Below are 72,089 nucleotides of genomic sequence, written 5' to 3'. Positions count from 1 at the left end.
TTGTCTTTGCAAATAAGTCAACAGAAGTTGGGGGCAAGAGAAAAACAGTGTTAGTGGGGGAGAGGCATGTGACTTTTGTAGCCCTTTGTGGAATTCTTCATAAGACCAACGCCAAATAGTTCTGACCTCTCAGGGGCCATTGAGTATGGGGATAGAGCAGTGGAATATTTGAGGGGGAAGATGGCCAGTGGTTCTCCAAGTGTGGACCTCAGACCTGCAGCATCAGCATCAGGAAGCATGTTAGAAATGCAAATTCTCAGGCCCTATGGCCAACCTACTAAATTAGAATCTTTGCAGGTGGGCCCAGGACTCTGTTTTAACGAGGTCTTCAGATGATGATTATCCATAGCTTTACTATGAGATAGTACTGCTTGATTCACCATCTGGTCATATCTGTCTAGTCCATTTTTATGGTTGAGGAAATTGAGAGCAAGAACCTTGTCCACCACCGAACAGCTAGCTGGAGGCAGGGACCTCATGGTCGGATTCCTGGTTCAGAGCTCTGTTCGGTGATGGTGCCCGTCTAGGTGGACTGCAGGGACACCAAGGGCCTTGGAAAGAGTGATGACTTGGGACCCATGTCTGTACATCGCCATTCATGCCATAGTGGAGAGACGCTGGGGTCGGAGGAGAAATGGAAGGGTTTGTGAGTGTGAGCTCTTCTACCCTGGGCAGCCTCTCTCCATTTAAGAGCCTGGTGACCCGGCTGTGGAACTTCCTCTTTTAAATAAACAGCTCCCTAGAGCATCCTTGGCTGAGCTTAGCAACAAGAGGGGAGGGATTGAGGAGGGGTAGGAGGAGAATGGGCTCCCCCGTTATCATCATGTCAGTGCAATCACTGGGAATTACGGTTGAGGATTAAGAGTCACTTGGGGATAATTCAGCCAGGCTGGAGAGGGAAACACACACACGCACACACGCACACAACCATAAACAGATTGCTAAAACTCATGGCAGAAAACAAACAGCATAGGAAAAAAGTATGAGCGGAACTGAAAGGGCCTGAATTTTGAATAGGTGGTATAGGCTTCAGAATGATCTGTTTCCTAAACACTTTTGGTGAAGTTGTATACACAGTGACTAGAGCAGAGCAGCTGCTTCCCCAACTCTGTGCATTGCTCTGTTTCAGAACTCCTAGCATCCTTCTCCTCCAGGCATCTGTTACTGAGAACACTTGAAGGTTCTGCCAAGAGAGCTCAAACTGGCAAGAGAATGCTTGAAATTTAGAAAATGAGACACACACACAGGCTTCTAAAAAGATGCAGCAAGTCCCAAAGGAAAGTGTCAGATATTGCCCAATATCTAGGGACCTCTGGAAAAGGTCAGATACATTATCCAACTCTTGTGATTATCCTTCGACTTGAACAAGAGACCTCAGCAAGGTAATGTTTTGCTTTTTCCGGAAAGGGTGTGGAATTTCTCCCACTCTTTGACTTTGGCGTATGGTCGGCACCTAGAAGGTCTGTTCTTGCCCTGTGGGGTGAACATTCAGCCTGACAGCTTCTCACAAGCATGGTAAATGGAGTCTAGAAGAATCTTGGGCTTTTCCAGTGAACACTGCAAGAGCTAAATAGACCGGAGCACTCTAAAATAGAGAGAGGAAATAATTTATTTGCCTTCACTGAGAGGTGTGGCAGAAAACTCAAGTCCCTCCTGGCGCCAATCTGAGGTGAGAGAGCTCCCTTCAACCCTCCTCATTCTCTCGCTTCAGGTTGGAATCATCTCCATGGTGGAGACTCTCTTGCCTGCTTCTGCCCAGCTCATTCCTGGGCCTTAAACAGTGCTTAAACCAGGAAGAGGTGGAAACCGCCCCTGGCTTTCCCTGCAGGAGTGGCTGGGGTATTTGCATGTGCTCTTAATGTCAATCGGAGCCAAACAGAAATGACTCTTGAGTTATCCTTCATTTTTGTGTTCTCCCTTCACTCTTCTGCTTGCTTTAGGACTTGACAATCAAAAGAGGTCTATGTACTTCATCTTCTGTTTGTCCTGCCTGATGAGGCTGAGTCTATTTTGTTTCCTGGGGGGGAACAATCCCCATAAGGGAGAAGATGTGTAGGGGAGGTGCCGGCCCAGGGGTCTTTCTTTCCCATTCCTAATTTTCCCTTTTAGTATTAGAGCACTACAGAATCCTTCTCCAGATAGACAAACACTGCAACAGATGTGCCGGCAACCGTGTATTCTGAGGTTATTTGGGTCTGTTTAAATTGGGCTTTTCCTGCACCAAAGGGTTTTGTGAAATACCTTGGGTTTTTGGACAGAGAGAGATCTCCAGCCTCAGATTTGGAGAGGCGAAGGAATTAATTACTCTATTCCAGAACATCCGTGGGTGTGCATAGCTTTGTATTGGGGAACTACTGCTTTAAGCCCAAATAAGCTAAAGGAACAGGTTTCTACTGGAACTAGACATTTCATAATCTCAGTCTTCCCCTTTGGATTCTGCCTGGAGTTTTAATAACATGGTCACTATTAGTGAAGCTGATGTGACCTATTCAGATGCTGAGAGAGGGTGGCGGAGAGGGAATCCGTGTTGGGTCTCAGGGAAGGGACGTCAGTTTTGTCTGCCTGTTGTGGAGATACAGAGAGAGGATGCTGCGGTGAACAGTTGGGCGCCACCCTCAACTGCCAGACACAGCTTTCACAGCAATTCCACACCTTGTTGAGAGGGACGCTTTTGTGGTCCCAGACACTGGCTTCATGTGGAAGCTGAAAAGGAAGGTTTTGTTTAGCATGAGGAATCAGAGCATCGAAGAAGTCGGAAGCCCTTCCATCTAAACCTGGTTCTGTGATTCTCGGTGTCGTCTTGGGAAATTCATCCAGCCTCTCTCTGCCTCCCTTTCCTCATCGGTCCAATGAGTGGGTTGGGTTAGAATTAGATGCTCTCTAAGCTTCTTCTAATGACACACTTTTTGATTCTTTGACTCAATGTTAAACTGACCAAGTAAATTACTCGTATTCTACCTCTTCTCTTAAGGTTCTAGAGTGTCCTAGCCAAAAGAAAACTAAAGAAATAATTGATGGAGATGTATTTATAAACATGATTTAACATTAAAAAAAAATACGTTGGTGTAACTCTTTCCCTAAAAGAGAAATCCCATTGGCATTTGTCTTTCAATCCTGATGAGGAACTGGAAAGATCTGTTACTACTAAGAAGGACAGTGCTTCGGAAAATTGTTTTACATATGATCATGACAGCAAGACTGTGAAATGACTGTATGTTATCACCACATTTTGGAAATGATTAGTAAGTAGTAAAGCGGAAATCTAAATGTGGGTCTTCTGTCTCCCAATTTTCTAGAATTCTAGTTATTACTCCCAGGGATAATTCTAACTAATTAACTGATTGTAAATCCTGGTTACTCTATTAATCAAGTAGGTTTTTATCCCCTGCTAAGCGCTCCACTCAGTTTTCTTTGAAAAGTAAACTGTAACCAAGGAAAGGGGTAAACACTGAGAAATGATTAATCAGATCAGTTCACATTCAGTATCTGAATATATGTGTTTTTGGTCCCAAACTTGTAAATAATTTTAAAATTGACTCACCTTTCCGCCTTTTTATAAGCGATATATAGTTCATTTCCCTTTTCCAAATATAAATCCCTAAAGGTTAAGAGTACTCTGATTTTTAAGGCAATAAGGAACAAAGTTAGCCTTTTCAGGTATTTCCATGTAGTCAGGGAAGCTCGCCAATGGAGCGAGGATAAGATGGCCCAGTGCCCGTGGGCCTTTAGAAAACATCTTGTGGGGGTAAATGCTTTGATGCCCAGCAGTGCAGAAGGTAACAGATGTGAGGTTCTCCATGGTGCTTACCAGAAATATGTATATGCTCTGGGACAGAACAAGGTACTTTGAAGATTGGAGAATTCATTGGCCCTGTGACTGTTCACTTTATTGCTTTCTTCCTGTGCAAAATGTCTCCAGACCCAGAGGGAGAGGCACTGGCCAGACAGTAAGTCAAATGACAAGTTGACAAAATGGTTGTAATTCTAGAAGCTGCAATCCCATCCTGGTCTCTTTATGCGGGGGTGGGGATGAAGCCAAAATCTGAAACAGCTCCCAGGAGAGCAAGAAGATATTGTTACTAATAGTTGGACTGACCTGAATTCTTTCTACATTTATTTATGCCAGACATTGGAATAAACACCTGAATTGCATCCACATTATCTAGCAATGGCGAACTTACTTACGAGAGAGTCAATCAAGCCTCGCAATGTACTCTATACCCAGCGTCTGCAGGACAAGCAGCTGATGTCATGGTAGAAAGGCCTCAAAGTGATACTACAACCATTTCTACTTCTTATCCAGAGATTTAATGACACCGGCATAAGACGGGACAGCAGAATTTGATGCCACACTTGAGCTATGTACTTTTTATTAAGGACAGATTTATGCAGGTTTAGACCTGGTATCTATTTGCGTTCATTCATCCATCTTCTAAACAAATGGTTAGTGAACACCTGCTACTGTCCATCACTGTACTGGGAGCTGGGGAGAGAGCACTGGTACGTGGTCCTGGCTTCCAGTTTCTTACACTCTGGTAGGGGGTGTAGGCAAGAAAATAAGGACTCTCAAAGGTGAGTGACAGTTGCTGACATACGGGTAAACTTGGGTGCTTTGAGAGCATATGGGATGAGTCATCACTCTTGTGGTGGAGTGGGAGTTTCAGGAAGAAATGGGAATGGAGGTTTAGGTTAGGCAGAAGGATGAATAGAAGTTAACTGAGGGAAGTTTGTACAGGGTTCAGAGGCAGGGAAGTACAAGTTGCAACCACGTGAAGGAGTGCAAAGCCCTGGAGGAGTAAGAAAGGAAAGCTCTGAGTAGCTGATGGCTTCCTGAGCTGCCTGTGAAGTGGCAGGGTGAACCAGCTTTCTTTCACTCAACTGCATGCTATCCTTGACTTTAATAAGCCTGGCTATGTGCTGGTCACATGCTGGCCTATTTATGTACATGATTCCCGTCCCACCTTATTATAAATATTATTGTCTCCATTTACAGATGTGGAAACTGAGTCCTCAAGAGGTTAAATAATTTGCTCACCGTTACACAGTAAATAAAGTAGCAGAGCCAGGTTTCAAAGCAGGTCTGATTCAGATTATGACTCTGCACCACCACCATCCAGAAGTGCCCAGGCCGGAAGGAGTGAAGCTCATGGAACCTGATAATTTTGTATTGTCTGAGTGTCTGCCATCCCCAACTCTCTGCCAGCTCTTTGAGGATGAGGAACAGGGTTATTCTTTGGGTACCACTACTGTGCCTACAAAGCAGCAGGCACGTTATACCTTCTCAATAAACACTTGCCAACTGAAAGGCTACTCCACCTCCCCTTCCCTTTTTCCATGTTTATTACAAGAGTTTAGAAGGAATTCAACAATGAAATTTGGACTTATGCATTTTTTTACGTAATTCTGGGTAGGTGACTCAGTAAAAGATGAACTAGTTGAGGTGTAAGAAATTTAGCTACTATTAAGAGACCCTTGAAATCCTGGTATGCTACTTGGTTATGCAAGTGGGATTATAATTGCTGGAGATGGAGAGAGCGTATCCTGCCTCCAGAGGAATAGTCAGGCTTATGTCATGGAAGAGGTTTTACAAACTGGATGGACAATGTTGATCTGCATCTAAGATGTGGTAATGAAGTAAGGCATACCTCATTTTATTATGCTTTGCTTTCCTGGGCTTTGCATATACTGCGTTTTTTACAGGACCCTCTACCAGCAAAAAGACTATGACTCACCAAAGGCTCAGATAATGGTTAGCACTTTTTAGCAATAGTATTTTTTAGCAAAAATATTTTTTAATTAACATATGTATATTTTTTTTTAGACATAATGCTGTTGCACACTTAACAGACTACAGTATAGTGTAAACATAACTTTTATATGCACTGGGAAACCAAAAAATTTGTGACTCACTTTATTGCGATATTTGCTTTATTGCAGTGGTCTGGAACTGAACCTACAATATCCCTAAGGTATGCCTGGAAGTCGTTTGTACCTCTTTAATCCATCTTTTAATACATTTCAATTTTATTGCTTTTTTTAAAGTGAGTACCTTTTATATGAGAATTTGAAGGCAATGTCTAAATGAATTGGTGGCATCTTTTCTGATGCTCAGTGTATATAAGATCTTCGAGGGTATGGTCTTAGAATAGTCTTGGATTGCAGTTAGTATTTTTTCCACTAGTTAGGAGGAGTAGAGTCATAAATCTGTAATTGGTTAACCAGGGGCTCTTGGACAAGTGGAGCCAAGAAGGCAGAGTGAGAAGCACCTGCGCTTTCTAATTTAATCTCCTGTACCTACCACCTGTGGAAGCAGAGGCACGTTTTTCGGTCATGTGAACTCGGAGTTTTCTTGTTTGTTAAAAGAGGATAAAACAGCTCACCTTTTGGTGGTGTTTTAAGGTTTAGAAATAGTATCTGAAGAATAACCAGCTCATTGCCCAACATGTGGTAGTCACTGGGGCCCTGATTCTATGGAAGAGATAGATGAAAACCCATACCCTCCTTCAAATTGTCCCTGTGTAGGATGCACCCTAGTTGTGGGACAGTTTCTAGCCGTAAACAGAGTATAAGAGCTTGGACACTGAACTCAGAGAAATGTGGATTCAAATCATGACTTTACCACCATCACTATGATTTCTGCAGTTTACTTACTCTTTTTGCACATCGGTCTTCATCTTTGTAAAATGAGGATCGTGATAGTACCTACCCTGTAGGGTTATTGTTGAGACTAAGAGAATCTGCTTAAAGCCCTTAGTATGGACTTGGCACATAGTAAGTACTCAATAGATGCTAATTATCATCAGTTATTTATCTTATTATCCAGTGGTTGCTTTACTAGGAAGTGAGTCTCAGGCCCTTTCCCATATGAGAGGTCTTGATCTCTTTGCTGAGGCTGATTGTACAAACAAGGTTGCAGTTCGGTGTTATTGAGGATGTGATAGGCACTATGTGGAGGACAGATGTGGGACCCCTCACTCCAATCTTTCCCCAGGGCAGGGGATGTAGGACAGTCAGGTGAGAGGGCCAGACGATGGTACAGAAATGAAACAACTACCTAGCAGGGTAGTGCAAAAGACATTAGAGGAAAGAAGAGATTGCTCTGGGTGGAGTGGGATGGGAGGCTTCAGAGAAGAACTGGGCATTTATTTTTATTTCAGGGATTTAACAGCACAGAGAAGTAAGAAGGCACATTTTTGAAAAGGAGTTTCCTTGGAAGGTCTGCATCCTCCTTAGATAAACATGGAGAGAAATATTTACAGAAGGCACGTAGTTGCTGTAGGCTTCTTGGTTGTGGGCATCCCTTTTCTAGTCCCTGCAGCAAATGCTGCCTATGCAGAGGTGGCCATGACTTTGCATGGAATGGCGGTGAACTGGGCAGTGTGGGCAAACAGTTTCTGCCTCTTCAAGTCCATAACCCTTTCTAGGTACATGCAATCTAGACTGAAGGAAATGATTCAGACTTCTCAAGATGTAATAGTGTGCCTGGGACATGGACGTGGGTAGATGGTAAATAGCAAATGACCGAATGCAGAATTCTTTGGTCTCCCTAGACAGTGTCATCTTTATTAGGAATCTGAATCTGCTAGGTCATCCATAATGTGATATTCTTCTAAAATGATTTCTATTTGTTCTTCTTCCTTCTCTTTCTCCCTCTCACACTTTAAAAATATACCCCCCTTTGATCATACCTGGTATCATCTACAATTAAAGATAACTTCAACTGCTGACAATATCCTGAGCTATTCTTTAAGACGATCCCATTCTACTTAGCAGTACCCTGTGCCTGCTGATCCCACTGCAGTGTTTTCTCCGTTGAAGACATTGCCTCAACAAAATCTCTTTTAGAGTTTTCCTTGCTTCTCCATGCTGAATTACAGTCAGTCAACGGCCCACTTGTGTGTAGTTCAAGAAGCAATTAAGAGCTTTTTTCTTTGAACAAGCAAGGGAGTGGGTGGAGTGAAAAATGATCATTATTCTGATGATTCCTCTGTGTAGCTGAACAGTTCGCAGATCTTTGATACCATGAGTTCCCCACATTGAAACTCATTTCCGTAACTGCCTTCTGCAGCCACGCCCGCCTGTCAGAGCAACTCCATGGGGTCAAGGACTCACATGTCGGGAGGTCAGAGCAGCCCAATCTGACTTTAGGACTGTGATTAAATACAGTTGTACCAGCTGCTCTGTGATCCACGGCATGATGATGGTGTCTCTGAAAATTAGAAAATGCAAACTTCAGAGACCTCCCAAGGAACCTTGCAGTCTCCATTGTAAGCCTTTTGTTTTATTCCGGGGGATTTATTATCATCAGAATATGGTAGTCTTATCTTTCTATGCATGTCTATGTGAATTTTGTCCATCTTTAGTTTATATGTTCCTAGAAGGCAGAGATTTTTATCAGATTTATACCACACTGGGTCTAAAATAGAGCCGAAGACTGAAGCTGCTTAAATGTTTTCATTAAGATGATCAACAGATGCTCTCCTCGATATTTCTCAATAAGTGTCTATGTGTGGGGCAATAAGCCAGGCCCTGGGAAGAGACAGCTCACTCCATATCAGTGGTTCTCAAAGTGAGGTCCCTGAACCTGCAGCATTAATATCATTTGGAAATGTGTTAGAAATACACGTTCTTTGGCCCCACTCTCAGAAACTGTGGGAGTCAGACCCAACAATCTATGCTTTAACAAGCCTTCCAGGTGATTCTGATGCATGCTCATGTTTGAGAAGCACTCGTCTACACCCCTCATGGCCCTCTAGCACCTCCACAGACTTTCTTCTGTGAAGAGGAGACCTTGGGTACTAGCAAGACTCTAGGGGTGGGGACTGAGCTTCCTTGAGGTGAGGATAAACTTTGACACAGCCCCCCAGCTGCCTCCACAGGGTGATAACATGATGACTTCCCTCCTTGGGATGTTTTAAGGAGCTCAAGGAGCCAAATAGTTCCACAAGATCGTGTGGGTGTGGTATCGGACCATTCTTGCCCCGAGGAGAATGTCTTCTCCACTGAATATGAGTGTTGAGGTGGAGAAGAGCACTGATTCTGGCTCAAAAATCGAAGCAGCTGTGGTGTGATGAGAGGAAATTGAGACGTAGAAGACTCGGATCAGGGCACAGCTCTGCTCCAGTAGCTTTGGGACTCTGGGAAAATCCATTAACCTCACTAAACTCAGATGGACCTGAGTTTCCCCGTCTCAAACACAGAGCTCATTATACCTGCCTTGTCTGTTTCATAGGATGTTCTGCCCAATTGAGATAGGGGGTTGGGGTGGGATTTTGCCCAAACTCGATCACTTCTCCACTCAGATTCCTTGCTGAAGGTGCCCTACCAAAAAGAATCATAGCTCAATGGAGACAAAATACTTTGTTAATTTGTTAAACTGTGCATTTACATACACATACATGTGCACACACCATGTGGTAAGACATAGTAGAACACGAGGCTGAGTCATGTCAGCCTGAATGAGGCCTCCCATCTCCACCTTGTGGTCAGACTCTATGTCCAGTTACCCAACTAGCCCAGGCATGAGGAGCTGGAACCCCAAGCATGACTAAGGTCAGGGGGTCATGACCACACAAAGGTAGGAACCTGAGTTGGGCCTGCCCAGTGCAAATGCCAGAGGGAGGTGAGCCTAGACGCCTGCATGAAAGGACAGCAGTCCTACCCGTGTGATCCTGGCCCAGTGCTGGCCAGGTCCAGCCCAGCACAGGGGGCGTGCCCCGTCCTGTGGGAGGAGCAAGCAAGGGGCGGAGGGTAGAGATGCAGGTCTGAAGCAGTCCCTGCAAGACTCCGAGCAAAGGTGAGAACGCTCCTACTCTCTAGGGGAAAAGGTCTCCACTGTAGTACAAACACTGGAGAGGATGGGAGAAGTTCCCTCCTTCCTCATTAGCTAAGCAATCACTCTGAAAATGCTAACAATTTATACGTGTGCAATTTTGTATTACTTTAGTATTTCCTTTCTTCAGTCCCTGAGTACCCTGACTATCAGCAGGCCCTGAGGATCCTCATTGGTAGGTTGGCTCTGCCCTATCTCCTGGGCAGCGATGGGGCTCAGTGGCAGGGGTGGGTAGCAAGCCAGCCCAGCTTGGTTGGGCCAGTGGTGCTGAGGCAATTCCAAGGGAGTGAGCAGAACAGAAGATGGTGTGGGAAGGCAAAGATCAAGAGGAAGTATGAATGAGAGTCATCAAATAGGATGAGGCACACATTGAAATGAGGTGAGAGGGGGCTTATGGATGAATGCCTCAAACGGTGGCTGGTGTTTGCGACTTACTTTTGTCAGCCAGCTGGGGCCTGTTGAAAGGGCCGGTTTGCCAGGTTTAAAATGCTAGGGTTATAGTGTTTTGGCCTAACCTGGCAGCAGGTCAGAAATCCTAATCCTACCACTAGGTGGGCCCTGAAGTGTGTCTTGGCCCTGCCCCCTCACTCCTCCAGCTTACGAACTGTAGCCACTCAAGACTCTGTGTGTGTGCCTGGTCCCACAACTGCTCTTCTGCTTAAACTGTGATGCTCTGCCACCTACCAGGGCTGGAGCCTGTCCTCCATCCCAGCATACCTGAGCGAGTTCCTAAGAGCTCTCTCTCACTGTGGCCAAACTCTGGCCCTGTTCTCTCATTGCTGTCTGGGTTCCTATTTTTACTTGCCTGGAGGCACTGTGCTAACACTCACCCAGTAATGAACCTGACCATTGGCTGGAGATACCCATCACTATGTTTCATCTGTCACATGGCGGTGGATGGCTGCATAAGGTTGTACAGGTGGTGTACTAGACAATTTGAGAGGGTGCCTTCTACATGGTGGTCTGTGTATCTAGTGTGTAAACACCTGTGGCAGCCCTGAGTGCTATGGATAAAACCTGAGTTTGTCATACTTTTTTTGCATATTGTTACTTAGACTGACATACTCAACTTTGTTCAGCTCCACAGCTCCTTACAAAGTTTGCTCTTGGGCTAAAAATGAGAAAAGAATAGGTTCAGACAGATTGCATTTTTTAAGTCAACAGCTAAGTCTAGATGGAGATAATGATGATGAACATCACCCCCCCACCCCCACTCCCTGCTACTACTAACTTTTATTGAGCACATATTATGAGCCAGGCACATAGATGGTTGAGGGGCATCTGGAGACTTCCTGTAGCTGCAGTTTGGCAGGACCGTCTCTTCTTCCTGAAGTGACATGTCACCCAGTGATGAAATCTATTAAGTTTCTCTTGGCAGATCCCTTCAAGGTGACCTTGAAGGGCAGAGACACTCTTAAGCCTGCTGCTTGAGGAGGACATTGAGGGCTGATGGAGAGATCCTCCTCCCCACAAGTTCCTAGGGTCCCCAGACTTTCTCACTCAGCTCATGGTGCCTTTGTGTCTCAGAAACTTTTTCACCCCCTAGACCAGAAGAAATACCTAGCGGTTCCATTTATTAACAGTTAGTTTCAAAGACCTTAATAGTAGTAGTCTCTGCTGTGTCTGACAGATGTCGCTATGTTACCGTGGAAATTTAAAAATATCCCGTGGCTTTCTGGTGAGTTTGTTTCAGGCTACAGCTTCGGAACCACGGCCTTAACCTTACCTGAAGCAAAGGAGATGGAGCTTAGACCATTGAGAAACATTTCCAGGAGTCTACCGCCTTCATGACACTTTCCCCTGGAACAGTCCAGTAAAACAATGAGAATTTTTACCCATTTCTATTGGAAGAAAGGTCATTTTGGGGAAGGAAGGTGATTTTGATAAATCATAAAGAATTGGTAGACATGGTTTGTTTCCTTATACACATTTCAATATCAGGATCAATTTCAGGCCAAAGGACAGAGCATCTGGCCAAGAATCTCTTTGGACCCATCTGCAGATCTGCTGCCTGTAGTTTAGTTTAGAAGCAGTGATTTCTTTCTGGCATAACAGAATGATTGCCCATATCCCATGTCTGTTTCCATGTCTGTATCACTCAGTGGATCTTTGGCTCCTTCACAGCAGGGTCTCATATAGAGTAGGTGCTCAATGTATGTATGTTTTTTAATTATATAACTCCTTCATGGATGGCTTGTGGATAGTGGTTTTTTTGCCCCCTCCCAAACAGCCATCAGAAAGACTTTAGTTAAGTCATCCTGACACACAGAATGGCTTCAATTGCATTGCTATTTCTCATGCCATAACTTTTTTTTTGAGACATAATTGACATACAACATTATATTAATTTCAGGTATATGACATAATGATTTGATATTTGTATGTATTGCAAAATGATCACCACAATAAGTGTAGTTAACATCCATCCCCATACGTTATGACAAATTTTTTTTCTTGTGACAAAAACTTTTAGGATCTACCCTCTTAGCAACTTTCAAATACGCAATACAGTATTATTAACTGTAATCACCATGCTGAAAATTAGATCCCCATGACATTAATTTTCTAACTGGAAGTTTGTATCTTTTTACCCCCTTCACCTGCCTGCCTCTGGCAATCACCAATCTGTTCTCTGTATCTATGAGCTTGGTTTCTGTGGTTTTGATTTGCATTTTCCTGATAATTAGTGATGTTGAACATCTTTTCATCATCTGTATGTCTTCTTTGGAAAAATGTCTATTCAGATCTTGTGCCGGCTTGGCACTGCTATCATTCTTTAGTCTTGTTCTTTTAGGTTTGCAGGCAAAAGGTAGCATAAATACATCCAGCACTGCAGCTAAGGCTGCATTTAAAGGTGCAACTTATCCTTTCAAGAGTTCCCAAGGAGAAGTGAGATCAAAGTGTGTTGGCCTGACTGGGGTGGTCCTGGGGTCCTTTACTCCTCATGATAATAGTAAACACACCCTTGCTGATTTGTACCTAGGCTCCATTCTTTAGATAGCATTGTTCTAAAGTAGTAAGTCATTGGAGCCTCATTGTCATCCCATGTTTTATGGTTAAGCCTGGTTATGAGTGGTAAGGCAAAGCTTTGGTGGTAAGAAACTAAGACACAGTATCTTATGTTAATTGAAATGGACTGCTTGATAGTCTGGAAAACTAATGAGTCTGATAACCAGGGAATGCCTTTGGAAATTTAGCCCTGAATTTGGCAATGGTTGGCATTTGTGTTGGGAAAACATAAGGAAGTTGAGTAACTCCAGAAAATCCCAACGGTTTTTTCTTTTTAAGTACATCTCCCATGGATTGCCTGTCCCTAGTCTGAAGATGGGTGAAGCATAATTGTATTGACGTAGGAAGTAGATTGAGAAGGCAACATGCCCAGTTCCTGTTTATTATTTACCGTACCTGATGAACTGAGATGAGAATTTCAATTCTAGGGTTTTCCTGACTCACTCCACAAGTCCATTTCCCTTTATCCCTTAGGCCAATATCATTGAAACCCCCTTGGATGGAGGCAAGTCACAAACCTGCAATATAAGCAGTGGTACTATTGCTAGGGAGTTGGTGCCATTTGAGAAATTTGAACCACTGAGCGATGACTGATAGTGCTGTGAGGAAGTGGGCCTAGACAACCTTTAATATCCCTTCCCACCCTGAGAGAGTCCATGCTGTTGAGATGTGAGCTGTTAATAATCCCACAAGGTCATTGAGTGTCTTGGTTTTAAATAAAAAAAGAACAGTAAGGAAGCTTGTTGTAACAAATGGTACACCTGCTCACTGCCGTCTACATTGCCTCACAATCAAACAAAAGCCCTTGAGCATATGGATTTTGACAAACTGCTCAGAGGAGCCCTTTACAGCACAGAAGCAAGGGAGAGGAGACCGTTTCCAGGCCTTTGTCAATTGTAGTTCAGAGCAGACCTGCACTTTCTACTCCTGATCAAATTCTTTTCTGCAACGAGTTAAGAAAATATGCATTTGATGGTGGTGAGATGTGGATAGGAAACCCACACCTTTATAAAAAAGTCCTTTCTTCATTTGCTACAAAACCACCTTGGGACTGCCCAGAACTAAATTCCTAGAACTCACTTTTCCTGGTACTCCAATGGAATAGAAACACTGACTTTCACCACTTACTGTTATTCCAGCACTTTTACTACTGTCCATGCTCTGTTCTGAGTGCTTTAGATATCCTAACTCATTTAATCCTCAAAACAGAATTAGAACCAATGAGAAAAATACTATTATTATGATCCTTCAGTCCTCCTTAGAGTCATGTGGTAGCCTGAGATACATATAGACATAGATACAGATATAGATATATATCATGACCCTCCATTAGTTCACAAAAATACTATTTCTGGGATTAGGGCTGGGCTTTATAAAATAAGAATTGTTTATAAGAAAATAAAAACAACGGAGCTTATGGTAACTTTTTGTTAATCAAAACGTGCAGAGAAAAGACTACGTTACATAAAACTTCATTTGGGTTCTTTTAAGTTTCAATTTTTTTTTGTTAAGTGGCAGATCTTTTAGGATAAATTTATTTGAGGGTCATAGCTGTGTGTACAGATGATCTCTCCATTCAGCACTTAAGTTGTAATCTTTCTACTCTAATTATTCTTAGAGTAGCTTGAAATATGGAAATGTGAGTGATTTTGTTCCCATTGCTCTGGGTATTACCCTGTGTTCTATAATAATAACATAAAAATATAAACTTACTATTGTATTTCTTATAGGCTTATCAATCCCAATGTCCATTGAGGGGACTGAAAGAAGGTGGCATGATGCAGGTAATGATATCTTTTCATGAAAAGAAAGAAATGGAAATGTTTTGGCTTTCTTTCAGTAACATATAATTTGTAATGTTCTTCCCCTCATTTACAATCCCATCCATATATAAACAGTAATTTGCTCTTATAAACATGTACTGTAGTTAAGAGTTCTGTTGGGAGCAATTGGTGTTCTTTATCTGTGACATCATGAGCATTTAAAAAACAATAATTATAAATATCCTCTAGAGTAACAAAAGTAGTAAAAAGAAAGAACTGGAGAATCTGTCTACAGACTGTTTCTTATTGCTCTGTCTCTGAGTGTCCTGCCCCTTACCCCCATCTCTCCAAGTTGAGACCCCTCAAATCCTTCAAAACTCAGTGCAGGTGTTACCTACTGCAGAGCTCTCAAAACGTTATTCCTGTTTGTAGAATAGTATTTAGTAACACTATTTCTTCACATCTGAAGTAACCTGTTGCTGTTGTTAACATTGATCTTAATTCTGAGATCCAAAGAAGAATAAGCCTGAATTCCTTTGCCTGCCACAGTGAATTGTGGGTTATGGTTTTTCTTTTTCAAATCTGAGGATGTACCAGTGGAGTCAAGGTCTGTATTTCTCTGAATGGTTAGAATTGGAAACAATCTGGTCCTGGTAGTACTGGTTAGTGCCATGAGACGCAAGCTCAAGTATGTGGGGGAACATGATCAGTGTATCAAAGACAGACTTCAGTTTCATAAAACTTGGAGTTACGGAGTAGCATTTCAGCAGAGACCATTAGAGTACTAATGGGGTATTTACAGAGGAGGGAGCAAAAGCAGAGTGGAATCTGAATGTATGAATAGCTTATGTGCTGAAAGTCCAATTTATACCCAGTTTTAAGCTCGGAATGTATTTACCCATAGGAACTATAGTTTCATGCTTTTGGGCTCCCCACCTAGCTTGGAAAATCTATGTCAAGCATAATGTAATAACATGGTTTTCTGGAAAGAACACAGAATTAGGTATCAGCTTTGAGTTTGAGTCCAAACTGTAGCGCTCTTTAGTTGTATGGTCCTGGGCAGGTCACTAAACCTTGCTGAGCTTTGTTTTACTCATATACAGAATTCACATGCTGAAACCCAGATGTAGATGTTTGCTGTTTGATGTAGAGTTTGCTGAATGAATAAGCACGTATTTTATTTCTATGGGAAAAATCCATCCTACAACTTCTTCAGCCTCATGGTGGAGATTTCAGGCCAGGATCTACAGAAATGGAGACTTCTTAAGGAGGCTTCTATGGCCACTTATATGGCGTTGGGGTCTCCTCTGAAGCAGCTGGTGGCTGGATGTTTAGCTGCAGTAGCTTCAGAGGCAAGGCCAAGGCTTTGTGAATACCTTTCCAGGCTCCTGTACAAGTGATAGGCATATCAAAGGAGTGTGGTGGCCATTTGTATGTTTCAGTTAGATATTTGCAAATCAAGGACTTTGTGTATATTTCTACCTCTCTGAAATATACCAAAGCTATAAAAAGTTTCTTTATTAGAAAATATATTAAATGTAACTACATTTTCTTTTTTTAATTTTATTTATTTTTCCCCCAAAACCCCAGTAGATAGTTGTATGTCATAGTTACACATCCTTCTAGTTGCTGTATGTGGGACGCGGCCTCAGCATGGCCGGGGAAGTGGTGCGTCGGTGTGCGCCCGGGATCTGAACCCGCGCCGCCAGCAGCGGAGTGCGCGCACTTAACTGCTAAGCCACTGGGCCGGCCCATAAATGTAACTACATTTTGATTGGCCCAAAGGAGTTAGGGTAGAGCATTTAAAATAATGAGAAGGAAAAAAATAAACATACTTAAAAAAAATTTAAATGCATAATGTTATTCCCAGAATGGAGCAAAAAGACACAAGATATTCCAAACTTTGAGGTGGTTGTGTTCTGATTTGGGTAATGGACTTTGGGTTTATTTTAACATGATCCATGTTTTTCCAATTATAGTCAGTTGTTCTCAAGCAGACATGGGTAGGACCAGTTTTAAATCTATCTTCTATTTCAGTAGGCATACCTTCTGAAAAATCCCTAAAATTTCAAGAGGAGCTTTTCTTCTTTTTTTTTTTCCTAAGCAATTGCTGTTTTTCGAGCTCCAAGGGCTGACAGCTGTTCTAGTTTTGCTTGGGGACTTTTTCACAATGTGGATTAATCAATGTTATGAACTGGGTCCGTGGGGTTTTGGGAATGTAATTGGTTTCAGATGACACTTTGCTAGTCAATCTGTGAAACAGCCGAATGTTGACACAGCTGAACAATTCCAGCTGTTTCCACTCGCCCCTTCCTCTTCCCTTGGATGCTACATCCTTCGCTTTTATTTTTGTCTGCCCTCTCTCATTGTGACTTTGCTAAACTAATTTGTTATCCTTTCTGAAATTTCTTTTTGCTTTTCTCTCCTTTGGGAAACCACGGCTCCCCATTTATTATATCCTCCACCCAATTTTATTTTCCAAAACTTTTTTCTTGGCTTGCATTGTTTTTAAGGAAATAGTAGTTTTACCACTTAAGTTCCCTTTTATTTGTGGCGATCACGTAGTTTGTTTATTTAAGGGCAAGCAACAACAAATTTAAGTTTTACACAAGTGCTTGGATTCTGTGAATATTTGGTTTTATGACTTCTTGATTAACTTTTAAAAAAATTATCAGAGACGTTCTAGTGAATAAACAATATAAGCCATTAGCTTCATTCAATGCATAGCTGTGTTTGCTACTGTATATCCTTCTGAAACAGAGAGAAAAAGAAATTGAGGTGTCAGTCTCTATTGCTCATTGCTGCTAGAAAGATGTATGATTAGAAGGGAGGAATCAAATACCGACCCTGAATTATGTATAGTATATTAAGAGTTTATATACTGTCAGGGGCATGGTTTGTAAATTGCTTTCAGTGGTTTTTCATTATCAGACTAGTTTCTCTTTGTTTTTTCAAGAGTACTTGTTTCTTCATCTTACCCAATGGAGGAATGGCTTTAACTGCTTGTATGCCCAATAAAATTTTGCTATTTCATTGGGTGATGGGCCGCAGATCTAGAGCTGAATAAGCTAAACCAAAGAATAGGACTGCACAGAATGATGCATGCGTGAATGTGGTCCTGCTCAATGGCTGAGACTCTTGAGGTGGGCAAAGCAATCGTCTTCTTCCCAGAGTAGTCTGTATTGAATAAATGGATGGCTCAGATTTATGGGACAACTGTGCAGCCATCTACTCTGCCTTGCTTGTGTAGACTTAGACGCACAGCACAATTATGTATTCTGAAGTTGAAGTCAAGTCCTTAGACTTGTCAAAGAACGTGGAACAATTGAACAATTATCATGAGAATTTGGCAAATAAATACAATTGACATAGTGAATTTTTCCAGATATTTCCTCCTGCTACAATTGTTAAGGAACATGATATCAGAGTTGAAACAGTCTCAGGGGTGGAGACTGTCTTAGAGACAGGAAACAATGGGTAGATATACAATGTCATTTCTCTGAATGGAGAACTAGAAACAGTACAGGCCCTTAGGCATTGGTTAGGGCTGATCCAGTTTAACACTTTTGTATAATTGGTGTGTAGTGAAACTTCTGGATCTTTCTAACAGTGAAACACTAAGCTGTCATTAGCAAAGTGTGCTAAAAAAAGGCAGAAGAGCTTCTGATTGAACAAAGCATATAGAAGAAATAACTCAAATTGCACTTGGAGATGAGCAGCCAGAATTATAAGTGATAACCCAGTAAATGGGTTTACAAATCATTGCAGACAGTTCTCAGAAGACTTACTGAAATGTGGTTATGGTCAAAAAGGCAGACCAAAGATTGGAGATAATCATAAGGGATGCTGGAATCAAAATCAGAAGCATATCTCTGGCCATTCATAATATAATCTATAGCTGGACCAATATGCCTTAAGAACAATCTGACAAAACCAAGGAAGGTTCAGAGAGGGGTAATGTAGCTCAGGGATTTGAGATATACCACACGAAGGCAAATTTATCTAGTACCTTTTATTTAGGAAGTTGAGAATGGATGGAATGAAGAGCTATCAGATCACAGAGGGTAGGACAGTAGGAACCTACACATGTCCCCCAAACATGGCAGCAGTATATATTTTGAGGCTGGCACCATGGTGTGCTGGATAAGAACACCAGTGTTCAAATCCTTGTTCTGCCATTTGTTTGTCTGATTAGGCATTTTACCTAATCATTCTGATTTCTTATTTTCTTATCTGAAAATAGAGAAAGTAATCTTAAAGTAGCTTTACAATTATTAAATAAGATGTGTATGTGGAATGCTTTCCAAAATTATTGAGATTTAGTAAAATATTTCACAAATGGCTACCATCACCCTCGTGGTCATCAACAACATCATCAGTATTTTGTTTTTATTATAATTAATTATAATAAAATTTGACAGGCACATTTAAACCAAATTGTACAAGTTAAAAATTAAAGTTTACAAATTGAGACTGATGTATAGATAACATGTCAGAAATTAACTAGGGAGAGCAAGAGGCTTGTGGGCTAAATCTTTGCCTTTTGACATTGAAATTGAGCTGTGTACTCATTTCCTCCCACAAGTGTGCCTAAACGCAACAGCCCAAAATGACAGTGCTGCAGTGGACTAAGGCCTATCTTAGTCACTTTTTTTTTTTTTTTTTTGGCCTTATTAACCCTTTCCTTTCATAGCACATGAATCTAGAAGAAGGATGGTTTGGGCCCTCGGACTTGAAAAACCACGTATTCACCTACTTGATTCTAAAGAGACCTGGAACTTCTTGAAACCATGTTCTTTATTCTTGAGAAATATGCCTTCTCTTCTTGCCATCATATAGGTCCTAGGCTGCCCAGATCTTGATCGTTTGCTCCAAAAAAACAAAGCAAACAACCAGTTTCTCCTGGTGAAACTTTAATTTTCTAGTAAATACTTAACATCCTCAAGTTTTTGTTCTGAAATTTTATTAGAGATAATGAACATGTTGCGTATTCCTTTCCATTTCTGGTTCCACTGTGTCTGTCTACCACTATGGAATCATTAACCTCTATTAAAAGCTGATGGACGATGGGTAAAAGTGGGTAGCTCGTGTTGCACTTGGAGTGTAGATGAGAGCCAATAAACTCCTGCAAAATGAGTCCTTATAATCAAAAGACACTAGACTTAGTAAATTTCTCAGACAGGAAAGTACAAGTGAAAGGCCCTAATCCTACTCCGGAACAGGAGCATTGATTCGATTGTTCACTTCCTACTAAGATACTTCATGTTGCAGCCAACTTTGAAGGGAACACCAACCATGGTAGAGAGAGAAATTCTCTACTTTTAGGGTAGAGCAGAGAAGTCATTGGAGAATATGAAATATAGTCAGACTAAAGAACTAGGACCAGAGTCTTGCATGAAGAAAATGGATTATGCAATGACAACAAGGTCTTCGTATACCATTCTTATGTTCTGAGAGGCCCTGTCTCTCCCAATTTTGCAGTCACACTTATACCAGCATGGGGTTTATACTGGATTCCTTGAATGCAAGAGCAGGAAGCAACCAAGATCAAACAACCTGTCAGAGGTAGAACTATCCAGGTATCCAGCTCTGCCCCATATTCTCTCACCAGCCTCTCGGAGGCTGACATTGTTGACTCCTGAAGCCATTCATTTGTTCACGAGAGATTTTTTGAGTACTTTCTTTCTGTTAATCCTCTTTGTTGCCTTCATGGAACTCGTCGGGGACCAAGACATTGGTTAACCAGTCACTAAAACATGTGGAAAATGGCAGGTGCATTAAGTGTTGCAAAGGAGAGGAAGATGGTGGCATGAACATCTGTAGTGAGGAGGGACTTGGGTCAGGGAAGGCTTTCTTGGGGAAATGGCAGTTCAGCCCAGATCATTAACAGTGAACCAGGCTAGGCAGAGGGGACCTGAGGATGTAAAGTTGATATAGATATGGCACCTACCTGTAAGGACTCACAGTCTGAAACAGTTATGGTGCATTATGATACCTGCTACCTGTGGTGAAGGTTTTCCTAGGGATGTTATGTTATCACCTAGGAGGGAAATCAAAAACAGATTCTGGGGGGCGAGACTGCCTTCAAAGAAGCCTTCCTGGAAGAAGTGACATTTGAGCTGAGCTTTGAATGATAATCCTACTGTTGATTTGTGAAACATCTGGGAGCCTTAAGTACGTTGTTTACTTAATTGCTTTGAACTCAGATTTTCCACGCTTGATGGACTGGGAACATTGAGTGATTGTTTTTTAGTCTCTGGAGGGGGAGACCAGGACGAGTGAGTAACTGGCTCAGGGCAAGCATTGAGGCAGCATTAGGTGTGAGGGGACAAGGGCTGGGGTGGGGAATTTGGGGACTGCTTATTGCTCTAAAGTTGGCTTACATCTTAGAAATTCGAGAATTCTACTTCTCTTCCAGGAAAGGGAATGGGTGGATCGTGCATTAGTTTTTCTTGCTGCCTGATGACTAGGGGAAGCACAGAAGCCTCAGTTCAGGTAATGGTGGTCGCTCAGCCATCCACATGGTCTCCCCAAAGCTCTCCACAATGAATCTTGGAGAATGGTTTTCACAGCATGGACCACTGACATGAGAGGAATTTGTTAAAACAGCACATCCCTAGGCTCTACAGTAGACCTGTAGGATCAGTATGGAGGGGAGAGGATCTGTATTTTGAACAAGCTCTCTAGGTGACTTTCATGTACTTGAAAGTTTGAAAACCCTGAAGTTGGCACTAGGATTTTAGGCTGTGTGGGAGTGCCAGGTTACAGCCCAGGTATAATGAGATGTAGCTCACCAGTCTAATAGAAAGCCAGTAAGAATGGGCCATGTAAATGTGCCCTTTATATTGCAAGGAATTGTAAAAACAAAGAACTATTCAAATATTTGGTGCTAAGAAGGTACAAACTGAAATTACCTGGACAACTTTCTTAGGTGGGAACTGTGGCTCAGATGAATCATAGTTGTTCTTCTCAGTGCTTTGATGTGAGTTGGTGCCTTTCTCTCAGAATGTGATTGCATAATTGCACACAGGCACTCCCTCCCTTGAGGCAGAGGGCTAATTACATAATGCAGCCAATAGGCCCTATTACTCTGTCCTCTAATTATGGTTTATAAAATGTACTGTGCTGACCTTTGCCATCACAGCTGCCCTGGAGGTGGACTCCAGAATGTTACGGCTGGAAGGAGCTTGAGACATTATCCAGCACTAACTCCACCAAAGCCTTGTTCTGAAGCGAGTGGGAGGCCCAGCAATGTGAAGTGATGTGCCCAAGCCTTCCCAGAAAGGTAGTTCAGGACCAAGACTAGAACTTGGCTTCCCCAGTGTGTTCTGTTGTCCATAGCTAGGCCAAACATGCTCTTATTTTATTTTGCAACACTGGCTCATTTTTCACTGGAAACTGGATTGGAATCACCTGGGATTTTTAAGTTGAAAAGCTGGCTGTCATTTCATGTTCTTATTCTTTTATAATCACGATAGTTAATATTTATTGAGCACATACCACGTGCCAGGCAGTGCACTAAACACTTTATGCGCATTAACCATCTAATTCAGCAGAACTGTGGAGGTAAGTAAATATCCCCATTTTAAAGATGAGGAGAATAAGGCTTTAGAAACTCTCAAGAATCTTTCCAAGGAAATACAGCTAGTAAATAGACCAAAGATTTCAACCAGGCCGGTCTGATTCCAGAATGTTATTTTATATTTTATTAGACTGTTAGTTGATTATGTTGATGTACCATCATGTGCTGCATAACAACGTTTCAGTCAACGATGGACTGCATATACGACGGTGGCCCCATAAGATTAGTACCCTATAGCCTAGATGTATAGTAGGCTATACCATCTAGGTTTGTGTAAGTACACTCTGTGATATTTGCACGGCAACGAAATGGCCTAACGATGCATTTCGCAGAAGGTATCCCTGCCGTAAAGTGACACATGGCTGTACAAAAATTCCTTTTGTACAGACACAAGGTAAGGTAACTTTATCTGAATTACTCTTGACATTTAGAGAATAAAAGATAAAGCATATTCAACATTTACTGTACACCAGGTTCTAGATGACACGCTTTTTGGTTTATCAAGTTACATTGATAGAGCTTAAACACTCGAGCATGTTCTCACTTGGCAGTGGCTGTCTTCTGTCTGCCTCCCTGCCCTCTGCTCCATCTTTTTTACAAGCTTCGTTTTTATGAAATAACTTAAGATGAAGAGAATGTGTATTTTCTGGAGCCTGAATTTTTAGTTAGGAACAACAGCAGCTCCACAATGTGGAGGCATCTAACATGATGTAGTCTCTAAGGGGAGGCTTTGTCATGGGTGATGCTATTGAATGATGGGTCTTGATTTGTGGGCTTTGTGAGGCCAGCATGGTGCTTGCAGCTGTGTCCTCAGGTCAGCAAGCACACTGGTGAACATGTGGGCTCTGAGTGCCCCATTCCTCACACCTTACATTACAATCCGTTTGTGCTGTGGATCCTAGTCTCAGGTAATGTACTCAAACTGTAAATTCTATCATTTTCAGATGACTGGAATAAGTTAGAAAAATCAAGTACGGAAAAAGAGTTCACATGAAGTGGAAGGCCTTATCCTACCACATCGTTCATCCCAGGCTTTTTGTAGGGAGCATGTCCCTGAACCTTGATAGTCAGCATGTGAATCCCCACACACAGGGATGGAGACTGCATTTCCCTGTAGACACAGAGCTCCTGTCACATCCCTGTGCATTTGGGACAGGCCAGGGTGTAACCACTATCATCACTCCAGATACGAATGCCACGTGGACGCTGAATGAGTAAATTAATATACACATGCAATGCAAATACTGCCCAGGGACTCCTTGAGGCTGCTCATCTGAGAAGCAGTAGTCACAAACGTGCCAAGCCTTTATCCAGGCTCTTCCCTCTGCCTGAAACACCCTCCCTGATCTTCTCTACTGGGCTTACTCCTCCTGTTTTTCAACACTCCACTCAAGGTTCTCTCCTCTGAGACCTCTTCCCTGACTCCATCCAAGCAGGGAGTGCCCCTCCTCGCTGCTCACTGCTCTGTGTTGATTTTGGTCAGCTTCCACACTGTGCTTGGTTATAATTTTTTATCTTTTTGGCCAGACCTGATTTTCAGGGTTCTCAGAGGCCTCTCCAGGGAAACACCAATCCAGAGAAATGCCCTTGTTCCAGCCAAGGGAGCAGAAGTGAATACTTTTCTTCTTTCATTAGTGTCTGGGCCACTTGCTTGGGGTGTGGGGACTGGACTCATCAGCATTACTGGCTAGGAGCCACTGCATGGCCCTCCTGGAGCTCATCACCTAAATGGGGAGAGATGGGGTACTCTCAGAAGGTAAAGGGGGCTTTGTGAGTTCCAAAGGAAATGCAGAATCCAGAGAGCAGCAGTGCAGGGAAGGAGAAGGCATCTGAGAACAGGGGGGTTTGGAAAGAAACAAGAAATGGAAAGCATGGCCCAAGGCCATCTCCTTAGTTCTGTAGTTTGGCCCAACAGAATGGCAAAAGCCCTGTGTGTGGGCATGTGCCTTTGTCCCTGTTGAAGGCGTGGTGTTACCCTTGTGCACTGTCAGGCATAAGTTGCTGAGAAGACCTAGTGGAGAGGTGGCAGTGCCCCTTGGGTGGGGGTGCTGGCTTCACCTCCAGTATTTCTAGTCAACTCATTAACATTTATTGAGCACTTCCTATACGCAGGGTGCTGATACAACTATGCATAATAGCCTATTCTTTCCAGGCCCCTTCTGCCCAGAAACTAAAGCAGTAGTTGAAATTTCCTCTTAACTCTTGCAATTAGAGAAAGGCTGTGTAAATCTGAATTATTTTCAGTATACGTAGGGATGAGTAAATCATAAAGGGCTTTAGGGCTTGTGCATAAGAAAACTTAAAATCTGGGAATTACACTTTAGGATGAGGGATGAGGCCAGAAGCTTGTCTACCCTGTGCCACTAACAAGCACTGGCACTATCCCTGCCTCACATCAGCGCTTGACAGATATGCCTACCACCTGCACCAGCATTACCTCCACATCAGCACTTCCTGCCATGCTATTTGATGCCAAATTCCAGGGGGAAGAGTCCCTCATAAAGACTTTGGGGTTACCTGCTTTTAATTTCAGGCTGGATATTTTAAATTCTCTTTGACGCCAGATTCTAGCCATTTTGCTTGTTTCAATAAAAAGAGTTAGGTGATGTGACCCCTGACACATCGCAAGCTAATTTTCCCATGTGTTCTTTGGGGTGAGAAAGCAGAAACTCCAATGATGGAGTCCCCAGTTTCACTGAGCAGCTGATAGTGTTCTGTGGCCAAGAGAGGTGCTACCAACTGTGGATGGGATCTCCTCACTTCATCCCCTGCTGTGGGCCTCGGGGCCTCCCACACTCCGTCCTGTCCTGAGGTGTACAGGGAAGGCCCTTGTCAAGTGCCTGCTCTTAGGGTGTGTTGTCATGGCAACCACATGGGACCAGGCCAGGGAGAAGCCGGCTCCTCCAGTGCATCGACTTTAGCTGGCATATTGGGGAGGTGACGGTGAGCGAAGAGTTTATGGGAGACCAGAGTCTGGATGCCAGAGGACCAGGGAACATGATTATCAGGTGCTCACTTTTGCACAGCATGATGCCAGGTGTGGTGGGGCAGCCTGGGAAATGTGAAATCTGTCTCTCCCCACAAGGAGTTAGTTGACAATCTACTCACTTACCATGTATTGACCGAGTACCTCTCTGGAGCCACACCTTGCTCTAGGCGATGAGGATTAATCAGATAATATAGACACCCTTCTGCTTCCATGGAACTAATCACTGGGTGACACTTACCAGAAAGGCGTGTTTTTTTAAATATGGAACTATGTTTTGATCTATCTTTTACATTTTATGAGTTATTTTATCCAAAGTAACCAAATCCCCTTTCTTGATTAGAGCTGTTGGCTGCCAAAACTAGAGCTTCGAATCTACTTTAGTTTTTCTCCTCGCTACCATCTGTCCTTGTCCCAGCTTTTAGGCTGATCCCTACTTAGGGACAGGATAGGTAAAGAAAATTGAGAAGAAGAATCTTTTATTATAGCCGATAAACAGTAGGAAATCCTGGGCTCTAATTTGCCCACGCAAGGAACGGTTTTGTTGATATAAATCACAATGGTGTACCTCAAAGCAGATTTTGAATGGAGTAGGGAAGATTTCTGCAAACCTCTGTTCCTCCAGAAACACGTGTAATTGCTCATACAATGGTCTTGTAATAAATAGGTGCATTCGAATAACTCTTTGGTAGACAGGGAACATAAAGTGAACTATCCTTCAAAGAGTGACAATTAAATATCATTATTTACAGTTGAGTAAACATCACTCTAAGGTATGCATTGAGCATCTATAAGATCATCTGCCGATGGCTCAGACTGCCTGCATTTTATGTTTCCTTCAGTAGGCAAGGATCTTGGTGGTTCTGACTCTATTAAAACAACTGAGAATTATGTTTCTCTTTCTCCTCCTGCTGCCAAGATGGAAGCACTTCATCCTGAACCCCTGAGGTTCAGTTACTGGCTTTTTTTGTCTTGTCTCTGCTCTCTCTCTAGGACACTGATCCATCCTCATAGCTATAACATTCACCTGCCTATTGGAAAGGAAAGGATGTAACTGACAGACATTAAGAAGGAAGATGCAGGAGTAACTGTATATTATTGGGGGGAGAGGGTTGGTATTCAAGGAAGAAACCAAAGATGACCTCTCTCCCAAATTTCAACATTAGTCACATCTATGGAAATGTTATAATAAATGAATCACTATAAATTATCACCATAAATTCACTCGACTTTCCAACCAACTACCTCATCTTCCTCCAAAATGGAGCCTCCCTGTCCACTGGCTATTTATTGACCATCTCTTTGTGTTACGTGTTGTGCTTCAGGAGCTTGAGACATATGAAGGCAAGTGAGATGCAGGCTTTGTCCTTGCCTAGTTTATAGTCCAATGGGCAATACCAGCTAATTATAATACAATGTGTTTTATCTGGTTAAAATACAGTGATAGATCCTGGAGGTTGAGACAAAGTGCCCTTGAATTCCCTGTCTCTGTCAATGCTGTCATCGTTCTTCTGGTCACTTCAGCATAGAGAACTGGTTATCAGTAATTTTGTCCTCTTTCCCAACTCACCCTAAGATATTCAACTAGTCTATAACCTTGCTGACAGTCCTCAAAGTACCTTCCTAGCTTTCTTCTGCCACTGTCTGAACCAAGGGCCTTACTACCTCCCACCTGTATTTTCCTTGCTTCCTAAGCTGATTTCTTTGCCCCTGAACTGACTCTCTTCAACTCCACCCTGGACCCTGTGACAAGATGAATGTTCCTTAAAATATTGCCTTCCTCCTGAACTTTTGTCTCCTTCACATTCACTAATTCAGCAAATGGGTAAGGGGTGCTTAGGATGACTAAAAGCTCCCCATGGCTGTGGGGATGAACGTCAAAGCTTAGCCTGACCTTCTCCAGTCTGGCCGCACCCTGCCTTTCTGACCTCATCTCCCCTCTCTAAATGTGACCTTCCAGCCAATACTTTTTTCTCTCAGTCTCACATCGTGCCTTTTATGTTCTTGTCTCCTCCTTTGCTCTTGTTCTGCTCTCTACTAGGACATCCAGATACCTCACCATGGTCTGACTGAAGTCCTTCCTCTTCCCTGAGGCCTCCCTGACTTCTTTAGATAAGAGGGTAGAACTGAACAATGGAAAACTCCCTATCCAATCAGTGGCCAACCATACTCATGTATGAATGGCGCACGGAACCCCTAGTCCCACTGAATCTGTTGTTAAATCTCTTAAACTTTGTTCAGAACTAAATGCTCATCCTTCAAGCTTCCCTATCCATAGAGGTCTATTTTAACAACTGTTTTCTCCAGAAGGATAGATCCCTGAATGAAGAAAGAAATTTCAGGAACTCTAGAGTCCCAAGTCAGTCATCTACTGTTAGCTTAATCCCTGCTGTTTAGTGAATCTAGGCTAGACTCTCAAGTGTAAGTGATGGGTCCTAAAGGTGGCCTTGTACAAAGACCGATATTTTTTGTATGATTTCTCCTTCCTGAGTTCTCTGTTTTAAGGAAAGTAGAAGGGGACAAGAAACTAGAGGTTTCTACAGATGTGTACGCCTCAGAGGGGGCCATTAGATACTGCGTATGGGGGCGCAAGAAGGTGGGTACCTTGGAGATGAGCATAATTATTTGTTGTTACTTTCATTATTACATGACGGCGTTACGAGCTGACTCCAAATTTCATGTGCTTTCAGTTTAAAAATGCTTCATGACATCTAAAGAAATGCTGAAGGTGCTTGCCTTCCCAACAGAAACTATGAAACACAATCATTCTGAGAAATGCTGGCAGAAAGATCAAGGTTGAGTGTGTAGGGGCTACAAGTCACGTGTTCAGGTATTTCTGCATTTGAGGGCTTGGCAGTCAGAAATAATATTCTTTATCTTTTATCCTGTGTTTTTCTTGTATACTTGAATATTAAAAAGCTAGGTGTAATGAAATGCGTAAGACTGAATGCGAAGTGGGTTGAAATACCTTCATTTTCTGTGGAGTATCTAGTGAGCTTGCTCATGCTTCCTCCCTCTCTCTTCCTTCGCTTGTCGAGTCTAAAGAGACCTGGCAGCCTGAGATACCCTTGGGTGTTCAGGGAGATCGTCAGAGGCAGGCGCCTTTGATGTGCTCACCTACCAAAAATGTCACATCACCACTGGTTCTGTTGTTTCGCATTGAATGTGAAAGATTCACTAAAAGGTTAATTTCAAGTCTTGTCAAGTGTAGATCATTAAAGGCATCACCTTTTCATGGCACAGCTAAAAAGCATCAGGGGACAAGAGGGAAGGCAGATGCAAAGGCTGAACAGGCCGAATACTGTCAGAAGCCCTTTGGACAACCGCATCAGGGTATTTTTATCTCCACTCAGCACAAGTAGGGATGGTGACTATTGGCAGAAGGAAACCTGGTGGGTGTCTGCCTTTTTTAACAGTAAAATAGGCCCAGTCTACTCTTGGACTGGTTTTGGTAACTATTTTTCATTCTTTGCCTTTATTCTAGCATAGAGATTGCCCATATTTTTAAAAAATGGTTTTTATGTTTCTATTTGTTTTGATTTCTAGGACCGTGTTTAGATGACAAAAACACCAGATTGAAAGACGGTCCATCTGGTATCTTTGGCTTTCATAAAAGCCAGTTTGAATCACATCATAGTTGATCCAATGGCTGGAAAACACATATTTACTCAGAATATGGTTAATTCACTGTCTTTGGATAATCCTGGATTTTGTCATCTTGGATGGCTCAGGCTTCAATTCTTCCCTTTTTCCTTTTTTCCGTTTGAGAGGCCTTGTGAATAGTGGGAGGAACGTTGGCTTCAGAGAGACCCAGACAGGAGTTCTCGTTCTTCTACTTCAGAGCTTTGGCCCTTGAACAAGATACTTAACCTCTGTGAACCTCAGTTTCTTCATTTGATATAAGGATGTTAATACCTACCGTAGGATTTAGGCTAAATCAGAAAGCCCATTTAAGAGCATGGAATGTAAGAGCCAGCAAATTAATAATACACAGTCCCTAACTGGTGTCCACTATTGATGTTGTTTCCTAGTTCCATATTTTCTTAATTAGTTCTTTTATTTTTTTACTTGCTTTCATTCTTAATATGTCTTTTCCTTTGTTTTTTTTAAACAATAGAAGTAGTATATGGATCTTTTTATGCATTTGAGTTGATAACTGATTAATTGAATATTTGAGTTGTTTATTACTTATAAACATCATAATTTTCTAAGACATTGTATGTAATTAAAGTGTGCTTTTCAATAACAATGCAATTAACTTGAACAATCTGGAGTTAGAGTCTCACATAAAGGAATATTACCTGTCAAGAGACATTTACTCTCCTGGGTGAAGAAGGGAGGAAGAGTGCCATGTGGTTAATTATTTAAGGCCACTTTTTCTGAAAACATTCCTCAAAACCTAATGATTCTGTTTGTTGCCTATAGACATTAGCCATGCTGTTGTACACTTTCATTAAAATGGTTCTAAAAATATAGAAAGGAGATTTTGATGTGTGATAAAAGTTCAGGATGATCAACCTTCTCTGCCTGTGTACTTTCTGTAAATATTGCTTTCAAAAACCAGCTGGAATCTTTGAAGCAGCCTCTTTCTTTCTAAAATTATTTGGTATGGTGGGCCTAAGAATGGCCCTGCAGATGACCTGAACATCTGAAACACCTTAAGAAGCTGAAACACCTGCACAGGCATTGCCAGGAGATGGTACGAGAAGTAGGCAAATCTGTTTTCTTTGGGAAATGAAGTAATTTTCCACTGAATAGCTTCAGGTACTCTGTAAACATTAGCCACAAAAATAAATATTAATCCCCACTGTGGCCCAGGTTGCCCAGAGAAGCCGTGCTTACTTCAGGAACTGCTGTAATGAAGGGTGAGGAAAAATCTGAACAGAAACCATCCCATAAAGCTTATTAATATTAATACTAAACTTTGCTACAGAAAGGGGGAATTCAGACTTCAAATTTAAAAAAGAGAAACAACTGCGAAAAAGAAGAGGTGGCTTTGGATGGTCAAGGTGGCATCGTTAGCCGCCCTGTGGGAGATCTCAGATAAGTGCAAGACAGTGTTTCAAACGCAGGAAAGTTGAAGGAGGGCCAACCATTACTTCATTAGTAGAGCCTGGAGAATGGGGCCTTTTTCATAAACAGTGCGTTGTTTGGTCATGTCATTTGCTCACAGGCCTCAAGCTCCTCAAAAATAGAGTATTTAAAATAACACGGTTAGAGCCAGCCCTGATGGTCTAGAGGTTAAAGCTCGGCACTTTCACCACCTGGGCGGCCTGGGTTCGTTTCCCGGTCTCAGAACCATCCCACCCATCTGTCAGTTGCCACACTGTGGCAGCAGCTCACACAGAAAAACTAGAAGGACTCACAACTAGAATATACGACAATGTGCTGGGGCTTTGGGGAAGAAAAAAAAAAGAGGAAGATTGGTAACAGATGTTAGCTTAGGGGGAATCTTTCCCTGCAAAAAAAAAAACAAAAAATAATATGGTTAACGGTAGGAAATATAAAAATACTCATTGAAGGGGCTTTATTGGGACGCTGAGTATTGCTTCAAGCCTAAATCAGAAGACCAGGTGTTTCTTTGCTTCAGTGGGATGAGAAATACAAAGGCTGCAGGTTCCAATCCTGATGCTGTACCCCGGCTTCATCGTCTCCATTCCTCCTAATTTCCATCTCTGTGGAAAGACACCAGACATCATTTGAGACATTTTAGAAAGAGTATGGCTGTGGTAAGAAATAAAGATGAACTCTCTTGCATCTATGGGAGAATATTTGTCTGGAAAATAAAAGTTCTTTTCAAGTGTTTTGAGGGGGTACAGGGAGACAACACAGCTGATGGTTATTTTTGCTTCCTGCCTTTTTCTTGCAGAAAGAAAATACTTGACAATATTTGTCTTCTTGTCTTCAGGAGAAACCACATACATGTAAAAGCAACAACTAAGTATGAAGATCCTGGCTAAGTCCATCCTTAAACCTTTCCATTTGTTTGTCACCATTCCTTTCGCTTTCTTTTTTCCCCCTTCATGCTCAACCCAAGTGGTTGCTTGAAACAAATGGCAGATTTCCAACTCACACCTACCACCCGGCAGCTTTGGGATAAAAATGTAATGTAGTCTATTGTACTTTGAAAGGATTTCTTTTAAAGAAATAGCCTTGCAGGAAACAAAGAAAATATAGAAGTAAGCTGTCTCCCATTCCCTCTTTTCCTTAAGTGTTGCATTTTCTGAAGGAAACACTCCTCCGAGAATGCCATAGGTATATCATGCTTTGGGACCATTAAAGGAACAAATGAAGACTAAGCCTGGTTCACCACGGTGTCGATTCTGAGTAGCGCCTTCAAGGAGCACATTTGTCTGAACACATGCCTGACTCTTACTCTACTTGTTTTCTGGCTACAAAAATAACCGTCAGCTGTGTTGTCTCACTGCAGCCCCTCAAAAAGGAAGAAGCAAGAATTTTATTTTCGAGAGGCGTTCTCAAAGACCACACATCCCATCTCTGTTGCTGGGGCTCTGCCTCTCTCTCCCAGTCTCAGCTCTTCCCTGGACGCCAGCTTCAGAGCCAGGGGAATCAAGAGGACCGTCCTGGCGTCCGCCCGTTTGTAGCTGCTCAGAGCCCGCGTGGTGGCCGTCGTGAAGCCGCGTTCACAATGATGAACCCTCTCCCTGAGCTTTCTCTGCTGCTGAGGGGTCACCTGGGCAAGGCCTAATTACATCTGGACAGGGAAGGAGCAAAGAAGACCTTTGTCCTTTTTCTCAGCGTGAGTCAGTAGGCCACCTTCGAGTCTTGGGGGAAGAGGGGCAAAAGCCAGATTTTTGTGTCCAAAAAAGAATGTTTTCGCAGCTGACAGCTGTATGCAAACAGTAACAGTACAATGCGATGAGCATTTTAAAGTATTGTGAGTCGAGATTATTGGCTTTGGGTGAAAACCAAGTGACCCAGGACCAAGTGATTGAGTAGTTCCAATCAGATCTGTCTCTTCCTGACAACACAGGCATTGGTCGTTCCAGGGACAGAAGCAGGAATGATGTACCTGGTTAAATCTTTAATCATATAAAATTAATGAGCATAAATATGAGATTTATTTTTCTTTAGGACACTTTATACCATGCTACATTTATCCCCGAAAAGCACTTTTAGTGAATTAGAAAAAGGTGTCCCTTCTGTAATCCTGTACCAGGTACACAGGTAGGTAGTAGGATACAGGCTGCACACTCTTGTACAGGGCACAACATAACCAGCTGTTCATGGCATGCTGCCTGAAGTCTTCATTTAGCCTCTCTCTTCCCTGTTGGGCTTTTTGTACACCTTTTGTGCTTTCGTCTTCCTGATGAACTGTATCAAGACAATCGAGAGGGAACGGAGATATAATATAGGGTAGAAACAATCAGTGTGGGAACCAACTACCCAGTCTCAACACAACATTCAGAATATCTGGAATGATTCCCACAGAATCGGTGATGATGTGTAGAAACGAGCTGTCTTTGATCTAGTGAAGCAAATCCGTTTTCAGAAACTGCAATCTGATAAATGTCGTTCACCCTCCATTTCTCTCCTGGACTGATGTTTTCCTTCTTTATGGAAAACACACAGTCATAGCTTATTATAAGAGCGACATATGATACTAGAACCACTGTTTGAAAGCAGTGTTAGTGGTACTGCTACAGTAGGCTGTATTTTGAAGGATGAAAAGCATTATGCATGAGGCTTTGTCATCCAGACTTCTAGATTTCTAGCTATTCAGTAGACCTCTTGCAAGGAATCTGAAATAGGCGTGCGTGTCTAGTGTATATTCTTTGGTAATTAGTGCTATAGAGTTGGGCTACTCCCACTTAGCACAAAGTCACTCATATCCTCTGAGCCTCGCAGGGAATGGTTAATGAAGCCACAAGGAATGTTTTGAAGCCAAGACGGAGACTTCAGACTTTTTTGCACGGAGGAGTGTTGGCCAGAAATAGCAAATGCCAGGCCTCCCCGAAGCCTCTCCCACTTTCTTCCGGGTGAGAACAGTACATGCAAGCATCACTAGGTGGCATAGCTGCCTTGGTGTATTATTCTCATGGAGCAAAGCTTATGACTGCTGTGGGATGCTTTGATGATATACTTGATAGGATTCCTATCCAGAGGCACCAATACAATTCATTCTGGTCAAGCCAAAGGTACTATTAGCAGTAGATCACTGGATTGACTCCAGGAGAAAGAGAAGCTACATGTTAGTGTCCATCACTGCAAATATCTGCACATCACTATTCATCCTGCCCAGGCTGCTGCTGAGTGGAGCTCAGCCTTTCAAGTTTATGGATCAATATGCCCCACAAGGCTTGTATATCTCTGCCCAACCTCACCAGCCCCTACCTCCTCCTCCAAAATATGTACATACGTATGTACGTACATACATATATATATATATCCTCAACTTTGAAGGAATCAGGAAGGTTTGGGAAAAAATACATACACATATGATAATGGGTGCTGTGAAGTTAAAAGACTCAAATCAGTACACAGCAAACCCATTTGATTTGACCGCTAACCCATTTCCCTGAACCAAACTTTTATCATCCCTATAGCTGGGGTCAGAAAACCACCACCCATGGGTCAAATCTGGCCACTGCCTGCTAAGTTTCCCTGGACCACAGCCAACCTCAGTTTACTCATTCATTGTCCATGCTGCCTTCGCACAACAGCAGGACTGAGTAGTGAGACAGACACTGCACGGCTCATAAAGCATAAAATATTTACTCTCTGGCCCTTTACAGAAAATAGTTGCCAACTCCTGCCCTCTAGAATATGATTTGGGAAACCTACTTCATTCCTGGTATCAATATTTCTAACAAATTTCTCAAGTCAACACTAAGATGCTTCCCATGGCTAGTAGAATTTGTTTAATAACTACAGTAAATATCTTTCCCATTGACTATTAAAGCATTTTGGCAATAACACAGAAAGGCACTGTGCTATTATATATGATCTCTGTCTTCAGGGAGCTTACAAGCTAGTTTGGAGGCATTACATGAATGAGATAACACAAGGCACAGATAAGTGGGTGTCAGTAGGTGTTTCAGACAATCAGAGGAGGTGATAAGGCATAGTGGAAAGAATGCAGGGGTGTGGAAGAGTAAAACAAACATGGGATTTAGGCCAAAAGAGTTGGGGTTTAGTCTTGGCTGTGACACTTTCTCCTGTGAAAAAAGTAAAACCTACGTTTTATTGAACACTTACCATGTGCCAGGCACCATCCCCATTGCTTTACATGAAGAATTTCTTTTAATTCTCATCACAGTGAGGTAGGTGCTATTATTATCCCAATTTATTGGTGACGAAACCAAGTCTTAGGTTAACTAACTTATCGAAACAAAGCACATACTAGGAAGTGGTGAACGGGACCAAAACAGATGTGTAACAGATAACCACCATGTTACAGTGGCTCCTTCCTAGGGATGTCGCTTAACCTCTCCATTTCCCCTGAGGTGGCAGGAGGTCACAGCATACCCTTCTCACAGATGCAGTGCAGAATATAATGTTCCCGAAGCTGTGACACTCAGAGCTTCACCGCGAACACCACAGGACCTCAGGTGGTAGAAAGGTTATTGTGGGCTTCAGGGTTCATGCAGAAGGCGCCTCTGAGGCAGGTAATGAAGGATGAGAGGAGGGAGGGAGGAACAAGGCATTCAGGGTGGATAGAAAGTGATAGGGCCACATCTTCAACTTTGAAGGAATTGGTAAAGTTTTGGAAAAGAAAAAAGAATATACATAAGGTATACCTATGTACATGTATGTATGTATATGCTGATTTGAATCTTTTAACTTCACAGCACTCATTACCATATTAAAAGCTTTGAGAAGTCCTGCAATTAAACACTTCTCACTTTGTTTAACCTACAGCTTCCCTATTTCTGTGAGCATGGAATGTGTTTTTCATTGCATATCAATTAATTAACATCTTATACACTAATATTCCTCACATCACCAGTTAGAAATACTGGTTTTTTTTTTATGCTGACTCACTACAATCAAACCTACCATTTTTTTTAATGGTGAGGTATTTGCATTTATGAAATTGTTACGTTCATTTGAGGACACAGACTTGTATGCTGACCCATTTCTGCATTTTCATGGTTGTCCGCTGAAAGAATTTAGCACCTCATCAGAAATGAGCCTTATGCATTAAATCCAAGTGGGAGGATGTTGGAGGCTATATCGCAATGCTCATCTCTGTGCTGAGCTCCAACATAAGTGGAAGTTCTTAGAAGCCGTGTGGTTTAATACATCTGTCTCCTTGGCTGCTCTGCCAGCTTTTCATGACAGGGCTTTTCATCATCTGAAACATGTAATTGCTTTTGACGACAACAGGAGAATTGTGGCAAGAGAACTTTCCACAGTTTCCGAAAACACTGAGCCGCCAGTGTTTCAGGTCCAGTCAACTTGAGCAGATGTGGTGTTGGGACAGGAGGGTTTTCAGACCCAAAGGGGTACCCAAGGGGGAGTGCCTCAGAGTGACTTTGCGGTGGGCATTTTTTTCAAAGTAAGGATTTATGGACGGAGATTCATCCACAATACAAAGGCATGATGGGAAACTGAAGGGGAATATGGTGTGGATGAAGAGGTTAAAAGGTGATTCTGTGTTTTGCAGCAGGCTGACCCTTGGCTTTATCTGAGGCCAGAAGTGGGTCTTGACTCCCATTAAGCTCTAAGATATCGTGTGTGCTTGAAGAGCCGAGGCTTAAGTAGAAGAGACTGTAAATAGGAAGCCCAAAGCCCACTCTCCACCCACTCCCTATTTAAAACCACCCCTTAGCCTTCCCACATAGACAAAGATTGTTCATGGGGACTGTATGGGTCCTGCTAGAATTGATGCCACAGTCTCCTTGCGTCCTGAGCTTATGAAATTTCTAAAACTGTACGTGCCAGCAGATCGTGTCCGTCAAGCAGAATTATAGAAACAGACTGGCTGCTCGGCCGTGATGCTCTCTGGGCTTTTCGGGCAGTGGCCACCCGGAGGAGATTTGACTGTGGGATAAGTGGGGAGCAGTTCCCCCAGGGAAAGGGGTCTTGTCCTCTTCTCTGTGTAGCTCTTCACAGACTCTGCGTCAGGAGAGTGTCTGTGCCTTTCTCACTTCCCTGGTCTTGCTGAGCTACTGACCTCTCCGGAGGCCTCACTAACAGGAAAGAGGAAACCAGGACACAGTGTTCAGCTCTAGTTTCCTGGGGTAAAGTGGCCGCTCAGATGAGTGAAACTGGATAACTTAGGAACAAGTTGTCAAAGGCTTATGGATGAAAACACACAAAGTAGACCCACATATAATTTAACCAGTGATACCAGCATACTCTTACTTTCAAGTGTTGTGGTTATTTAGTTTTAAATATAATATAAAGGGAAGAAGCCATGGAAGATGCTGACGTAAAATGCACATGTGTCAGGTGAATGTCCATGCAATTTTGATCATGCAAGTCACACACTTTATTAAGATGCTGGTAGCCCTTTTAGGCCTATACTCTCTTTTCCAAAGTCATGTCTAAATCCCTGGTTACATAAACACATGAATCACTTCTGCCTCCTGGGGACTTGTAAAGTTACTAATTTTGTCACCGTGGGAACAAGTATCTTGGTTCGGATGGTCTGTCCTGGAAAATGGGTCTGTAAGAAATGCTTGCTGAGTTAATGACTATATCCTCTTTTTTATAGTGGGAAACCAAGGCAAAAAAGTTGTGGCCAGAGGACCACACTTCCTCTGCTTTTCTTTCCAAGTCTACACAGGATATGAACAATTATGGGGAAACAAAGGAGTGGGATGGTTTGTATACTATCAGACCTGCAAAAAAGGAAAAATGTAAAACTGTCGTTTTTTTGCTTGGAACGATGCAGCAAAAAACAGAAATGCCTCTGGTTTTTCATTGAATTTTTTCTTGAGCACTCTGAACACCCTCATTCTGATTTATGTCTTGAGAACAAAGTGAGAGACACTCCAGGGAGAAGTTCCATTTGCCCTTTTGAGAAGGTGGAGGATGCATTGGAGGCTGCTGTTACCAGGTCCTCTAGAGGCGCTTCTGCTGTCATAATGCATTTTATTCCTTCCTACTTGAGAAACCCAAGCCCTGTTGTTTTCCTCTTCAGGAAAAATGTAGGTATAGAATGAGAAAGGTGGCCTTCCTTTTGAAATCCTGTAAAAGTTGGGGGACACGAGTCAGTCCCCTGGTAAACCTGCCTTCTTTCCTAGTCCTGTATGGAGAAGAATTCTGCGGGGGGACCCAGGCCACGTTGGCGAGAGAGGGGGTTCAGATCCTGAGCGTGAGGGCAGACAGAACCCATTCATTCATGGCATCAAAGAAGACCCTCTCTGTTGCCAGGACGAGGTGATATGGAAACACTTCTCAGCAGGCTAGAGACCCCTATCCCTTCTAGGATAAAAAGAGAAAATCCTTACAGGTTCACACCACAGGTGGCTACAGTATGGCCGGCTGCCCCACTCAAGGTAAGAAATTAAGGACTGTGCGTGTCCTGGGCGGAGCTGCCTAAAATGAGCACATCAGGTTGCCCCAGCAGCCTCAATCAAACGGAGACAGCCATTTTGAGCAAAAGATGCTCTCAAAGAAGAGCCTTGAGTGTGAAAATATCAACTCCACCTTCACAAGGTATGCTCTCTGGCGGAAGGCTGGCTCTGATATACCCCAGAGGGTTCTTGTTTTTTTAATCAGAGCTGCCTTGAAGTCAGAAGAACCTGGAAGAGTTCGTATTGGTGAGGCTGTTGCTTCCCTCTCTGTTGAAGGCCTCTTGGAGTCCATGCCGGGGGCGATTCTGGCTCCTTTTCTCCAGTTCGATACTAAGTCCTACTGCATAATACCCCAGCCAGTCCAGCTGGAGTTTGTTGATTTTTTTAAGGAAATATTGAGCAGCAACTGGCAAAGGAACCCTGCTGCTTGGGGTAGGGGCCTGGGGAGCGCCCTCCACTCGGCATGAATACCTTTGCAGTGACCTCTCTCTGGCTTGCCTCTGGCTGGCTCCAAGCTGCTCCAGTGTGGCGGCAGGCAAGAATGGCTGTGACGTACGTTCTGTGTGCGTGTGCCAAAGCCCACCTTCCGCATCATGAGAAGGCTTATCACTAATAGAAACCTACTGGCTTTATCCCACAACCTCTCCTGGGGGAGCCTGTCCCCTAGGAAAATTGTCAGAGCTAAAAAAGAGCTGATAATGTTTTGCCAAAATGGGATGAAGGAAACTTGAGCTTGCATAGGGCCATCCCTGTTTTGTAAGGTCCTCTGGCCACACATAGAGTCCTCTTCTTCCTCATGCTAATTAAAAGGGAAATGTAAGACACACCTTCATACTCTGCCCCTTCTCTGTCGTGCGCGCGCGCACACACACACACAAACAAACACACAGCTTCTGCCAGAATTCCCAGGACCTGACTCCTTCCTCTCAATTTCTCCTCTTTTCCTCTTCTTTCCTTGTTCCCTGATTTCTCAGTCTGCTGTCTTTTCTCTCTGCTCACCACCCACTGATCCCCCAGCCCTCTGTTTTTCTGGTCTGAGGTTGGCTGGGTGGGGGGTTGTGGATGTCTGGAGGAGAGTGCCAGGAGACAGAGACAGTGATTGTGACTGTTGTTCTCTGCATGCCATGACATCCTTTTCCCTGAGCATTTGCTTCTGATTAAAAAAAAAAAATCAGCGTTACGAGTATATGTTTTTATAGCTAACGTGATCAGACATTCCATTTGTTTCGGGGATTTTAGGTCAGAAAGGAACGAAATGGAGAGTTGGGATGCAGAGCAGTCCTCTGTCAGATCTTTGATTTGCCGGACATTGCAGTGTGCCGTGGGGCCCAGCCTCTCTTCTGGCCCTAGCCTGGCCCTGGCCTGTCTCTGCTCCATCTGCCATGTTCTAAGGCCTTCTCCTCTGTACCTGGTACTTTGCCTTGGATGGTCTGGGTGTCTTGGGATGCCAGCACAAGCAATTCTGCCCAGCTTGGGCTCCCTAAAGTACCTACCTACCCCCCTATCCCTGTGAAGTGATTGAGAGACCCTGTCCCTTATACCCCAGCTTCTCATTCATTATCATGCTTACGATTCATCTGGGGGTCTATTTATACTCCAAATTCCAAATCACTACGTCTGGGGAAAGATCCAGGATTCTGAATTTCTAACCAGCTCGCGAAGTTCTGGGATCTATGGATCATACTTGTTTTTGTGTGTGTGTGTGTGTGTGTGTGTGAGGAAGATCAGCCCTGAGCTAACATCTGCCAATCCTCCTCTTTTTGCTAAGGAAGACCGGCCCTGGACTAACATCCGTGCCCATCTTCCTCCACTTTATATGGGACGCCACAGCATGGCTTGCCAAGCGGTGTGTCAGTGCGCACCTGGGATCTGAACTGGCGAACCCCGGGCCACCGCAGCGGAGCGCGCGCACTTAACCACTTGCTTCACCAGGCCGGCCCCTGGATCATACTTTCTTAAAGACCACATTTTCTCAAGGCTTGATTCTATGGGCCTGCTGAAATGAAAGATAATTAATCTAATGAGCATATCAATATTAATGAGCTAAAGAGAGAACCAAGCATGGGCCTTACCCTTTTCTCAAGTGTTCTGTGTGCAGCACCTTCCTGGAGATAACTCATTTATTCATTCAACAAATATTTCTCAAGTACCTACAGGTGCCAAGCAATGTTCTAGGCCCCAGGGCAATGCTTTCCAGACTTTAATGTGCATGCAAATTACCTGGGGATCTTGTTAAAAGGCAGATTCTGATTCAGTAGATGAGTGGTGGGACCTAAGAGTCTTCATTTCTAGCAAGCTCCTAGTCGATGCTGATGCTGCTGGTCCATGGAGCACATCACAGCTGGCAAGAGTCTAGACTAGTGTTGTCCAATGGAAATATGGCATGAGCCACAAATGATAGCCACATATGCAATTTAAAATTTTTCCGTGGCCGTATTAAAAAAAGGAGCAGGTGAAATTAATTTTGAAGAAATGTTATTTAACCCATATGTCTAAAATATTATAATTTCAACACGTAATCAATATATTATTGACAGTCACATTAAGTTTTTAAGATCAGGTGTGGATTTTGCAGTTACAGCACATTTCAGTTTGGACTAGCCACATTCCAAGTGCTCAGTGGCCGCATGTAGCTGTTGGCTGCCATATTAGTGCAGGTCCAGGTGATGCCCTCATCACTGGGCAGCTCAGCAAAGTGACACTGGGGAGAGCAGAAGGTGCCACTACGGGGCCTGGGACTCTAGTTACAGGGCCGTGTGGCCTTCCTGCTTGAGGAGCAGCCTTAAAGAATCAGACCAGCTTCCCTCCCACCCCATATGGAAAAATAAAATAGAAATCTCAGAACTCAAGCAGTTTCTTCCTTCCAGAGGAAGCTAATTGCTTTTGGGTGGATGAGATTTCCTTTCCATCCCAAATGTTACACCATCTGGCTTCATGAAGATGGAATCTCCTTAAACTCCACTGATGAGTTAGAGAGAAGGGCAGGAGGAGCTTGCACTCCGTGTTTGTGGCTCTTTTCAGTCTTGTTTCTGACGTCAAACGCTTTGAGCACAGCTTTGCTCTGGGAACCAAATTCCAACTTGTGCATTACTGCAAATTCTCTTGACACTCTAGCCTACTGGGTAAAAGTGGGAGATGGGTGCAGGGTACTTGTGAGTCACCACCTCCACCTGTCATACCAGCCGATTAGAGGAAAGGAACCAGATTAGAAGGTTTAAGGACACATACAAAATAAAATCCTTTTGCTTCCTTGCCTCCTGCAGTCTTCTGTATTCCCATCCTCTGTACTCTGTGCTTTTACAGTGTTTTGAAGGTACTTTATCCTTGTTGACAGTGCATTTGGATGTAGCAAATGTGGCCGCCCTGGGAGATAACTTCGTGACGGGCATAAACCCAGGACACGATGCATTTCCGTGGTAGGAGAATTTGCCCAGGTCCTGTGCCCAATGTCCAAGCATTAAATGGCTCTATTAGAGTAAAATAAATTCTGAAATAGAGTTTAAGGTCTGGTGCAGTGATGGCAGTTAATGTTTATATAGCACTTCTTAGTTTATGTAGCTTTTTGACGTCTCATTTCATTTTTACAAAGTTCTTGACAGGGAAGTATTTTCTGGATGAGGAAAAGAACTGATGGGGTCCTCATCTGTGAGGTGAGGAGGTGGGAGGTGTGGATCTTTCCAGTCCCATTTGTCTCTGACATTCTGTTATTTGGGATTGGTTTGTGCATTTGAATGTCCAGGCCCCGTGGGTAGAGTGTTGGGTCTGGGCTCAATTTTCCTGGGTTGCACTTTGGGCAAAATTTTTACCCTCTCTACATCTCAGTTTCTTCATCTCTAAAATAGGAATGATAATCGCACCTTCCACATAGAGTTGAGAGAGCATTAAATGAGATAATCTATGTAAAGCACTTTGTAAGTTTTTGGAAGTATTTCCATCATCATCACCACCATCTGTATGGCCCTTGGCCTGGTCTCCTTGTCTGACTATGGTTGTAAACAATATGAACGAAATGAAGGATCTAGATAACTTTGTTCTTGCTCAGTCCCGCGTTTCCCTGCTAGCCATGCACCCTAATGCCCTGATTCTTCCTGTGTTGTTTTAGAAGGGGAGTCTAGGTGTCTTTGCTAGTATTTCCATTTCCAAAAGAAAAAAATGGCCCATGAGGAAATTTAAAACTACAAGTCAGAATTCCTCTCGGCAGGCAAAACGAGGTAAATAAAGGGCTTGGCTGGCAGTAATCAAAGAAGCACGTTTAGGAGGGACCGTGTCAAGCGTAGGTTGGAAGGCTTACGTAGGGAAGCTGCTGGTCACGCACTGGCACCGTCCGCTATTGAGTTATCACGGCGTCTGCTCAGCCAGCTGAGTACAAATTAATCTCTTGTGGCTGACCAATTATGCGCAGTCTTTTGTGAGAAAACAAGTGAAAAGAAATGCGTTAGGTAAAGAAAGGGCTAGCATCTCTTGGGATGGGAGGAGGGATGGACTTGCACAGTGTCAGAAGGCATTTAATTTCACATTGTTGCCCAGCTAATCTTATCAGAAGGTGTCTGGGAGAGCCTATATCTAATCGTGTGCATATGGACATATGTTCATTACTAGGGTAACCAGCCACCCTTGTTCACCTGGGACAGTTCCAGGTTACAACTGCAGTCCTCGGGTAATTATTAATAGCGCCCCCTTTCCCTCTCAGATGAATCTTGGTTTGGACAATAAATTATATGGTTACCTTAATCAAAACCACGTGGCAGGTCTGTATATATAATAAAAACACATGAGTTGTAATGCTAGAAGAGTCTAACAGGCTGTTATTGAGGTATGCCTTTTTTGTTTTCTCTAGAAAATGAAAATCAAAAGAACTTGGCTTGTGGAGAAAGGCCAACCTAGACCCTATTACAGAGAATGGTTGGCTGTGGTCATTAAGAGAGTAGAGTCCAAAGGTGACCATCTGGGTTCCAGCCCCAGGTCTGCCACTTACCAGCTGTGACTCCTTGGGCAAGTTACTTAACCTCTCTGTGTTTGTTCTATGACCTCTAACAAGAGCAGAGAGGAAGGTTGAAATGAGGAGTAGATGAGTTAATAGTTAACACACATGAAACAATGACTGACATTGATTAAGCCCTCGGTAAATATTTGCTATTACTTAGTCTTGGCTTTACTGTTCTTTAGCTATTTGGCCACAAGGATGGAGCTCTCTGAGCCCCAATTCCCTGTGAAATGAACATACTAATTTCTACCTCCTAGAAATTAATAAGCATCAAATGGGATCACATGTGAAGAGTTGAGTGCAGCATCCAGTTGTCAATGGCTTCTCAATAAATGTTCATTTCTCTTCCCTCCCTCTTTTCCTTCTTTTCTCTAATAGGGATGGGAAGGGCAGGATAGCTCATGGAGCCCATCTCTCCTCTAGTTTGCTTGTTTCATGAGAAGTTTCAGGTTTCTTCTGTGATGTCACTGGCATGAGGCTGTGAAGCCCACTGGTGAGATAAGTGAACTGCCCAAGGGTTGCCTGGGATCTGAATGATGCACGGAGGCTGAGAGGCTGGAATGACTGTAGTGAGGACAGCAGAGAAAGTTTTTAATGATGTCTGAATTTTTGCAGGCTTCTAGAGCACCTATTGCTACATACCCTGGTGGGGTGGGTTTTTTTTTTCTTATTAATCTTCCCATCCTCCGTCTCGATTTCCCCTCTCCTTTCCCTCCCTCAATGTCTATGAGTTATTTTGGCTTCCAGGAACATTTCCATTTAAGTTATAACAAAGACGAAATGAGCTGAAGACTGCAAAGAAAAATCTATATCATAGCTCAAATTACAAAGGAGGGCATGTTTAAAATGCTTTATCTGCTTTTGGCTTCTATGGGGTCAAGAACCTCTAACCAAGAGTTTTATCAATAAGAACAGCCTTTAAAAATGTGTAGTCATCGGTTAACACTGTAAACTCTGGATCCTTTGAACAGGCTTTATTCATTCAGACAGTATCCAGACAGGTGAGTTTTTACTTATTGTCTATCATCTAGCCATCCTTTCATTCCTGTACTTATTTGAGAAATCTTTATTGAGTGCTTATTACATGCCAGGCAGTGTGCCATGTGCAGAGGATACAACGGTGAAAAGAACTGTCTGGCCTTGTAGAGTGTACTGTCTAACTAGTGTATACACAATATGTTTGTCATCATTTAAACGCTCCATGGCCCATCAACTGTCCTGAAACACATAAGTGAAAGAAAAAAATTGAGCTAAGAAGGACGTGTATTACTGATCTAGAAATAAACAAACAAAAGCCTTATATCTGTGTTTTGAAAGACAATAAAATACGTAGCTTAAGCTGAGGTCATGCAAGCCGACCAGAGTAGAGAAATGAAGCAACTGTTTCATCTTAAAGCTTCCAGGCTAATCTTACTGCAATTACTGGTCTCATCTCAAGCCTGAACCCGTATCTGTTTTGCTTTCCACTTCCATTTACCCTAGACAGATTTTAATGGGATGAATTAGTGTTCCATATAACGTCTACCTATTTAAGATAAAGCCTACTTTGAAACGAATAGAAAATGGTTATTTATGTATAAAAGCTGTGAACGTAGCCATTAAAACTGTGTTCTTATGATACAGGTGATACATATAATTCATAAAGCTGGAAGTGGCTGGGAAGAAATATGACTAGAAAACCACCATCAAAAAATGACCCAAATACTTTACCAAATATCATTAGTTACTAGTGGTTTTCAAGGTGGTTGACAGAGAAAGTGCATCAGAATTACCTGGGCTCCTTGTTAAAAAGGCAGGTTCTTGGGCCCAATCCCACCTGCTAAATGATGAATTCTAGTAGTAGGGTCTGGGGATCTGCATTTTTAACAGCTGTGGTAGGTTCTTGTGCACATTGAAGTTTGAGAACTTCATCAAGTTGATCCATTTTACTAAAAAAGAATGTGAGCATCAACCTCAGAAAACTGTCCCTCTGAGAAGTGGTCAAAGCAATAATGCAGTACAAAATAAAAAAAGAAAGAAAACTAATAAAAAAGCATCTTAGAGAAAATACGGAGGAATCTTGGGAATATTTGGGATTTCTAGGACTAAACCTATATTTACAAAGGATTGTTGAACCAAACACCTTTCAGGTTCTTCAGAAGTTCAGAATGACTTTTCTAATGTTGGGGGTTGACAAGAGCCCAGATATATTTTGCCAGAAGCAAGTTTTTCCCTTCAGATTTTACCTCCCCCTCCCGTGCATTTTTAGGGAAATTCAATCCATGTGACCTTGATAGACCTGGCCTAAATTCATCAAAATGTCATTTTGTAACAATGATTTGGTAGCCCTGTAGTATTTCAAAGGCTTTTGTTCCCCTCAGAAACCAGAAGTTGTATTTGGCCAAGGACAAACCAACCCCAGAGAGAGGTTTGAGTTGACTCCAAAACACAAGCCCCACAAGTCTCCTGTGAGTCTCTCACAGGCTCTGGGCTCTCTGCTTAGAATTGGAACCTAACCTTCAAATATTCCTACCCTCTTGCCACAAAAAAAGAAAAAATTTAATAACAACAGTGACATCTAGACAAATACGAGGCTGGGAGAAAACTCAGGTTTTAGTCTGGAGTTTTACACCAATTAGCTGTGTAGCTTTTGGCAGATATTTTAACCTCTCTGTTCTTCTCTTTCTTCATGTCAACTGAGAGGATTAAACTATATGACCTTTGGGTCTAAAGTACTTCCCTGTCTTAAGGATCATAACAATTATTGAAATTGCTGCCTAGAATCTTCTGTGACCACAGTGTATTTTGGTTGGCGTGTTTATTGTCTTTGCAAACACAATGCATTGCTGTGTCTTTGGCTTCTTGCCAGGAAAGACGAGCCAATTTGATCGTGTTGCTTCTGGATGTCAAAACAGTCTCGTCTGATCATGGCACCGAAGAAGTTTGTCGAAAGTGTGACTGACTGACATAATGACTGATTGGCTGATAATGGCGGCTGACAGTGATTGATTGAGTGTAAAATTATCTGCTCTCATTACTTGTGAAATTGAATTCAGATTGGTTCTATTGGAGGGTTTCCATGGAGACCATAACCTGCTGTAGCAGGTGTTTGTGGATGCGGTGGTTTATTGTGATCAATACCTGTTTCCTGTGCTGGTGTGAAGAAGTTATTAGTGATTGTAGTCAGCTAGAAAGAGGCAGCCATATATAAGGAAAAAGCCTCTCCCGTTTTGTCTTGTGGCTACGTAGAATAGATGCGGGCCTTCTCCAGGTTCTGCTTTGGCCGATTAGTCCATGATACATTCAGTAATTTGCGATTCTTATTTTGTTATGAGCTTGGAAGGTTTGCTTTTGAAGAAGAAAAATGTTCTAGGATATTTTTTCTCTTTGAAGATCAGAACAGTAGATAAGTGTTCATATACTTGTTTTTTAAAATGTGATATATTACAGTAACAGCAAACATTTAATCAACTCTTAAGCACACACATGTTAATGTAGAGACAGGGATGGTCCCTCAGGCTTTTTCTGGGTTGTTTCCATGAATGAAAAAGTCATTAACAATTTCATAGGCTTGCCTTATTGATCTCTTACAATGGCATGCTATGTCTGCTCTTCAGGGAAGCCGTTCCTAACTGCCCCCATCAGAGTTAATTACTACTTCTGTGTTCACGTGGCATCCTTCCCTCTTCTATTACAGCATTCATCTCAGGCCACCTTGCCTTAAAATTACTTGCATCTCTTCCGCGCTCTGCATTGTGACCTCCTTGAGGACAGAGTCATTTTCTTTTTTCTCTTTATATCATCCTCAGCCTCTAATGGAGTTCCTGATACATCACAAGGGTTCAATAAATGCCTGTTGAATTGAATTAACTGGGTTTGCATTTCGAGGTCATCTCTTCTGAGACTGGTGTTTAATGGGATTCCCACTAAATGCAATGGAGGTAATGTAACATGTGTCTGGTGGTTCAGTTGCTTTGTCTCCTGCCCTGTAGCTGTATCTGTGCCCAAGAGGGTTATTAGGAAATATTGTGCTACAGAAGGTTCATGTTGTATACGAAGTCTATAGGCACTGACCATACTGAGATGATGGTGGGAGGATACCTAATAAGGATTCGATTTTATGCTTAGCTGCATTCATTCGTTGCTTAAGTTGGACTCTGCTTCAGCAAATTTGGATCATTAGTTGAAAGCACTTCTGGATGAATCCAGTATTAATAGCAGCTAACATTTTTTGAACCATTACCACGTGCCTGGTGCTGCATCAAGTACTTGACGTATTCTTCAGTTCTTTCACATTGCTGCCATTATCCCATTTTGAACATAAGGAAGCTGCAGCACAGAGTGGTTGAAGTAATTTCTCTAAGGTCACACAGTTGAAGGGGTAGAGCTATAGTCTGGCTCCAAACCCCACTCTTAAACCGTTTGCTATGTCGTGTCTTGGCAAAAGAGTTTCGAAGTGGAATTCCTGAAGCCCCTGCATCAAAATCCCCTAGAGTGATTGTTAAAAATGCAGGTACCCCCAGACCTATTGATTCAGGTTCTTTTGGCTGAGGCCAGCGGATCTGCACTAAGATGTTTTATTCTGTTCTGTTCTCCAGGAGCTGTGCTGTTGGTTTGTTTTCTTGTTTTTTGTGTAGGAGGGACAAGTGATTTCAATACCACAATAATCTCTCCACTAAGGACACAGTCCTTGAGGCTTTTAAATTCAAGTCAGAGCTTTTGGATTTTTGTTTCTTTTTACTGCCTAACTTTAGACATAACTGGAAGTGGTAACCTGAAAACATTTTTTAAAGAGAATTATCAGGGCTTTCTGGCAGAATGAGTGTTGAATGGAACAGTCCAGAGAACTCATCAAGGAGGTTTGTGAAAAGGCACAAACCGGCTCCAATTAAGGGTCAAGCCAGTGGTATTAGCAGTGAAGGGACTGTTCCAGAGGCATGCTCCACAGAACCCCCACAACTATAGGCAGTTTGCCGGTGGTGGCTTGCCAGTGAACTTCATGGCCTTACACTTGAGCTTCCCGAAGTACGTACATATCTTGCTTTGTATTTTCCTCACTGTAGTAAATGCAAACCAAAGGAGATCTGAAGCAATGTATTGACAATAAGACAAAACTCGGCTTCCTCCAAAGAGGGTTGTTTCTTGTTGCTTTATCTTTGCTGCTTTCCTGCCTTTCTAGCAGAAGTTTGCCTGCTCTGATGGGACCACCTTCTTGCAGGAATTTTTTCTGCCTGGTGCAGCCTCCAAGGAGAGACGCCCCATCTGAAAATTTTAAGAGGCTTATGTCTCTGGGGTGAATTCAGTCCTTGCTCTCACCTTGCTTTCTATTCCTAGTTATCTTTCTGTGACTTGTTTCCTAAACTACCCTGAGGGGCAGAGACTGTTTCTTTGAAGGTCTTCTAGTCCTCTCCCTTTGCCTCACTCCAGTGACAACCACAGCATCGCCATATACCAGGGCCATTACCTTTTATCATTTCTTTCTTTTTTCCCCCAGTTTTATTGAGATATAATTGACATACAACATTGTATAAGTTTAAGATATACAACATAATGATTTGATAGATATATATATTGTGAAATGATTACCACAAGTTTAGTTAACATCCGTCACCTCACAGTTACAGCATTTATTTCTGTTTCTTATTTTTGTTGGTTGGTTTGTTTATTTTCTGCCTTCCACCATTAGAATATTTGTAGAACAAATGGGTGCTTATGGGTTAATGGATTTTCTCCGTATCCCTTTCCTCTCTCTCTCCAGTCTCTTAGAAATGCTTTAGTTCTGTATGTATAGCCACCTGTGGGAAGAGTCATGATCCTGGTCTTTATGGCATCAGTATTGCAATTTTGTATGCAGCATAAACATTTTTTTAAGTGCTATTCTTAGTGATTCAGCCACCTATCATTTAGCTTACCTGCTGTGGCCTTTCAAGGTGAGCAGGAGACCTCTGTTTTGTTCTGGAAGCCAGTCACAGTTGAAAAGCCTCCAGGTGGTTTGCCTCAGGGGTCCAGCAACTTCCCTGCAGTCCAGGAATGCTTCTTGTGACCCCAGCTGTGTGGATCAGGCAGGATTCTTAGGACTCTTAGGTGAAATGGGACAGAAAATTACTTGATGTATTCTGCCACATGCAGTACATTGAACTGCTTCTGGGTTCTTTATACTCTTTCGATTGCAAACTCTCCTAACACTGTGTGGGTAAGTAAAAAAAATTCGTTTTTATTTGTTCTGTTAAAAAAGAAAGAAAGAAAAAAGAAGGAAAGAGAAAAATTTTGGCATTGTCAAAATATTTGCTTAATCTTGCAGATTTGGGAAGTTGTATAGCTGCTTGCTCTGACAGACCAGAACAATGGTCATTAAATGAGAAGCAGATGCAATAAAGTGTGTAGTAACAGGCTTCTATTACGGGTTGTAAGGGGAAAAAAATTAGTTGTTAACAGAACACAGTAAGCGTTATGGAATAAATCGGAACAAAACCATTCACAATTACGGTACAAAGATAATTAAAGTCTACAACGCTAATCAAAGTCTGTTTATATCTATTTCTGTTTGTGTACAAACATATGCACGTAGTTAAATATTTTCTATTGTTTTTTGTGCGATGCTAACTTCAGAGTTGAATCTCTCTGAATTTAACTTTTGTTTTTATATCACCAGGAAGTACAGTCTCCAGAAATTGAAACTCTAGCTTTTCCTCCTTGATTTTCTTTTATTTTTCTTGGCTAACTTCAGAAAATTCTTCAAGTCTGTCACACTACTTCCTCGAGTGGATGTTTTTGGTCAACTATGTTTTTAGTGGGATCAACTATGTTTTTTTCTCCCATTTTACAAAGAAAAAGGATTTTTCTTTGAACTTGACCAATATACCAAATTATATTCACACATTAGCATTACGTAGGATTATAAAATGTCCTTTGGATATGAATCTCAAAAGAATTCAAACTTGAAGAATGAGAAATTGATAAATAATCCTCCCTACTGGCAGTTCCCCAGGGTTTTCTTCACAGGCTATAAATATCACATAAATATTCCTTGAACTGTAAGCTATTATTTTTTTGGATGGATGTCAGTGGTTTTTAAGAGGGAACAACAATGAGCTATAATTATTGTTCAGGAGTGATCAGCTAAACAATTGGAAAGGCAATAGCTTTCAACTAAGGTCCAGGAATAGCCTATATATACTGTATTTGACTTAACTTTATGAATTAGGAAGACACTTAATTCTAACTTGCTGTTGACGTTCTTTCGAAAATCACTTTATGCCACCAAACAGATCAACAATCACAAATCTCATTTTTAAAAGAAAATGCTTGATTCTCTTTTTGACTTCTTTCCCTTTCTTTTATTCCTGTTTTCAACCCCACCTACTTTCTCTTTTTTCCCCTTAGTCTCCGTCCACTAAGGATTTAAGATAGCTGCAATTTTAATACAGTTCTTCCTTCTAGGATTAAACTAAAACAAAAAGAACCTGAGCTAGCCCTGAGGGCCTACTGGTTAAAGTTCAGCGCACTCCACTTCAGTGGCCTGGGTTCCGCTCCCCGGCTCGGAACCACACCACTCGTCTGTCAGTAGCCATGCTGTGGTGGCTGGCGGCTCACATAGAGGAACTAGAAGCACTTACAATTAGAGTATACAACTATGTACTGGGGCTTTGGGGAGGAAAAGAGAAAAAAAGATAGAGGAAGATTGGCAATAGATGTTAGCTCAGAGCGAACCTTTCCCAGCAGAAAAAAAAAAGTTCTTGAAAAAGAACCCGTATATGATGCAGAACGTCAGCAGTCTTTAGATAGCATCGGCAAGCCTTCATTCTAGACCAAGACTATCCAATAGAACTATAATGCAAGTGGCATATGTAATTTTAAATTTTCTAGTAGCCATATTTAAAAAAGTAAAAAGAAACAAATGAAATTAATTTTGATAATATATTTAACCTAATATATCCAAAACATTTTAATTTCAGCATGTAACCAATATAAAATATTTGTCAATAAGATATTTTACATTCTTTTTCTCATACTGAGTTTTTGAAGTCCAGTGTGTATTTTATCCTTGCAGGAAATCTCCGTTTTGACTGGCCACATTTCACTCACACAAGAGCCACATGGGTTGGTGGTGACCAGACCTGACAGCACAGCTGTAGATAATACTTGGAGAGGCCCCAGTGCTTAATTAACAAAATCTGGAGGCTGGAGTGTCTTATTTATATGGAGCTACTTATCTAGGTCAGTTTGGAGCTAGAGGAGGAATCATCCCCCATTTCTCACTTGGTTGGTGATGGATTTGGAGAAAGGAAATGTCAGGAGGTCTTAACAAATTTGAAGAGTCTGACTGACAACATGACTTGGTTTTGAGCATAAAGCTACAAATTTGGGGCTCTTAAGTTTTACTTGTATGAGAATTCTCTCTTGTTGGGCTTCACATTCTTGTTATGAGCAAGCTAGGACTGAACTAGAAGGATTGTTGGGAAGAGTTAGTTCTCTCTGAACAATCCCAGGACAGAAGGAACATTTGGATTAAAGGCGCACTCAGCGCTCCTCTCTCTTGCTTGCCTGAGGCGGCTCCTGCTGCCTTGGAGACTCACGTTGCCTCTTTTGTCTTGTCTTGTACCCAAAGACTGGAGCCTACATGTGTTCCAAGCTTCGTGATAAACACTCACAGACTCCTTGGGGTATAGCCGAGAGAGCATGGACTTTTAGAATCTGATAGCCCTCAGTTTGAACAGCTGGGTGACTTGAAGCAAATTGCAGATCTGAATCTGTTTCCAACTCTAAAAGAGGCAAGATGATACCTACCTTGCAGAGTTGTTTAAGGAGTAAATACCATGAAGTGTATAAAACACTTGGCAGAGTGCCTGACACATAGTAGGCAGTCAATAAATGGTAACTGTTATCATAATATAAATCTTAAATAAATATACAATATTTGTATAGACATAAATAATAATAAATGAGACCACATTTAATTATTATCTCAGACTGCTGCTGTGGTCCTGTGTAGAAAGATGCTTGTATTGCTCTACAGTCCATGAATGAAAACTATGTTCTCTAGTTATGATCTTTTATGAAGATAATTTTTGATGAAGCTAGAGCAAGAATCGTAGATCTCTAGGCTGTGTTAGAAAACTCCTAAGTGTTTGTCAAACTAAGCTCCTGCCTCTTTTCATTTTGTCAGAATGACTTTAACTGTGAATGTAAAATATTTCTAATGTCCGCACTTGGTCCAACCTGGGTATATGACTCTGTGACTAAACTCCTAATGATTGTCATCTGAAAAGGTGGAGTAGGCATGCTTTTACCCATTTACCAAATATAGATAAAATTCTTGGTTTTTACTTTTCAGGGGCTTGTGGTTTTCTTGAAAACCAATTTTTTATTATTTCTATTCTTTAGCTTTCAAGTTTGCAAGTTTAGCAAAATCTCACCTTTACTCATTCTCATGGCCAGAAAGGCACTATTTGCAGGATTCTGTTTCATTTGGGTGTGTGGAGTCTTTGTTCCTCTCTTTGAAACTCTTTGCTTTAGATTATATTTGGGCCACATTTTATAGCTTATTTTATGATCCATAAAAGTGGTAACCACAATTGGTTAAGTGTGATGTGAGCCACTTGGAAGGATTTTCCTTGTAATTCTGCATACTTTCAAGCACTCTGCCTGTTAATTTTGCTAACCAGTCAGTTAACTAAAGTGTTCTTCATGGGTAGAGCATGTGCTGAATGTGACGTACAGAGCTTATGTAAAATATATCCTTTTCACAGTGCACTTCTCCTGTGACACAAAAAGACACTGTTTTAAAGACAAAGCTTTTTAGGTAATCGGTGATAAAATGACCATTCTTGGCAGGACAAGTAGGATCGACAAATATTCAGAAGGGAATATTTGTTCCCTGAAGAGTTGAATCAACTCTTCAGAAGGGAAGTCAGTAATATTGAGAACAAAATTATGAACATAGTTATTTATTGTACAGAAACATCTGTATGTAATATTTTACATAAAAAGGTTCTCTAACCATGTCTATGGTTCTGCCTTCATGCCCCCGCCCCCCTACATCATGATGGAACAAGTCTAACAGACTATATCTTTTCACATCATTCTCCTTGCTAATACAGATGTACGTATGCATGGATACACATTTATAGGAGGTCTCTCTGGGTTTTTTTGGTATGGAAGTAGAATCATACTACACATATTTTTATGTTTTTCACTTCACAGTGCATCATGCACCCCGCTAAAACTCAGTAGATAAAGTTCTACCCCTATCCTTTCCCCTCTAATTTGCTAAGCAGCTCTGTAACTGCCTCATACATGCAAGTTTAGAACACACCCACAATCACATTGTATTCCAAATCTTTACTGACAGTAGTCCAGGAAGTGGGTTGCTTGCTAAGCCAAGTCATGTTGTCAGTTCAAAAATCCATCTGACCTAAAACCAAATCAAAAGAGTGTTTCCATTTGATGTAGACCAGAAAAGAAATGACTCAAGTAAATAAACTGGAGGCATTATGTCTTATGAGCATATAGATCCTAGATGATGTGTCAAATAGAGAGACCCTTCACCTGGAGACTAGTGAGATCTGAAAAAGAAAGAATATAAATTAGAGTTTTGTAATATCTCATTTAACCGAGTTTGATATTCAGAGACAATTTGTCTTTATATCATAATTGAGTTTCAGCTGGCCAATAACAACCATGGAGTAAATATTTTTATGCAGTTGTTTCTCTTACCCATTCTTTTCCATTGCCCAAATATTGTCAAGAAGCTAATAATTTTTAAATAAATTCTGTGTTCTTCAGAAACTATGTGTTGAGCAGTTGTTAAAGCAAACTGTTGGTCTTGAAGTAAGTGTTTGGATGATATTTTAAATAATCTGTGGTATTATTAAAATGAAATGTGTGTATACATGTATACATACATAGACACATACTAAATTTAACTGCTTTGTGAGTTTTAAACTATATTTTTCTAATATCTTTCACAATTGTTAATCTGAGTTTTTCTCAAAATTGAGGAAGAGACAACTAAAAATAGTTTATCTATTATTAGAAATAAATGTCTTGACTAAGTTGGATATACATATCACTTACAGAATCCGTTTAAAATGCTACATTTTTTAAGTCCTTGAATGTGGTTCAAAGACACAGTGTTGTTTTGTCCATAATCACCATCTTGAGCCCCAAACTTGCCTGGCAGTCTTAGTCTACTTCTCTGATCAGCTCATTCTCCCACACAGCACAGCAACTATTTCAAGTCTTTTCTCCAACTTCCTTCTCAGGACCTGTGCACCATTGATTATTCTTCTCTTCTATAATCTGTTCTCCCCCTCAAATGGGTCATGCCCATGGCTTATAGAAAAATAGCAAGACTAGTTCAAAGAATTTTATTTTCCTTAGAATCATTTGAGAGTAAGTTGCCAACCTCTTGCCCTATTACCCTGGAATACTTGAGTATATAATCCCTGTATACAAGGATACTCTTCTGCATATCCCTGGCACAACCATCAAAATCAGGAAATTAGCATTAATACATTACAACCTTCAAATCTTTTGACCACATTCAACTTTCACTAGTTGTCCCTATATATATATGTATATTTATATATCAATATATGTAAATATGTTTACATATATGTATATTTACATGATGTATATTTATATGTAATATATATTATATATATTGTATTGTCCCTTTCTAGTGAAAAGTTCCAGTGCACAATCATGGATTATGTTTAGTTCTCATGTATCTTTGGTTTCCTTTCATGTGGTACAGTTTCTCAGTATTTTCTAGACTTTTGTGACCTTAACACAGTTGAAGATTATAGGCCAGTTATTTCACAGAATGACCTTTAGGTTGGGTTTGTCTTATTAGATTCCAGTTATGCAGTATCAGGCTATTAAATGTTGGAATTCCTCAAAGCTCAGTTTCAGGCCTTCTTGTCTTCTCACTGAGCCAAGTTCATGTTCACTCCTGCTTCTACTTATCTCTCTTCAGGTAACTCACAAATTCACATCTCAAGCTCAGGCCTCTCCAGAGAGCTCTGGAATCATAGAACCAACTGTCTGCCCAGTTTCTCCTCTTAGATACTAAATACCAATCTATCACCTTGTCCTGTTGATGTAACATCTTAAACATCTTTCTAATCTGTCCACCTCTGTCCATCAGTGCCACCTCCACCCATGCCTTGGACTCACACAGCCTCTTAACTGGTCTCTACATATGCTCTCTGGCTCTCTCCAGTCTATTCTCCTTATTTCAGCCAGAATGATTTTTTCAAAATGCAAATTTGATTGTGTTGTCCCCCTTCCCTGCTTAAAGCCCTCCACTGGTACCCCAGTGTGCTTAGGATAAACCAAATGGTAACATGGCCCACAGGGCCCTGTGTAGACTGGCCTCTGCCTCCCTCTCTTGTCAGCCTGATCTCACACCTAACCCTCCCTGGTCTGCACACACTGGCCTTCTGTCTGTCTTTCCAATTGTGCATATGGTGCTTCCTCCAACCACAACCTCTCCACTTCTCAACTCATCATCTTCCTAGCCTTCCGATATTTTTAATAGCTACTAAGATATAATTCGTGTATCATATAATTCACCCATTTAAAGTGTAAATCTCTATGTTTTTCACTATATTTACAGAGTTCTGCAACCATTACCACTATCGAATTTCAGAATATTTTCATCACCCCCAAAGGAAATCCATGCCCTTTAGCAGTCACTCCTCATTAATATCTACCAGCAGTCGCTCTTCATCCCATCACATCTACCTGTCTAGCCCTAGGCATCACTAATCTATTTTCTGTCTCTATAGATTTTCCTGTTCTGGACAGTTTATGTAAATGGAATCATATAATATGTGATGTTTTATCACTGGTTTCTTTCACTTAGCATAATGTTTTCAAAATTCATCTGTGTTGGAGCATGAATCAGTGCTTCATTCCTTCTCATGGCCAAGTAATATTCTACTGTGTGGATATATCATATTTTATTTACCCAGTCTTCAGTTGATGGACATTTGGGCCAGCCTTCGAATCTTGAATCAAGCATCCGTTCCTCAGAGAACTTCCCTGACCAGCCTAGCTAGGCCAGATCCTGCTAGATGGGGTTTCACTGCACTATCTTTTTCTCTTTGGTAGCATTTCTCATAGCTACAATTTTACTTTTGGTTGTATGTATCTTGGCCTAATTTAATGCTGGTCTTTTCTAGCAGACTATAAACTAGAGGAGGCAGGGACCATACCTGTTTTGACTCACCGTAGTATCCTACCACCTAACACAGGGCCATGCCCAGGGTAGGAACTCATGAGATATTTGTTAAATGAATGCATCTTAATTCCATTCATTAAAACAAGATTGTTTCTGGCAGTCTAGATATTTGAACCATTTGTATGAATTTCCTTGGCATGGCCTCTATTGTGCCTTAGATTAGAAGGGCCTTCCATAAACCATTCAGTTCTTCTTCTAGCCTCCAGCATGCCTTTACTCAATTGTATTTCTTAATAGAATTCAGCATTTATTGTATATATTTATTTGAATTAAGTTGCAAAAATATCAAAGTAACTGTGAGAGGCAAAAGCAGAGACGCATGCTGAAGTTAATGCATTGTAAGCCAGTAGCTGAGCTGGAAAGGTCTGGGTTACTGTCAGATGTGAAGAGAAATGGGATTCCTGGGGCAAGCTTCTATAAATATCTGGGGAAAAAATTTTTTGTTGTTGAGTTGCCTCTTTGTCATTGAAGTGTGGGAAATAGTGTATGGTAAATATTTTTGCTTGAACAAGTGGTTGGCTGGAATGACAGTAGCTCCCCTTCCTAAATTGCGTCCTGTGGGTTAGGCGCTGTGCTGTGGGCTTAGGTGTGGAGGCTCGTTTAATTCTCCCAGCCACCTTGTGAGGTAGGCATCACTGTTACCATTTTACAGATGAGTAAACTGAGGCTTTGAGAGAAAAAGTAACTTGGTCTTTATCCCATAATTTTTCTAATTCCAGATCTCACGTTAACTACCACAGTTTTAGATACTAGCTGTCCATTTTGGCAGATCTGGGGTCTCCTTTTAACTACAAGTTTTAAAGTAGAGAATTAAAAGCTGTTAATGATTATGCCTGAATAAAATACCTTTGTTGTAACAGAGCAGAGGCAGTAGCTTAGGTTCTGGAGATAGATGCATCTGGATTCCACTCCCACCTCCACTGTTTATTAGTTGAGCACGTTGCTTACTTTCCCTGAACCCCAGTTTCCTCATTTGAAAAGCAGGGATAGTTATATCAATGTCAGTGCTATAGTTATGGCTTAAATAAAACAAAATAAACAATTTTGTGCTTAAAAAAAAGTCACCTCCCCTCTCATTTCTTCTACTTCTGTATCAATGTGCAAATGAATGGCTTCAGTATAAAGTTTCAGCTAGCCCTTCTAGTTAATACTTTTTCAGGCCAAGACTAGAAAGAAATTAGGTACTAAACAGTTAAAATATTTATTAGAAATAGAAACATGAATTCTCACCTTAAATATTCTTCTCTTCAGTGAATATGAATTCAACTAATACTATTTGAGCACAGAAATGAATAGGATAGTAATGATCCCTTGCCCACATTGGGCTCATTTCCAATAGAAGAGACACAAACAAACAAGCTTTCACAATTCAACCAAATACAGAGCACTCGCTATGACAAATGCTATTGAAGCTGCATGGGGAAATTTGACAGATTTTTTGCGGGCCAAAAAGCCTTTCTAAGCTTACTTCTAATGCAGTTAAAACTGAAAGCCTTCAGGGAGCCAATGAAAATCCTCACCTCTTACTTAAAGGTAATTTCAAGGGAGAGGAAATTCAGCCTATTTTATGAGGCCAAGTCTCCCATTAGGTGCTAAAGGGCATTGTTCCGATATCCCACCTAGCAACTCCTGCAGGTACTTCCTGTGTCTGGTTTTTAAGAGTTTAAAACGGGGAGACACTAAGGATAAATTTGAAGGCCAACTGGAAAACTTTAATTCTGTTGATAAACATTTCTCATTACTTCGCTGTGAAATAGAATTTGTGAGGCCAGCAAGTGGCTTATCTCACTATTTATGAGGCAAGCATATTAAATATGATATAAGCCAACTGGAATTGTGGCGGGTATTTCATGGAATAGTGTCAAATATTGGGAGTGAGGGAGACAAGGAGATGAAGTATATTTGATTTCCTTGGGAGTCACTTTGCTCTTACATACCCCAATACCAAAAGTTTAAACACATTTTCACAATTCCTTTGTATAAAAAGCCAACAGAATCGCTACCATTGTAATTCTGCTGCTTCTAGCAATTCGCCAGCAGAATACATCCCGAAATAGCAGATATACGATGCAGCATATGCTTTGGTGAATCTAATAATCTCATGAACGCCTTCGCTGCTGGGTTAGTAATCTACATAGCTTTAACGGTGAACTTTATAAAATTTGGAGCCTCATGAATCAGAAGGGAAAAAAACAAAAGTGGACAGTTTTAACTATGATGGATGAGTTGCTAGGAAGTAAAATTAAATGGTTGATAATAATTGTGGTAGCTCACAAAGACTGATGTTATTTACAAAAGCTCCATTTTGCATGTAATCAGATGTCTATTCCCCTGAGCTGGGTCATAATTCATATTCTACTTTAATGTTCGTGGAAAATGTGCTTCTCTCTGTGTATGTATTATTTTTAGGATGTTATGTTTCCTTGGTGCATACACAATGAGCCTGAAATCCTTTAGGAATGTGTTTAATTTGAAAGTTTTATCCTTTGGGTCTGGTTAATTCAAATACACGGCTAGGAACATTACTGTGGGGCCTGAAAGAATGTAGGCATGGCAAAATATGTGCACAAAGGCAACCCCAACCAGTGTTGCTGACGCTCCTTTGGTAAAAGGCAAACCCCTCCAAGGGTTGCCAACACTCATTTGGTGAAAGGTAGCAGAGAGAATTTTTTTTCCAAACTTTTTTCTTCCTCTATTCATTTGATATTTCTGCTCTGATTCTTTACCTTAATAAACTTGATTTATACTGGACCAGATTTCTCTGCTTTTAAATTCAGAACCATGTCTGGTGGCTCTTCCGATTTAAAATGCTCATCCCAGGGCCCTTTATACACTTGTGTCTTCCACTCAATAGCTCCAGGGTATCCTGTGGTCTCCTTTATATTCTCTTCCATCCTTGGTGACAGAGATGGTCTGAGCTGCATTTTCATCTCTAGATGAAACTAGAACTCAGGAACTCGGGAAAAGTCCTAAGAGTATGACTCAAGGATTACAACTCTCAGAAATGAACAGGGTTTGTCCTGCCGTCTCAGAGGAGATGTTCCTGAATCGTCGTTGAAGAGCAGCGGGAGCCTGGGAATTTGGCCCAGCAGCTCTTCAAGGGAATGAGTGGCGCTCTGGGAGCTGAAAGTTCTCTCAGGAGAAACATTTTCACAGGGCTCTGTGATACCCAGTCTTACATATGGAGAGAGACACGTGTCTTATGATTTGAGAAGTCTGAGGAGAAATTAAGTCTTGTGTCAGCATGTAATGCTATGCCGAGGGAGTGGTTAGAACCTTCTGGAGCATCCTGAACCTGACATGGACTGATCATTTTATACATGATGGGGCTTTGGAGTCACACAGACTCAGGTCTGAGTCCTGGCTGCTCAACTCATTAGCTATGTGGTCTGGGCCTGGACTGAGACTTTGGAGATCTTTAAACATCAAAAAGGTTGTAATGCCAAAACATGTAATGCAACCACGTAATGCAAAAAACAAAACCAGAAGTTAAACCAGAAAGTGAGTATGAGGAGATCCAACAGATTTCTACTTTTTCCCCAAGATGAATGCTACTTGTATGATTTTTTTGGAATATCAAATTATTTTTCCCCCAAATTTTGCTTGTGCCCCTGCTATGCTGGTATCCTCAACTTGGGTTTTGTGTAGAAACCCAACATGTGGGATTACCATCTGCCTCTTTAGGGGGTGTGCATATTAAATAAACAGAAGTGTGTCATGAACCTTGTACAGTGTCAGGCATGTAATCAACTGTCAACATAGGTTACTTTTCTTTCTCATTTCTCATCTTTTTTTTTCTTCCATAGATTCTTTAGAGATGAGTTTAATAGGCTCCCAGTGCAATGTAACTGGGCCTTCTGAACTGAGTTTGATCAAAGTAGATAGGAGAGTACCATGGTTTTATATATATGCTACACTTTGGATACTTTCATGTTTTTCTCGAGCCACAGGAAGTTATCTTCTGATGAAGATGACATATGTGATGAAATCTCTTATCCCATGGAAAATCATGAATGGGAAGGAGTCAGGTTGGTGATTATGATGAATCAAGTTGCATATTTTATAGATTATTCATTTGTTTTAGTGTCTGCCTACTCCAAGGGAATTTGCTTAGACAAAAATATCCAAAGCTTTCAACTGAAACAGTGTAGAGACACCAAGAGCAAGTTTGCCATCTCAAAGGTTCATGCTAATTCTGAGGTAGTCCCACCTCTTCATAGCCCTGCAAAAGTTGAACATCTAGTTCTGTCATTCCTTAAACATTGGTTACCACCAGGAGCACTGCTGCCTCCCTGCATCTTGCCCTGAGGAGCCAAAGGCAAACTGCAAACTTGGGCTTATGTTCAACACACCACCTTCTCCTACCTGTGTCTAGACAGCTGAAACACAAATATGGTTTAGGATGGAATTAGCCAGCTAATTCTCAGTTAATCATTTCACTTAAATTTGAATGATCTTTGCCATGATGTGTCTTAGGGGTCATAGTTTTTACCTAGCTTTGAAATAAGAAAACACAAAATTACAGAACGGTGTCTTACTGATCAAGGCAAGGCTATGAATGTGACCCCATCTCCCAGGTCTCAGTACTGAGCCCCATGAATTTTACTGTGGCTTTTGTTCAGTTCATTTTTAAGGCCTTGTGAAATGGAATGCATTAAATGTGATATGTGTTTATGCCTTGCCAAGTGTGTAGTAGATGTCACGTCAGCACGGCGTGTCTGAGTGGGCACCATTGGCGATACTGGCGTGAAAATAAAGATGACACTCTGAAACGTGAGCTCTATTCTCGGAAACGTGGGGAAAATGGTGTTGCCTTTCGGGCCAAGCCCAGCAGCCACACATCCGATCCAAACTTATCTTCCTTCAGCATCTTCGCACATGACACAATCGCCATGCATGTTTGCACGCATATACATTTGTTCACACAAATTAATGTGTGTGTATTAATTAATGGTTGCTAAAATTGTGAGTGTTTCTGTCTCAGGCATTTTATGTGCGTTAGCTCACGCTGTGGTTCCAACCACCCTGCAGGGTAAGTGCCTTTGTTATCATGATTTTACAGATGGGGAAACTGAGGCAACATACGGGTGAAGTAAGTTGTCCCAAATCATAGATTCCACAAGTGAGTCGCCTGGTATTTGAATTCAAGTGATCTGACTGTAGAGCTTGTCCCTCGCCTACTCCTCACAGCTGCCACCCTGTATTGTCCTTTGCCTGAGCAAATCCTACCCACCTTCCCAGGCCTCCTCAGGTTAGCACATAGTTAATTGACCAAGGGCACTTACTCGGAGCAGAGCACCCCATGCAGCATACCAGGGGATGCACATACCATTCACATCTAGTCTCTGTCTGCAGAACCCCATTGCACAGGTAAGATGTGATGTGGCATGTCCACAAGCACTCTGCTGGAGGTTAAAACCACAGGGAAGATGTTCACACATCCTGGATGGCCCAGGACATTGTGTCCTCCTGGTGTCATTACTAGTTATGCTTCCGTTCACTCTCACACATGCCGCACTTTGGATGATGTCATTGCCCTAGCCATAGGAGAAGTACATCGGAGGGTTTAAGGAGGGAAAGGGTGTATCTGGTCAGAGGAATTGCATGCAAGATATTCTTTTTGAGAAGGTTGTACTTAAGCTGTTCCTTGCAAGGCAGTACTGTGTTGTGACTAGGAGTGTAGGATCTAGAATCAGGCTGTCTGTTTAAAACCCCTCTCAGCCTCAGTATCCTCACCTGTGAGACAGGTATAATAATATTCTTACCTCAGGGTTATTGTGAAGATTAAGAGCTAATACTGTAAAGCATTTGAAGCACTGCCTGGCCTAGAGCAAGTGCTTACTATTAAGTATAATTATTTCAGTAGACACAGGTTCAGGAAGGAACAGCATTCTAAGTTTAGGCAGTGACATCTAGAGTGCATTTAGGAAACTCCAGTGGTGGCTGCTCAGAGCCATTCCCAAAGCCGCCTCCTTCCTTGCCAATCTCCCACTATAGAGGCTAAAAAATAAAAATCACTTTCCCACCCTCTCTCGTAGCCATGTGACCCAGTTATGGGCAGTGAGACAAGAGAGAGGAGCCCTTGAGGAGAGTCTTTCTGTGCAGACCTCTCCTGCTCCCTGCATTGGAATACAGGGATTGATGCTTGGAGCGGCTGCTGTCATCTCTTCTCTCCTGACCTTGTGCAACCTCTGATGCAAAGTACAAAGCTATCTGTTTCCAGACTTCATGTTATGTGAAGAAAAATAAATGCTTATTTGTTTAGGCCACCGTCTATTGGGTTTCTGATACTTATAACTAAATTCGTCATAACTGATAGGGAACAAGAAATAACCTAATTTGGCACAAGGATCAGTTACCATTTGGGAAGTAGAGAAGATAAGTGAGAGGGGACAAAAATGTCCTCAGAAATTTATAGAGAGCCCTTGAAGGTTTCTTAGCTTGGGAATAATATGACTTGAGTATGCTTTAGGTAGGTAATTCTGGCTTCAACGTCTATGATGGATTAGAACAGAGTCTCCAAAATCTAATTGTGCACCAAGATCCTCTGAGAAACTTTTCAAAATACAGATTTGAGGAGGCTTTTGTCAATACTCTCACTCAGAATCTCTGAGGGTGAAGGTTTTGGGAACATCTGGATTGAAGGAGGGAGACCTTGGTGATTGTAACAATAGCCAGGCATTGTTATTTTCAATAAGCCATAAGAAAGAAGCCTCATATTTTAGAATGGGAAAATTGAGCCTGAAGGGGATTAAGTCCACGTCAAAAGTCAATTCGTGAAGAGGCAGCAATTTTGAATCAGAATTCTGGCTTGGCTTTGTCTAGAGTATGTGTGCTTTCCACTGTAAGATTCTCACTTCTGAGACAAAGAGCTTGTTAATCCTGGGCTTCAGGTGGGAAAGTCTGAAGTGAATGGTGGGAGAGAGGATGGAATATAAGTAACAGATGTGAGGAGCTGTGAGGAGGTGATACTTGGAAGCTGACTTAATGTGGGAGCCAAAAGAGGGGGAAATAAGAAGATATATGTGAGGCATTTCACACTTGTAGAACTCTGACAATAGTAGCCCCAATGGGATTTGGAAGGAAGATCAGCATTCAGAGCTGGTTTCACTGATACTTTACAAAGGGACATTCTGTGGTGATGTCTGACACACCCTTGAGAATGTCAATTTGGAGCTCCTGGGAGAAGTTAGCAATTCTTTTGATGATCAGTGCTATAAGAGGGGTAGTGAAGGACATGGGGAGAAGAGAAGAGGTCAGAGGTCAGTAAATTGGACATGGGAGTACTCTTGGAGCCAGAGGAGGAATTAGAAGGAGATGTTTAAGAAGTAGGAAAGGAACCAAGAGTGTGCTCTGCTCTGGAGGTGAAAGGAGGGGCTGAAGGCACAGGGTGATTGACAGGCCATTGAAGAGGGCAGTGAGGATGCCATCGAGAACCTCATCAAGAGGGTAGGTCATCATCAGTGGAGTGGAAAAGAGATGAAGCAAGGTGCACAAAGTTAAGGAGGGGATTGTGAGGGACTTGAAGTAGCAGAATGGTTTATTCTTTTGAGAGGAGCGCTCAAAAAGGTGGAAGTGGCGTGGGATGAGAGGCTCGCTCAGTTTCCACCTCTTTCCCAACCACTCTGCCCAGAACAACCTCTGCATCTTCTGAGTATCAATAGTGGTTAGCATATAAATCAAACTATTTAGCACTAAGACTAAATCTTCCATTGGCTTCTAATTGTTTGGGATGTAAGCCTTGTCTCTTAAAATCTGACAGATTGTTAGCTAGTAGGCAGTGGTGTATACTGTATCTTTGATGATTGACTGACAAACAGCACTGGGAATGACTATACAAAATGGAGGAGGAACCCGGGAAAGATATTTTTCCTCTTTAAAGAAAGGGCATGATGAAGGACAGACATGGGGAAAATTCTGTTACTTTAAAATGTGGGAAGCACAGCCTGAGAACAAATGGGGTTATCATGACAATGTTAGAAATTTGGGGCGAGCAGTGCCGGCAATATCAATTTCAGAAGAGCCGCGCTGGAGCGGTGTGTAATGTATTCCGCTGGGCATGTTCTGTGGAGCTGTGAAGCCGGTGCAATTCTTGTGCCTCGCAGCAACTGGGTCCTTTTGTATTAGAGAGCTTTGGAGATGTTAAGAGCATTTGGGGATCTTGGCAGAACTAAAAAAGATCTTTCCTTTCAGAGGGTGTATTAGATAAGATGGAGGAAAACTCAGAGGGGAATAGAGCTAGATAAGCTCTGCTTGCTTTAAGCCCTTCAGCCTGGACGCTTGAGGTCTGGATTGAGTCTTGGGCCATTTCAGGTACCCTCTGTTGCAAAGGGCACAAGTTAACTGGTTCAGATATGTGCACATTTAATATGTGTATTGGCACATATAGACATATATATGTATATGCGTAGGTACTCATGAGCATATATGCTTATGATGAGTACCTATATATGAGTACCTCATCATATACATACATGCTCATATGTGTTAGAAATGCATCTTTGAAGTTATTATATTCCTATATACATCTGTACTTATCCATGGGTACCTATACCTGTACACATGTGTGGTGTGAGTTCTGTTTACACATGCATACATATACACACATAAATATTCATGAATGCAAATACATATATGTGTATACAAATAATGTAGAATATATGTTTACCTTATACACACACCTTCACAATTTGGAGACCTTGACACCTTACATTTATGAAGTACTTTAGATACTTTTTTTGGACTTCTTTGGCATCCTTTTCTCCCTCTTTTGATTCCTAAGGCAATCGTGGAATGTTAATGTGGGGAGAAAAGCCCCTTTAGTGAAAGAGGAAATAAGTCCACTGAGGCTCGTGGCCTCTGAGCCCTCTGAGTACATTGAGCAGGTTATAGCTAGAGCCAGACAGAGGCCCCAGGCTTGTGACTTTAAAGCCACTACACTTTGCTGAGGAATCAGAAGGCGAGGGCCCTCTGAGTTAGTGAAGCCACTTACAAAGATATTCAATTTTATCACTTTTCTACTCTGCACTGTGAAATATAATGGACTAACAAAGTATTCCATAGGCAAGTTCTTGGGGGGGGGGCACTGTAATAAAAAGAAAAGTCAATTGAACAGTTCTACCAATTTTCTATGTCAACAATGCTTCTAAATGCTTGAGAAGAGCTTGTTCTATTATGTAGGCAACACTTTTGTCCCTTAGATGAAAATAAACTGCCCCACCCCTGTCAGAATGATCGACATGGAGAGTTAGTGGAACTGGACTTCATAAGGTTCCACTGTAACAGCAGTTAGGAAGGAATGCACATGTGTTTGTCTCCGGGAAGGTTAGAAATGGAAATAAATGCAAAAATATGCTTTTCTGGCAAGTCATCATTTTTAATACGAAGACGGAAAGCACAAGACAGCTTTGTTTTGCCTTTTTTGGGGGTTGTGGTTGATTTTTTCTTGCTTCCTGGTTTTTTGCTAGAAAGAAACTTGTTCATTTCCCACCCACTCCACACCCTCTCTCCCAAGCTGAAATATCTGTCCAAGATCATCCTTTTAAGTGCTCAGTCTTAGAGAAGGGAGAAGAAAAAGAACTGTGATTTAAAATATGTATATACATCTTTTTTTTAAGCTTGCAAACTGGGATTTCTAGACTCAATTTGTGTTCTTGAGACATTGGAGTCAAGTTTATATATAGTTTTTGATGTAGGACCTAATTAGGCTCTCAGCATATCTTAATACTTTCTGCTACATCTGCATTAAAGATAACGTTGCATATATTTGCATTTCATTTACATAAAAAAGTTAGCCATGCTGTATGTAACAATCACTTTAACCAAGTACCGTTGACAGCAAATATTTTGAATAAGCATGTGAAAATCCATGTCTACACAAAGCCTGTCCTGGATTCTGTCGCATCTCTCTCATTTGGAACTTGTTTGTGTGCAACACATTCCAGGGGAGCCATGGGGGCTAGGCCAACAAATAAGGACGTAGGAATCAAAAGGGTCTGACGTATGCGATATACTCAACTCAGGAAAGAAAGGCTCGATGGATACTTTTTGATGCTGTTTAAATTTCATCAATAATGATAATGAGTGGTAATAATAATGGTCTGGTTTTTATGATATGTTTTAAAAGAGAGGAGATAACCTTGAAATGAAAATATTCATTCATTTCTTCATTCATGTGAGTTCAGATGAGTCTATGTGAGGCAACCTTATTTCCAGGTCTCATTTAATGAATCTCAGGTTTATCTGGGCCATTTTACTTTAAAAGTGAGCTTTTGTCAGGGGACTGTTCCACCAGTTTCCTCAGAATGAGCTGCTTCTTGCCTTATGTCCTGTGTCCACCAGGCACATTTCCTGTGTTTCAACCTGCCCAATGGCCCACCTCCCAAGTTTGTCACACTACGTTATCCTTTCCCTCTTATGGGTTCCAAAGCCTCCGGACAGACTCTCTGGGGTACGACTTATCAACATCAGACGATGCTAGGCATAGCTTGTGAAGTGTAGGATCTTCTATAGTTATAATACCCAAAGCTTGTTTTGCAGAACACACTCTTTCCAGGGAATGTTCTCTCAATATGGTTCTAACCAAATACATCTGGGAATTGTCTCATACTTCTGCCTCTTCTTGGAGAGCCACAATGCCTAGAGTAAAAATCTTGCTTAATTTCCTCTAAGTTGGTATTTCTCAAACCTTTGGGACCATGGAAGCCTTTGTTGGCATGCCACGTATTTCCCCTGGGAGACCCGTTTTCTGCAGCAATTTTGGAAATCGCTGTTCTATTTTAACAACCACAAGAATAACAAGGATAGCAACAATAATAATAGCAGCTAGCATTTGCTAAGAGCTTCTTGAGTGCCAAGTACTAGGGTAAGTGCTTTACTTATATTATCTCATCTAATTCCCTCAAGAACCCTATGAGGTTAAAGTGCCATGTTAGTGCCATCGTAGAGATGAGAAGACTGAGACCTAGAGGGGTTAAATAACTTACTCCACATTGTGCTGCTAATAAGAGAAAAAGGTAAGACTGGAACCCAGGTCAGTGCTCTTGTTTATTACACTGTTTGCGATCTTTTACAAAGCCTGGTCCTCTTCTGTTTCTGCCACCACTAGTTCCTGCAGTCATTTCTCAGGTGTCATGACTCAAGTCTCCTCACCATCTCAGCCACTTTCCACCCCCGTTTATCCCTGTCCCATGTGAACTGTGTTCACTATATGAACACAGACCCCTAGATGGATGCTGAGGTCCAAGGCTGGGCAAAGCCTTCACCTCCCTTGTCCTGGACCCTATGCCTCAATTAATGCAGCCTAGGACTGCAACAGCTGTGTTACAAGTGTCTAATAATTTTGTATCTTTAGAGCATATTCTCAGAATTGTTCAGTCTTCTTTTGCTACGTATGCAGCCCGTTTTTAAAAACTGAGATTTGTGATCTATAGCAAGTTTTTTAACCTCCTTAAGCCTCAGTTTTCTGGTGAGTAAAGTGGGGATGATAATAGTACAGACCTCCCAGAGTTGTGGGGGGGCAACAGATGAGCATGTGCAGTCCTCAGGATAGTGTCTTGCACATAATAACTACTCAGTAAGTATTGACTGGTATAATCATTATTGTTATTAGGAAATCGGAAATTGCAGTTGAACAAAAAGAACCTTTCTTCCAAACATTTTTCTGTGCCTTTCAATGTAATTAATTTTTCTTTACTTTAAAAATTTTGAATATCTCAATTTATAAGAGTAGCTTTGTCAGTACATTGGAAATGATTCCCACAATGCTGATTTAGGCATTTTACATTTTTATATGCATTTTTAGATGGTTTTCCAAGTTGCAAGACTCTAAGGAAAAAAATTAATCCTTACTTCGCAGGCAAGTCCCCTCCCCAAATCCTTGGATTAAAATAGAATCTGCCGCCAGGGCTTTCCTTGTCTTCTGTGATTGAGATCTGTCTCAGGCGGGAAGGCAGCCAATACCTGTGCACAGCAAGTACATTCTTTAGAGATAGAATTTGCAACTTTAATATTTATCGATAGGCACACTAATTCTCTTGATGATGGTAATTAATGAGGTGCTTATATCTTATTTTGCGGTAGTTTAACGAGCTCCAGGCTAGTGGGGAGATCTGGTGCTCGCTGTATATGCTGAGAATCAAAGATGCTGGAGGAAAATGCAGAAAATTGAGCAGAAAAATTAAGGTTTCAGGAGATAAAGTATCTCAGCTTAAAACAATCTCAAAACAAACCTTGGTAAGGCAGCAGCATTTAAATCGGTGAGAGCTTTCTGGGAAGAAAAGTCACATGTTTCCCATTCCCTTTTCCCCAACCACGCTGTTAATTTTGACCATCTCTTTGTCTTCCTACCCCTTTGGTCTGGTCTGTGTTAGCAGTGTGAAGTGAAAAATTGAGAGGAAAACATATTTCGCTTCTTAAGGTTTAGATAGTTGCAGCCAAAACATTTTGTCATATTGAGTTTTGAGTAATTGGTCCATATCAACACTTAATTTTACCTTAGACAGCTAGCCTTATAACCCTAGTTAACCTGTGTTTTCTCTTGTTCTTTCATCCTCTGGAAATGAGGTCCACAGAATACAAATTCAGCAAGGCATAAATTCTAACTCCTTAGAAGACAGGAATAGAAGTCAAAGTGACCTCAATAAATCAAAAGCAAGTTGAAGTTCAATAGGGACAAATGTATGGTAGGATACTTATGTCCAGTAAATGGAGTCACACATTTAAAATTGAGCACTGTTGTGGTAGAAAAATGTGTTGCTCTTGATGTGAGGAGGGCATCTGTGGTCTTGTCCTAGAACCTACTATGTGCCGGGCATTCTGTGTATATTAACTTATTTACATATGTTCTGTTGTAATCTCTACAATAACTCTTTAAGCTCTATGTGATTTGTTCTCTCAGTTTCTGGATGTGGAAGCTGCGGTAGAGAGAGGTTAACTAATTCACTCAAGTGTTCACAGTCAGTACATGATTTAACTAGTTTTAGACCGTGCTCTTTCTACTTGACCAACAGGGCTTCATTACAGAGCTGTTATTTAAAAAGCCAACCCAGTTCTTGGCTGTATTAACTTAGATTTCACTTGAGAAGCAGATAATAACCTTTCCAAGATACTATCCATTAATTAAAATTTAAAAGAAAAATGAGCAGGAGAAATTGGGGCAAGTCCAAAAATACCCCACCCGGTAACAAAGCAGCAAGAGAAATGTAAAACTGGCCTAATAGGAAAAGACTTAAGGTGTTTGGGATTGCTGAGCTGGGAAGAACGCAGCTGTGGGGTGAGTGGCACACTAATTGCCTATAAATGTTGAAAAGGCAATAATAAAGATTTACATTTTACATAAATATTGCAGTTTACAAAGCACTTCCAAATCAGTCATTTTATTGGTTTCTCACAACAGTCTTCCAGAGCAGGAGTTGACAGTCTTTTTCTGTATGGGGTCAGATGGTTAAATATGTTTGGCTTTGCAGACCATATGATCTCTGTCACAGCTACTCAGCTCTGCTATTGTAGCACAGGAAAGAAGCCCTGGACAGTTCCTGAACAAATGGGCGTGACTGTAAGCCAATAAAACTTTATTTACAAAAAGAGAGGACAGGCCAGATTGGCTCTCGGGCTGTAGTAATGTGAGTACATATTATTGTTCCCATGACACAGATGAGGGAGATGAGGCTTGTAAAAGTAAACTGACTTGTCCAACACAACTCAGTGAATAAACAATGGCTGCGGAACTAGAATTCAGTTTCCCTGGTTCATATTTGGTGCTCAGTGCACTAAATTGAAGACATGTCCCCAGAAAGATTTCAGAGAACTTTGTCTTCCCAAGTGAACTGTTTGCCTGTGAAGGTGATTAAAATTTGGAACAGACTAATCAGGAAGTTAGTTGACTACCTGGTGTAGGGAAATAGTATTTACCAGGTGCTTGAGAAGGGGCATCTGGTCAAAAACGTTTTCTGGCTTTCCTGAAATTTCCATTATTAAAGCAGTTACTTAAGGATTTTCCTGAGACATATGTGAATTTCATTTGAATTACAGCATTCCTGTACCTGGGAGAGAAAACACATTAGGTGCCTTCAAATTCATGTGTCTGGTTATCGTGTTGGCACTGGTTTTTAGCTAGTGAAGGCTAGGATTGATGGGGGAATAAGGCAGCAGAACAACTTAGTGTCTGTGGGATTTGGGATGGGGGAAAGGTTGTCAGTAAAGATTATAAAGACACCAGTGTGGGTGTCCTATATGAACAAATGGTGAAAGCATTATGAGTATCTGCTAGATTTATTGGGTACTTAATACCATCTTCTAGCACATATTCTAAGAGCTGTGCTTGAGTTAATTCATTTAATCCTCCAAACAGTCCTATGAGATAAGTGCTGTTATTATTTCCGTTTTAGAGGTAGGGAAACTGAGGCACAAAGGCTCACAATAAATATAGTGGAGGGGGCAGATCAAACTCATGTTTTATGTAATCTGCTAGTGAAGCCGCCCCTGCCCTGTCCTTCCTGGTTAACTCTGGGGAACAGAAGCTCTACACTGCTAGGATGCTTGGAATATATACCCAGACTTGCGATGCAATTGGCTGGAGCAGGTGATCTTCCAGGTCTTTCTGTTGCTTTGATAGAGATGTAAATTGAGGTAAGCTGTGGGGAAAACAGAGGGCACATTCTCTGGAAGTTAATGCGTCATTCCTGGCAAGCCTTGATGGCATGAACTCTAGCTGAAGAATGTTTCCTTTTGTTTGCTGAAAGAATCCTTAAGTGGGCACTTGTTGCAAGCTTGGTTAAACCTACCTAGCTCGGGGTTAAACCCTCATAAATCAGAATAGCTCAAGTGACCCTAGTAAATGCCAGGTACCCAGCAGTGGCTGGAGTAATTCAATCTACTTTATAAGTGTCAAGTAGCTAATACTTTTTTTTTAAACCTTTTTATGTGTTTGTGGGAAAGCTTCTACAGATATACTTTCAATAAAAGTATTTTCCCAGTATCTCCGTTGAGAAAAGAGAAAAGAATGCCACTTCTGTTTCTTCTTTAGATTACAGTTTTATTTCAAACCACTATTATACTTAAAGTAGATAAGATTTATACATGTAAAAATAAACAAATGCAAAACCTTCTATCATTTTATTAGTCTTGACATCATTCATTTTAGGATATCATTATTAAAATTTCTTCCCAAATTTCTATCCTTAGGATTCAGGAAATTTAATACCTGTACAATAGGAGAGAAACAGATTGAGTAATGAGATGATGCTTATAAAGGAAGAGAATGTGAAAGATATAGATAATGGGAAGGGAAAGAAAGAAATACAAGATGGAGATAGGAAAGTGGAGATAGGAAAGAAAGGATAAGAAGCCAGACGTGTATGCAGTGGAATGAGGAGGCTGGAGGGAATTCTGGATTTGGAATCAGAAGATCTGAGTTCAGTTCCCAGCTCTGCCCCTTGCCTGCATGACCTTTGACTTGTCACTTGACCTTCGTCAGATTCCTTTTATGTCATGGGAAATAATCATGCAAGCTTTAAAGGGTGTTTAAATGACACGATGTGGGTGATGGCACTTGGCTTAATCAAGAAAGGTGTATGGAATTTAAGTGTCTTGGAATAACAGCAAAACAGAACCAAGGGACCAGGCTCATGGTGTGAGCAGAATGGGAAGGAAGCATCTCAGGGAGTAAATTCGTTTGGGTATTCACAGCCAACAGTCCTCATTTCCAAGCTCTGAAAAGTCATGGAACGTTCTGTCTGCTGTGCATTACACCGCACCTCCTTACAATTGAGTCCTAATATTACTAGGTCACTAATTTTCATCAGAACCTTATAAGGCAGGAATAGGGTCTGGGATGTGTACCATCTTATAGATGGACACCTAAAGGGTTAATTTTGGTATTTCAGGGAACTTTTGGATGGAGCTCAAGATGATTCTGCTTGAAACAGAACCTCTCTATGGTAGTATTAGATTCAGGTTCCAGGGTGCCTTGAAAACTTCTTTATAGAAAAGTACCCCAGACTCTCTCAAGCATGGGTCTTTCTCCCCAAAGCTAGGGATTTTCATAAGCTAGATTTAAATTTAATTATTTTCTTCCAGTGTCTTTTCTTTGTAACTCACCATCTGACAGGAATAGTTAGTATATAACCCAAAGCATATGTGGTAAGCTTGTTCCTCTCTGCCTAAATATGAGTTTAATAAAAAATAGCAGTTAAACATATGTTAAAAATGAAGCAGTA

This window comes from Diceros bicornis, chromosome 5 (genome assembly GCF_020826845.1).
Source record: "Diceros bicornis minor isolate mBicDic1 chromosome 5, mDicBic1.mat.cur, whole genome shotgun sequence".
NCBI classification, from domain to species: Eukaryota; Metazoa; Chordata; class Mammalia; order Perissodactyla; family Rhinocerotidae; genus Diceros; species Diceros bicornis.
The sequence above is the reverse complement of the archived record's forward strand: the minus strand, read 5'-3'. Positions refer to the sequence as shown.